Source organism: Coptis chinensis, chromosome 3, assembly GCF_015680905.1.
Source record: "Coptis chinensis isolate HL-2020 chromosome 3, ASM1568090v1, whole genome shotgun sequence".
In the NCBI taxonomy this organism is placed as follows: domain Eukaryota; kingdom Viridiplantae; phylum Streptophyta; class Magnoliopsida; order Ranunculales; family Ranunculaceae; genus Coptis; species Coptis chinensis.
In genome coordinates, this window is record NC_141458.1 from 115837481 (window position 1) to 115909569 (window position 72089).

General features: G+C 37.3%; 1 protein-coding gene, 2 long non-coding RNA genes and 3 pseudogenes across 3 annotated transcripts; 4 read left to right on the forward strand and 2 right to left on the reverse strand.

The window, feature by feature from the left end:
* Positions 1-11513: 11513 nt before the first annotated feature.
* On the reverse strand, positions 11514-16431 carry LOC147513331 (uncharacterized). Its single transcript, XR_015217371.1, has 3 exons — positions 16301-16431; positions 16157-16205; positions 11514-11615 (listed from the first exon to the last, which is right to left on the reverse strand). It is a non-coding gene; the product is annotated as an uncharacterized LOC147513331 (long non-coding RNA).
* A 24083-nt stretch (positions 16432-40514) lies between these two features.
* On the reverse strand, positions 40515-45444 carry LOC147513332 (fructose-bisphosphate aldolase 2, cytoplasmic pseudogene; annotated as a pseudogene).
* An 827-nt stretch (positions 45445-46271) lies between these two features.
* Positions 46272-47807, forward strand: LOC147513333 (uncharacterized). Its single transcript, XM_086598905.1, has 3 exons — positions 46272-46659; positions 46727-47522; positions 47609-47807. The coding sequence occupies exons 1-3, from the start codon at positions 46272-46274 to the stop codon at positions 47805-47807; spliced, it is 1383 nt and encodes a 460-aa protein (XP_086455031.1).
* Positions 47808-53845: 6038 nt separating this feature from the next.
* Positions 53846-54722, forward strand: LOC147513334 (pterocarpan synthase 1 pseudogene; annotated as a pseudogene).
* A 10203-nt stretch (positions 54723-64925) lies between these two features.
* Positions 64926-67491, forward strand: LOC147513335 (uncharacterized). The gene is made up of 3 exons (XR_015217372.1): positions 64926-65186; positions 65633-65763; positions 67322-67491. It is a non-coding gene; the product is annotated as an uncharacterized LOC147513335 (long non-coding RNA).
* Positions 67492-67820: 329 nt separating this feature from the next.
* Positions 67821-68790, forward strand: LOC147513336 (putative UDP-arabinopyranose mutase 5 pseudogene; annotated as a pseudogene).
* Positions 68791-72089: the final 3299 nt, after the last annotated feature.

Sequence of the window (72089 nt, forward strand, 5' to 3'; positions counted from 1 at the left end):
GGGCGCTATTCACTACTAGAATCCCAATTTCACTAGCCTTCACTTTTGTTTTTGTCAAAAGTTCATCTATTTACTTTTAAAAAAAAAGTAGTTTCAATGTCAATTCACTTCAACAATTTATTAACCAGAACACCAACAAAGTAAATCAACCACCAAGGAACACAAACAATAGGTTTGATTCCATTAACAAAGACAAATACTTGTGGTTCAATAAAACTATTCATTTCTCACGAACCATCCGCTTTAGTCAATTATTCTTCCATGCTAGGAGTTCTACTTACGTAAACACATGCATTTTGGTCCCATCCCCCTACCGACTTTGAAGTCTTAAATAAACATAATCTATCGCGGCTAGCTAGTAACACAAGTAACTACAAGAACTATTTTGTTGGATAAGGTTTCACTCAATATCCACCAATTCAGTGGACTCATATGCTACTACACTTCCGTGTCAATGCGATGACGTTTGTTTGTATTGTAATACATTACAATTACTCACATAGTATTGTCCAAAGATATAGTGCCAAAATAGTAAGCCTCTTATGAATGAATGCTTGAATACATTCATTACAATATTCCATCAAATAACCCATGCCATATAATGAGATAGCTAGTTAACTCTCCTTATTCCAATTTAACAACACAAAGAATTCTATAACAGAAAACAGGTTGAATTAAACCATAAACTAGTCCATTTTATACAATACACATTACAGTTGAACATTAATAAATCATCAAAAGTTCAAATCTTTTGCAGAATACACAAAAAAAAAAAAAAGTACTACATCACAATTATCAACTACAATCAGAAATGGTTTGGAACCGAAATTGGGGGAGAGAATTTACCTGAGATGTGTGTTTAAGGAGTTTTAGTGAAAAGTTTAGAGAGTGTGAAATGTTTGGTTGAAGATGGAAGAAACAAACCTGCGGAAAATAAAGGTTGCTCCGACTTAAGAAAACCAAGCGTGAAACGAAGATTGATTCGTCAATGATAGGTTCCTAAAGATTGGACGACCCGTAAATGATGGTTCTAAGTTTTATATGTTCACAAAAGGTTCCAATCCTTTAGGAACCACTAACCATCATTGGCATAACCTCGTTTCACATGATGTTGAACCTAAGTTTGATTGGCATAATAGGTTAGTGACTGGGACCTGGTAAATGATGGTGGTATATTGAAGCTAAAGTGCTCATGGAAAGTGAAGGGTTTTACTATACTAAAGGATTGGACTTCTTTCAGGTGATAGCAGAAGTTGCTGAAGCAGAAGGTACTTGCCACTTCTTTTCACTATTTAGTCTTTACTTCCTAGCTCCGTCGACCTCACTAGATCTAATATTGTTTAGGTAGATTTTTGTGGCATGCTAGTTGTTAAATTTATCTTTCGCAGCTGGGAGGTGCTAATTTATTGGATCAGCCCTCCTTTTTGCCTTCTAGTACAAGGCAAAAAGGGATTACTTAAAACCATATTAAATTCTAAATAGTCAAATAATTACCATTCTTCCAATAGCATAACTACCCATAACTGTAAACAAAGTAGATTAATAAGGTAATCAGAAACATACAATAAGGATAACAACAGTAAAGACACCATCTCGGGGGCTTGTTAAAATCATTTAGGGGGTTCTTTTGCACCAATCATAGTTGCCCAAGAAACCACAGTTTTTCTCAACCATTTTATCAAAAAAAGCATTACTAAGGAAAGCAACAAGTAGCTCAAAACATATAACAAAATGGGTGTCTAGTAACCGCTTTTCTATTATATAACAAACATAACATTATAAAATTGAAAAATGGGTGTCTATAAAATTGAAAAATGGGTGTCTTATAGTAACTGTTCTATTATATAACAAACATAACATTATATAACCCGCTCAAACATAACATTATTAAAAAAAAATAAATAAATAATAAAAAAATAAAAAAAAAAAAATTGAAAGATAGAAGCAGTTACCTTTAACAAAGTAGTATAGTTTCAAAGACACCAAACCGAAGTTTCTCGTGTAGTGATGAACAGAGTTACAAAGAGTGTTTGAAGAGAAGAGATAATTCCGTTACTTTGTTAATTGAATTGAGATCGAGTTTGTGTTTGTGGGTTTTAGTCGAGCCACCTAAATCGAGGGTTTTGAAATCATGAAATCAAAATCGAGGGTTTGAAGCGAAATCGCTTGAAATCAAAATCGAGGGTTTGAAGCGAAATCGCAAAATCAAAATCGAAAGTGTTTGTGTTTGTGGGTTTTGGTCGGTTGAAGGGTTTGAAGCGAGAAATTGCTAAATCGAAATGGAATGTTTGTGTTTGTGGGGTTGCCGGTTTTGCCGGTTTTGGGTATTTAGTTTGGGGGTGTATGATTTATGAGTTTAAGCGCTTCACCACAATGGGCAGACCCGCCCAACTCGCCCAACTCGGTCGAGTGCCTAACACAAATTGGGGTCCGCGATAATAGGACCCTTTGTTAATCGCCAAAGAAGTTGCCAAATTTATTTTCCCAAACGCAGCCCGTAGACCTTCGTAGTAGTAACCTGGTAATTTGAGTTTGTTCCACCTGTTAAAACTTAAAGGTGATTCCATTGGGCACTCATCAAATTGGATTGGGCAACCCCTCAAAAAAAAAGAAATTTTACAAATTTGCCATATTACAAGTTTGCCATCAAGCCCAAGCCCAAAGAACCAATTCAACCCGGTATCGCCAAAACGAACCCTCGGTCGTTTTACGTTTACACTCAAACGACACGACCATGTCGATGCGAGTGTACACTCAAACGACTTGGTCATGTCGTTTACGTTTACACTCAAACGACATGGTGGGTGTCGTTTGAGTGTAAACAGAAAAACGACATGACCATGTCGTTTGAGTGTAAACAAACGACTTGGCCAAGTCGTTTGAGTGTACACTCGGGCGACATGGTCGTGTTGTTTGAGTGTTACTTTGAGTTTGAGTACACTCAAACTACATGGCCAAGTCGTTTGAGTGTATACTCAAACGATATGGACAAGTCGTTTGAGTGTTACTCACACTAACACTGAAACTACGTGCCCATGTCGTTTGAGTTTACACTCAAACTACGCGTCCATGTCGTTTGAGTGTACACTGAAACTACGCGGCCATGTCGTCCTCAAACTATGCGGCCATGTCGTTTTGTACACTCAAACGACATGGCGGTTTAGTTTGAGTGTACACTCAAACAACATGGCGGCGTAGTTTGAGTGTTAGTGTGAAGTAACACTCAAGCGGCGGGTTCATGTAGTTTGAGTATACACTCAAACGACATGGCCGAAAGTAGTTTGAGTGTGCGGCTCAAACGACATGGTCTGCGTAGTTTGAGTGTACACTCAAACGACATGGCGCTAACGATATGGTCTGCATAGTTTGTGTGTTAGTGTGAGTAACACTCAAGCGACTTGTCCATGTAGTTTTGAGTATACACTCAAACGACTTGGACATGTAATTTGAGTATACACTCAAACGACTTGGTCGCGTGTTTGAGTGTACACTCAAACGACGATGGACACGCACTCAAAGCGATTCCAAATGCACTCAAGCGATTTCAATTGAATTAGAAAAATTGAAACCGATTTAAAAATTAGGTTAGAAACAACACAATTACATCAATAAAACTACATGCACTCTACTACTCTTTATCATTTATGACATAGTATCTTTATAACCAAGTTAAAACATGTAATCAAACATGCTATAAAATCTAAAATAATAATTTGTTTTATATCTAAACTTGTTATTATTATTATTTTTTCAATTGTGAATCATAAACTAGTTTAGGGTTTAGAGTTCAGAGTTCAAGGTTTAGAAATTTCGTACCAACATATTTCACTTAATTATTTGAAATAATAATTTGTTTTATATCTAAACTTGTTATTTTTTATTTTATTTTTAAAATTGTGAATCATAAACTAGGTTGAGATTTAGGGTTTAGGGTTTAGAGTTGTTTACAAATTTAATTGCTAACAAATTTTACTTAATTATTCAAAATAATAATTTGTTTTATTTATAAACTTATTATTTTTTATTTTCTTTTTCAAATTTTGAATCATAAACTAGTTTGGGGGTTTAGGTTTAGGGTTTAGGGTTTATAAATTTAAATAAAAAGACAAAAAAAAATTTAATTTCAAACATATTTCACTAAATTATCCAAATCTAAAATAATAATTTGTTTTATATCTAAACTTGTTATTTTCCATTTTTTTTTATTCAATTGTAAATAATAAACTAGTTTGGGGGGTTTACAAATATATTTCACTCAATTATTCGAAATATACCAAAATTTCAAATATATATAGAATACTCATTCACTCAGTTTAGAGTTTAGGGTTTACATAGAATACTCAAGTTTCTCTACATACTCAAGTTTCTCTACACACTCAAGTTTTTCTAAATGGAACATGAAGATGAAGAAGAAGTATTTGAGGTAATGTTTGAGGTACAACAACAAATTAGAGAAGAACAACAAATTAGAGAAGGAGAAAATAGAAGATATGTTGAAAGTGAAGAAGTGGAACAAAATGTTGAAGGTCAAGGTGAAGAATTTGAAGATGCGACAAGTCGAGCAAATGAAATTCCGAGAAATCGTCGACGACAAAATGCAAACCTAAATAATGAGGTAACACTTGATTAAAATGAATACAAAACACTTGATTGATTGAATGAATGAATGAATGGATGCAAAATGAATGAATGAAAAACCCGAGCCCAAACGACATGGCTGGGTCGTTTGGGAACACTATCAAACGACATGGGCTTGTAGTTTGAGAACACTACGGAACGACATGGCGGTGTAGTTTAAGAACACTACAGAATGACATGGCTGGGTCGTTTCATTACACTATAGCACTACATGTCCAGGTCGTTTCATTACACTATAGAACTACATGGCCGGGTCGTTTGGACTCTTGATGAAACTACATGGGTGGGTCGGTTTGAAACTAAATGCAAATTGTTTGAGACTCTTGTTTTATTCTTCTATATGTAGAATTCTTTTGCCGCTTATCAGGGAACCGATCTTACGCAAATTCGAATGATGTGGATTGTCAACCGATTTTAAGTGATACAAATGTAAATTTTACTACGAAGAAGGTATAATTGAGTAGGCATTGATTTCATTTTTTTTTTAATTTTCTAAATATAATTTTATTAGTGTACACTATACCAAAACAGGACATCCCTAATAATCGAAACCGTTACTAAAAATATTTGTAACGGTTTTTTATCCTGATTTAGGCGTTGCTAATTCGTTATTAATATTCGTAACGGTTTATAACCGTTACATAATTATTTATTGTAACGGTTTCTAACCGTTACTAAAATATTTACTAACGGTTTTCTTTGCTCAATTGTATTACTCTTTAGCAACGGTTTTATAAAATTAGTAACGCTTTTTGGTGTTACTCTTTTTTAACATCAGTAACGGTTTTATAACATTAGTAACGCTTTTTTGTGTTACTCTTTTTTAACATCAATAACGGTTTTATAAAAATAGTAACGCTTTTTTGTGTTACTCTTTTCTAACATTAGTAACGGTTTTATAAAGTTAGTAACGCTTTTTTATGTTACTCTTTTCTAACATTAGTAATGCTTTTATAAAGTTAGTAACGCTTTTTTGTGTTACTCTTTTCTAACATTAGTAACGCTTTTATAAAATTAGTAACGCTTTTTTGTGTTACTTATTGCAAAGCTTAGTAACGGTGAAGAACCGTTACAAAACTATTTCATATGTAAAAAAAAAAAAAAAAATCCCCCAAAACCACCCTTTTTGGGAGACTACTTAACCTGCATAAAGATGCCCCACTTATTGGGTATTTTACAATCGTCCATAATATAAACAAAAATCTTACAAGTACATCCAATCACATAATCTTTTATTAAAATAACATCACCAAAAGCGTCTTTCATAAATAGGACTTGCCACGAATGAAATATACATCTGTTTTCCAAATCAATGGGACTTGTCCTTAAACTTAAGCTCTCATATCATTTGTACAAAACTAGCACCTTCGGTAGTTATGCGCATCGAGGGGATGACTTTGGGATAGTATCATCGAAAAAGTCCTTTTCATCCTATACACCAATAGAAATAAATAAAAGGAGTCGAAAGCAAGAGAAAACAAATATGTATATATAGATATATACTTATATCCTATTCTTAAGTAGTAGCTCCTTATACTCAAACTACGGAATTCAGAAAAGCGAGTATGGTAGCATAATTCTTAAGTAGCGATTATGTTTTGTCCCTTCCAAGAGATCGGAAAGTTCATTATTTATTTTCACCGGTCTAACAACCAAACTCACAAAAATGTGGCAACAGGGTCTCATACTCCTAACAATATGAGCAATTCAAACTCCAATAAACCTGTTCCACTTGGCGGTCTTCAAAGATCCTACTTTTGACAATTTGTTTTGTGCCTTCCGGAAAAATATTTGGACTTAAAGGAGGTGTTCTCTCGTCTCATATACAACCCTACAAACTCTATTAAATCCATGGGAAGAGTAAGAGAAACAGTTCTATTGATTATTACTAAAGAAGCTCATGGAGTCCAAAAAAGCTATATCTTTGAAGATTACCGACCACTACTAGTGTGTATCTACGGGTATGATCATACTATTTGCAACAATTCTTTAAGGTTAAATAGCTAAACAAGCTGCTAAGATATCTTGACGGATAACAAACGCGTCGAGCAAAGATACTTTTGCAAACATACTACATGCATCCTTTTATGCACACGCAGATGCAATATGACAATTGAGATATTTATATTCAATCTAAAGGACATTAACCACTCAATGTGGGAAATCAAGACTCTTACATCCATCAAATAATAGCTCAAGCAATAAAAAGTACAAAAGATGAAGTGTAATACCCATGAAGCTAAAGCTTATGACTATTGACTAAAATAGTTGTTAAATTCACTAATTAAGATCGAAAATGTCGTCACATAAATGTAAAACCGAATATAAGAATTATCCCTCATAAAACAAATAGAGACTTAAACTTACCCGCATTGAAATGGCTAACTCTCAAGATTGGCATCAGTCTTTGGAATCGCCCCTAGATTCTCTAGGTCCTTTCCTTTTCGAATCAAACCTGCCCCTACGCCTCCTAGCGCCTTTTGCCTAGAAGTCAATGAAAGACAATTGTTGAAAGAGAGATCTTAATCGATAATTGTGACTCTTAGAAGAAATATAATCATAATTAATAACTAAATCATAAGCATCAATATCATTTTTCTAAAAGTAAAACTTCACAGGAACAAAAGACAGTGACGAAATCATAATAAAGTCCTGAGCCATAAAGGGTCGTTTCTTTTTTAGCATTTCTCACGTTTTATTGTTTCTAACTTCATTAAGCTGTACCAACCAACTTCCAAAGATATAAGTTGAGAGATAGTACCAGTAAACTATAAACTCCTCTTTATCTTAAATGTTCAATTGACATCTTCTTCACGGAAAGCCTTCCTTGCTCTATATTGATAGTCTGCTTAAACTTGGTGCTAGAGTTTGTTTAGTGTCCTCCTAGTAGCATTGGAAATTTGGAACATTCAAGAAACCATTAGAAGACTAGTAAGTGCCACCTCTCCAAATCACACAAGGCCATGTTCCCTTTTTCACCCTTTAACTTGGGGCCAACCCATCCTTGCCACATTCACTATGTCACCAAAGCCTCGGTGAAGAACTTAGGTGAGTAAGGCCGGTCAACTCAAATATCACACTTCAAGCAAAAACGGAAACAAGGATTCAACAATAGAAAAGCACATGTCTAAATTTTCAAAAACATCAAGAAGAATCGGCTATTCTAAACAATGGGAAAATCCAAGGACAACACCCGCATTAATGTTTACTCAAAATGTAAAAATCAAGATACAACCGAGGAGTTAAACCCAACAACATTCTTAGCTAACACGACTACATTCAATAAGACTCCAAAACCAAGAGCGGGGAGAAGTGTATGGGTTGTGGAACTATAATTTGCGATGAGATAAGACTACTAAAAGAAGAACAAAAAGGCACAAGAGCGATATTAGTAAGAAAATAAGATAGATAGTAGCAAAATACACCTCGATTCAAAACCTATTTGGACATTCTCCAATTTTCTTTTTACGTTCACTCCTACAAGAAAAAAAATTAAAATTAAAATAAAATAAACCCCAAAAACAAATCTCCAAATCAAATAGGACTAAACATCAACTTTCACGAATTCAAAGCGAGGGGGGCCTATTAATGGTAAACCGGTATTCAACAAATTTTAAAACTAAAAAAAATTGAAACTTATAGAAAATGGATAAAAAGGTCAAGAATATGATATAAAAAACATTGGAAGAAAATGCGAATACATGAAAACTAAGGATATAAAAAGATCCACAATATTAAGGAAGAAACTATTCAAGACAATTAGTCAAAGAGTGTTGGGAACATCTTATATAAAATAAGGACATATATATACATAACACACCTTTAATAACTAAAAGATAAAGCATCACAAAGAAGCGAGGAAATCATGTAGATATGAGAGCAATTAAAGAAGAAAAAAACTTAGGTGTCTAAGATGGGAGAATTTTCACTGATAGTCTTATAGTCTTACTTTGCAGAAGAGAATTCCCATGAAAGAGACAACTCCCTCTTTTTGTTTGTTCACTTGCCCCGTGAAACTTCTCCTTCTTGAGGGTTGAAAAGTATATGTTTTAAAGGCCTCCTATCTCATGAAAACCCATTCACTGCAAAGTGAGATTCCTCCTCAACATCAAACACACTCTATATACAAATAGAAAATCTAGCAAAACTCGTAGCTATAATATGTATTCACATGAACCACGAAACGGACATGGTTTTTTTCGGCTAGGATTATTGACTTACGCCCTAGACTACAAATCCGCCACTAACTTAGTTGCTTTTCTCGCTTCAATACTAACAACATACACATATACAAACGATGTTAACAAGTTAACATTTGACCATCCAAACGGACAAGCCACGGCAAGCTCGACAAATGCTTTATTAATGTCGACTGCAGAAACCATAATGTTAGTATGATAGGCAACTAATCAATACGGGATATGTATAGATAGATCAAACCTAGAATGAAAAGTAATTTACATATAAATATAAGGAGCAGCCCATTAGAAACCCGCTCTTCCATTGCGGATACCCTCGGTTGAAATTTCTTTAAGGTCTTCATCAGCGGTTCTTGGAACTTTGGAAGAGTTGTTTGTATCTATCATAAGTTCATAATTATTCACCGGTATGAGAGACGGTGGATTTGGTGGCAAAAAGAGTTAGTGGTCTTTGTAAGAGAGAATAGACAAGGAGGAATGATATTTATGTTAGATCAAGAGAACTCGATATTATTTTTATTTTATTTTTTATCTTTCCTTTTTCTCTTTACTTCTCGAGTCAAATATCCTAACCATGTTGGATGAATCATGGGCCAGCGTCCGATCGTGGACACAAAGACTACAACACTTGCGTCCGTGCTTCATAGGTTTTAGTGTTCTACCAAAGTCGGGTGATGAAGACTCCCTAGTCCCTAGCGAGAATAAGAGACAAACTTAAAAGGCGCTATCGTAAGAACATACAATTTCTAACAAAGTATCATAAAATTGATGTATTACAATAATTAAACAATGTCAAACAATAGTCTCACCAAGTGGTATATCACTTCTATGTCATCTCCGTTATCAAGTCTGGGGGTCCACAAACCGGATAGTACATCAATATCTAGAAGCCAAATAACAAAAACTGAAAATATATGCAAAGACTCAGATCGAAACTAATATTTATTATATAGAAGGAAGTGGATGTAACTAAATATGATTGCTCTTCAAGATGTTTGCCCTCCCAATTATCCTTGAATAAAGTTGTAACAACTTTATTATAAAATACTGACATATGACTCGTTAAGTTAAAAACGACCAATATAAAGTTTGATTCCCTACTTAGGTAATAATTAAGTAAAATGAAATGTTATGTTAAACCGAAGTCAAAAAATATATACACAAAGAACAAACAAAATAACAAGTGTGAAATTGAATAAACAGATGATTAGGTACAGAATATTAAAAACGATGCACAAACCCGCTAGCATTGATGCCTAGAGCTCTCAAACAATTAGTAAAACAATATGTATTAGGGAAAAATAGTAGGGGAACACAAACAAGATTTCCTCCCTGGATTTCAATTGCATAGTCATTCCTGATTACAGAATGTAACATTAAAAGCTTGACTGCTTGAGAGAAAAATACCTCTGCACGCACACAAATACACCACAACAACGTATCACACAACAAGCCAGGAACACCAAACAACATATGGTTCTCAAGTTAGTAATTTACATCACAGTGACTTGTGAGGCTAACATAACACGAAAAAACACAACTTAAGTCTATTACTTAACCAAATTAAGGCATTCTTTACAACACATGAAAATGCATATATAAACATAATATAATTCGATTTGTGACTAAGGGCGGGAAATGACAGTATCATGGGCTTGAGGTGATTTGTGAAAAATCAAAGAACCTACAACATATAGTTTATCAAGGACAAACAAAGATTTCAGAGCTGATTTACCCACTAGATAAGAAAATAATAGATACTTTGACAAGTATAACAACCAACAACTGAACCTCTACAATACCCATATCACAGACAAGCTATGGCTATCCATATTGATAGTCAATATTCAACATTGTCAGGTATGATATACCTCACAAGTAAATAGTTGTGAGTTCACATGAATGTCCAAGTCCCAATCCAGTTTTTTAGTCTATCAAGGCTCAGGTATTAAATTCAATGTAAAGTACTAATTAATCTTCAAAAACAAACAAATATACTTTATAATCACCAAAATCCACTGTCCATTAATCCCCAAGCGTAAATACTCCTCCAGTCCTCCACAAAAGAATAATGCAAAGACTAAACATTAAGTTGTATAAAAGCGAAGCACAAATACAAACTAAGTGACAATTCCCAAAGCATAAAAATAAGGCCGTATCCTCTTTCTCTCCAAACTTCTTCTCCATTAACATAGATACAATTTCACTAAAGACAACAGAAAAAGGAATGCACAAACCTTTAACACCAAATTCTCAAAAAGAAGATAAAATCATACAGATGCATTGAATTCATATATCATATAACTGCGCAAGCATACCCTAACAGTGCATTTCTGCGTAAGTATTGCAAATTGTCGAAGTTATATCTGAGATAAAATACTCTTCAAAACTGAAGATGTAATGCAAACGGACGACCAAAAATAAATAAAAATCACTAACAATTGCAGTTCTAAGAAGGCATCTGAGACTCAAGCTTTAAACACAACTATGAGCATTCTACACGAGAACATAGATTTAAACAATACATACATATATGATAAATAAAGGTACCTAATATATTAGAGAAAAACAAAAGTAGGTAAGCCTACTTTAATTTTATTCTGAGTTTAGGGTATATAACATGTTAATCAAATAGTTTCAAAAATAAAATAAATTCATAACGGAAAATTAGGTATACCTTCTAGCTTCTTCATCTCTTACTTTAGCGTCAAATTCCTTGCTTGGAGGATATCTTGGAAGGCTTGAAGGATCACATGCAAGTGGTTTTGTCCTAAAGAACTGGAAGCATGAAAATCAAGGGAGAAAAATAATCAAAACAACAAAGTAAAACATCTCCTTGAACCCAAAGGTGATAATATTATTAACGAAAGAGTAAATATTTCTTTAACACACAAGTAATCTGATACGCAAAAAAGTTAATAATGTTTAGAGAAAATCATATAGAACTCTGACCACTCAACCGCATCGCATCAATAACAGATATGCAGTAACTAGTACAAGGCAATAACTCCACCAACTAACTCAAATCTCCTTTTTCCTTACAAACATATTGATTGCTGCCTTACTAGATATGTGACTCGGACAAAAGTAGTCCTCAAAGGATTTGAGAGTGCAGTTCCAGCGTCAAGGTTTTCAAAGATTCATAACCATTCATTAGCCTTTGTTTTTCTCTCTTTTTCGGCCTTAGGTTAACATCTAAGCGCCGTTCTTCAAGCAAGTCAAGCGTAGAAGAAAAGCAGTAGCGTCTCACTCAACGATAGCTGGATTTCATCTAGGCACGCACCCGCTTAGTTGAAACCTGCGGGGCACTCGATTGCGGGCGAGAGGGAGAGCTGAAACCACTCTCGTAAGGCGGCTTATTCATTTCTTGGGAAGAAGCCCTAACGGATAAGAGGGAATTCACCTGTAGAGGAATCTTTTTTGCGAGGGAGCATTCTTCCTTAGCACAAGCGCTTAAGCGATAATAATTCCTTCATTTTTCTATTTCTTATTTCAGATTTCAGCCTATCTATCGATAGAGGATAAAACACTTTTAAAACAAAAATGCGGGGACTAATACCCGCCTTCTTGCGTGAACAAGAATTTTGGTATTAGTCCCGCAACTTCAACGACTCATATACACTAAAATCGGCGCATACACTAAGACCTAAGTCTTAGCCATTTGTGGATGGAACTTCAACAGCAGCTAGGTCTAGAGGAAGTTGTGAGCATTACGTTCATGCATAACTTCCATACCAAGGTTAGCGGTTGATGATATCTGCCCAAGTGTTAATTACACGACCTTGACTATCAACTACTGATTGGTTGAAATTAAAACCATTTAGGTTGAAAGCCATGGTCTTGATACCTAAAGCATAAACCAAATACCTACTACAGGCCAAGCGGCTAAGAAGAAGTGTAAAGAACGAGAATTGTTGAAACTAGCATATTGGAAGATAAATCGGCCAAAATAACCATGAGCAGCTCACGATATTAAAAGTTTATTCCTCTTGACCGAATCTGAAACCTTCATTAGCAGATTCATTTTTACGTGGTTTCCGATCAAACTAGAGGTTACCAAGGAACCATGCATAGCATTGAATAGGGAGCCGCCGAATACACCGCCCTCGCCCTAACATGTGAAATGGGTGCATAAGGATGTTGTGCTCAGCCGGAATACAATCATGAAATTGAAAGTACCGAGAGATTCCTAGAGGCATACCATCAGAGAAGCTTCCTTGACCAATTGGGTAGATCAAGAAAACAGCGGTAGCAGCTGCCACAGGAGCTGAATATGCAACAACAATCCAAGGGAGCATACCTAAACGGAAACTAAGTTCCCACTCACGACCCATGTAACAAGCTACACCAAGTAAGAAGTGTAGAACAATTAGTTCATAAGGACCGCCATTGTATAACCATTCATCAACGGACGCTGCCTCCCGTATTGGGTAAAAGTGCAACCCTATAGCTGCAGAAGTAGGAATAATAGCACCAGAAATTCTATTGTTTCCATAAAGTAGAGACCCAGAAACGGGTTCACGAATACCATCAATATCTACTGGAGGAGCAGCAATGAAGGCAATAATAAATACAGAAGTTGCGGTCAATAAAGTAGGGATCATCAAAACACCGAACCATCCAATATAAAGACGGTTTTCAGTGTCTTTGGTTACCCGCCATTCTGAAGCGACCCCATAGGCTTTGGCTTTCGCGTCTCTCTAAAATTGCAGTCATGGTAAAATCTTGGTTTATTCAATCATCCGTGAATTAAATGCCCTAGTGAGATCATCCTATGCTCCCCCTTCACCAGAACTAGAAGGAACCTCAGAAATAGCTGCAATACGAGGTTTGCCACATCCATTCTTTGGCCTTAGCTCTGGATGGAGCTTAAAGCATGTAGAACGGAAGTGACCTTCATCCTCTATATAATCACAATATGGTCGTTTACTTCCCTGCTTGCTGCCAGATGGAGCAGTAGAACGAGTGCCTCCGGACTGAGCTTGAGGACGGGATTTGGCAACAAATGCCATATGATCAGCCGACTGTGGTAAATCAGAACCCTTTGTGACATTGGAGGGCAATTTCATACGACGCTCATGCTTTTCAATCAGTGCATAAGTTTCACCAATAGTCGGAAGAGGTGAAGTGTTAAGAATCTGAGTACGAATTGCCTCATACTCAGATTGTAGGCCAATAATAAACAGATGAACTTTCTGCTCTCCTTCCCTCTTCTGAATAGCAGAAGCAATATCAGAAGTCATCCCTGGAATGTCTGCCAGAGAGGTATAGATGGAGAGCTCTTCCCATCTCTTCTTCAAGTACCCATAATAAGCAGTAACAGACAAGGATCCCTGAGAAGCATGACCTAATTCCCTGTATAACTCATAGACTCGGACCACATTATGAGAGGTAGCATACATCTCTGACAAAGCCGCCCACAAACCTTCAACAGTCTCATGAAAAGTGAATGATCTAGCTGACCTTCTTCGATTTAGAGATCCCTTCTAGCTGTCCTATTTAGCCAAGTAGCTGCTAAGAAAGCGTTCACTTTTCGGCTGGAATCGAAGTTGCGGATAGATCAGCAGATAAGATAGGTTGCAGCGGAGAAATTGCTGTTGATCTAAACCCCCTCTTAGTTATCATCTCATATCTCGTCTGATCGTCTTCAAGATCGTCTGAACTGTATATGAGACCTCTTCCCTGGTCGAATTCAAGGATTCCAATCAGCTCAAGGATTAGAATCAGTTCAACAGTCCATGCGAGGCCAGATCTTCAAAGAGGTTCATCTCTGGCTAGCGCCTCTCAAGATCGATTAAATGGGCAGTTTCCTATAAGAAAAAAGAATCAATCTTGAGTTTTGAGCAGATCATGTAAACCCCCCTTATAATCAGAAGCACATGCCTGAAAAGGGCCTAGAACACTTAAGCAACTTTTGCCTGAGACAGCCAAACCTGGATTGGGCTCTTTTAACCTCTCTTCTTCAAAGGAAGACTCTCCTTCCAGCTTCCCGTCAAGGTTGGATTAGCTGAACTGAGTAACCACAGCCTAGCGTTTAATTGGAATCGTTAACCTGATCCTCATTGTTGCTTTTCGACCAAGGGATAGTTTTGCAATTCTCAATAAGGGTTAAAAAGCCAAACATTGATTCGATCCCTCAAGTAAAAAATCATCCACGGGCAGCTAAGAACGTTTATTTCGAAGCTTAAACCTTAATTGTAGCAAGCACCCGATCATCATTCCAAGGAACCAAACCCAAGTCTCGAATTGAGGCGAATCCTGGCTTTCACCCAGCGATTGGCTTTGCTGGCTAACCATGAGGTTTGATCTGCTTTTCATCGTCAACTTTCAACCGCTCCGTGGACTACTTTCTTAAGATGAAAATCTAACTAAAGGTTCCTAAAGACAAACCCTCATTGGTGGTGGTGTTTACCCTAAAAGTAGCTCCAAGTCCCGGTAAATGCATCTCAAATCCCTGTTAGACAGGTTTTCCCAGGCCCGGCTAGTTATTCTATTCCGAGGACCGGCATCCCTCATTTTCATATAGGTCTGTTTGTTTTGAAAAACCACGCATCTGCACCAGAATCAACTAAAGCAGGTTTTACCTTTGCTGTTGTGAAGTTCAGATTCATTAGCCTTTGGCTACAGCTAGCGAGTTAGGTAAATACAGGATTCTATCCGAAAAGAATTTCTATGTGCAGAATAGCATGTTTAACCTAGCCTGCGGGAACTTCAAAACCAACCATCTTTTCCCAGTCAAAAGATCTTCATCGACACCTATTAACCAATCAGCTTATCTAATATAAGAGGGTGATGAATTAAATTGCTTGTGGGATTCTGACTAGGTCTATGACCAAACTCAAAGCCCTCCCACACAATTCCTAACTAAGATATCCACTGTTACTTCATCATTTTTTTAGATACATTGCTGAAGACTAGACCAATATCTGCAATTCTCTATTTACAAGGAGACAGACATTAAAGGTAGTCTACTCGTACCTTAACTGAATCTTGTTATGTAAAGACTAAGTTCTATACATCACTTGATTTTTGTCCAACTAATAGAAAGGTTTTCGGACCAAGTGTAAAACCAAACCATCTTGTCTATAGTACTCAGCTACCTTAAACACACAAAGGAAAACTAAAGGTCTCGTACACTAGGCTTCAGTATATTTTAGCATAACAAGTTCAGTAATGCCTAAGGTGCTTGTTTGGCATGCTTCAACAGCACATACTTCTCAGTAGTGTGTGTCAGGTGTACATGGATGGATAACCAAGAAAACACAAGATATCAAATAAAAATCGAAATTTTTTGTTGTATTTCAAAATAAATATCATACCTTTGAAGCAAACTAGCACCGAAATTACTTGCAGTTGTGGATTAAACACCTAGAGCAGTGTGAAAAAAAAGCATAAAAGTGGAAATTAGTTAATGAAAATTAACAAACCGGTATAAGAAGAAGGAAAAGGAAGAGAAAACTTACTGGATGTCGGTGGCGGCAGAAGTGTTTGTTTGGTTGAGAGAGAGAGAGGGGATGTCGGTGGCGGCAGAAGTGTTTGTTTGTTTGGGGATGAAAAATATAAGAGAGAAGAGAGAAGAGAGAAGAGAGAAGAGCGCGATTTTTTTCTCGCCCAAAATTCTAATTTTCGATTTTATTTAGTTTCTATTATCTTTTTTTTTTTTTTTTTTTTCTAATCTAGTTTCTATTATCTTAATAACCTTTACGGTTTCCTGTCAAAACAAAACTTTATAAATACGTTACAAATTAATTCTAAAATCTGGGAAAATTAACTAACACATTATTTGCAATTTTAACGCTAAATAAACGTTAGGAACTTAGTTACGCCTAAAAAGCGTTAGTAAACAAAAAAAGTGTGCGTTACTGATTTTCTGTTTTGGTGTAGTGGTATTAATAATAGTTGTTGTTTTTTATGTGTTTAGGTCTTTCATACACGTAGCGAGGCAATTGATTGGGCAACCGCTAGAGGAAGACAAGTTAATGTTGTTGTGGTCATTGAAAAGTCGGAGTGTGCCAAAGGAAACCGAGTAGCAAGATTGAATTTGGCTTGCGAGTGCTTTCGGTGTGTATATCGGCCACACAAGAAGGAAGGTAAGAGAAGGCTAATAAGAGAAGGTCGGGAACCAAGAAATCGGGATGTCCATTTAAGTTAAAAGGTGTTTTCCAATAGCAAGATCTTGTCGATAGTTGGAAAATTGTCGCTCTTAATGGTGTTCACAACCATCCATCATTGGCGAAGACCCTGAAGGACATGCATTTGCTACTTTCGACTAACCGTTCCAGAAGTTCGAAAGTATTTGTCGGAGATGAGTAAGTGTGGAATAAAACCTAAACAAATATTGGATTCCATCAAGAATAAATATCATGATAACATCTCTAGTATATCCCAAGTCTACATCGCAGCGCGTAAGGTGAGGAAATGGATATGAGCGGTCTCACACAATTCTGAGATTTGCGTGAGTTGTTAGCAAAAAAGAACATTATTTTGAGGAGTTGAGACGGGATGAGAATACCGGGGAGATAACGGGATTGTTATGGGCCCATCGAGGAAGGTGTTAAGTTGGTTCCGGACTTTTCCAACGGTTTTTCATGTTAGGCCGCTACCTACAAAACTAACGGTATCGGTGGCCTTTCGCATGCGGTTTGTTGGGGTGACTTCAAAGCGTGGAAATCTTTCACCGTGTGTCGTGTCGCCTGATCACGAAACAACGGTCGACTATGAGTGGCCCCCGTGATCATTTTAGTAGCTTGCTTGGTGACATAAGCCCATCCGCGGATCGCGGTTCCGACGGGGACTTAGCGATGAGTGCGCCATTGGAGTTTTTCCTAACGCACACAAGCATCTATGTAGATGGCATATCGCTACGTCGTCCTTTCAAAATGTTACGATATTTTTCCAACTACGTAACTTGTAGAAGGCCCAGTTCGTGGAACACCGTGAGTCAAATCGAAGGCCGAGAGGTTATTTTCCGGTAGATGGGATGATTTGGAAAAATATTACGTGGTTGAGTACTCCAATTTTGTTTGTTATTTGCGAGAGACTTGGTTTCTTCACTGGGGATCGATTCGTATGTTGTTGACCCGACCAACACATTCACTTTGGGAGTACAACAACCAATAGAGTTGAAGGGTCTCATGCTTTCGGGTGAAGCGTGTACTAGGAAATGCAAACCGCCATGATTTTTGAGTATGTTTAGCTTAATCCACCGATTCTAGAGATCCGGATGTCCAAGATTAGAGCTACCTTCGAGAGAAGTATGATTGTAACTTCAAAGACCACCACGGATTCCTTTGTTTTCGTGAACTCGGAGGCCTTGTCTCACGCAAGTGTTTAGACTTGTTATTTGAAGAAATAGATACCCGCGTAAAAGCGTGTTAAAGATGGAGAGATAAGGTGTTGGTGTTATTTTACGAGCCATGGACTACCATGTGCTCATGAATTAATTGAGTTTGAAGAGCAAGAGCGGTCCATCCCTTTGATCGCTATCGACCCCTTTTGGAAAACATTGTCCGCTTCTCCCAATGTGTCGGTGGGTGTTGGTCCCGATGTTGCACCGCCGATGGACTTGTTCATGAATAGGTTTGCAATGGTTTCCGAAGAAGAAAGCGTAGGTTATGATTAGGAAGCCTATGGAGATTGCCGCATCGAGAAAGTACATGGCTAGTACCGCCTTGTGAGGAAGCTAAAACCAAAGGTCGGCGAAAGAAAGGTAGCTGCAGCAGAAAAGCTTCAACTGGAGATGATAACTCTTCAAAAGCGAGATCCATCTCATTTAAAACATTCTCAATGTGACCATGAAGAGTGGGTCTCGTCACAACCAAACATTACGCCCACCCAAAACACCCACACTACACCAAGAAAGAAATCTTCTCCAAAACTACCAACCCAAAACATCCACACCACACCAACAAATAAGCATTCTCCAAAAACACCAAAAACAACCACACCAAGAAATAAACCTTCTCCCAAAATACCAAAAACAACCACACCACGAAATAAGCCTTCTCCAAAAACAGTCACACCACGAAATGTGAGAGATGGCTTAGACTTTGGAAAGACGAGGGGTCCTAAGGATTACGGGTTGGATATTCCTGAAGAAATGCATAAATACATTGTTAGAGTCCATGACCCATTGGCGATGGCAACTGCGGTTATAGAGCTTTCTGCATTGCATTAGGAAGAAGTCAAGAAGAATGGCCACAGATGAGAAGGGAGTTGTACGAAGAGCTTACTGACAACCTCCCCCTTTATTGTACTTTGTACAATCAAAGTGAGGTTTTTATTCGATGAAGGAAATCCTACATGAAGAAGGTTACGCACCCTTAAATAAGTGGATGAGCATGCCTTTTCTTTGGATACTTATTTGCTTCAAGATTTAATGTTGTCCTTATGCATTTAGAGCTCGTCGAGTGCTTCCTTCTCATCATGCGAGAACCCAAGCAAATCCCGAGAGTGACCCAAGTGTTGGGTAGCGCACATGTTAGTGGAAATCATTTTGTCAATGTTGAACTTGTTGAAGATTGTCCGGTTCCTCCAAAGAATGCCAATGGCTTAGAGCTTCGATATGATATTGCTGAAAGTTAGAATTTGGCATTGACAAGAAGACAATTGCAATTTATGGCATTGAACATTCCCAATTTAATATGGGAAAATGAGCTCGTTGAAGACCCAATGTACATATGTTATCGACTAAGTTGTTTGTATGTTGTCGATATGATATTTTGATGTAATTTGTATTTTGATGTAATTTGGAACAAGTGTAATTTGATTCGATTTTTATGTTATCAATGTTAGGGCTTTTATTTGATTTGATTTGGAAATCGAGTAATCGACTAAGTTGATTCGGATGCAATCGAAGTGATTTTGAAATCGGCGATCGACTAAGTGATATATTGATGTAATTTGATATTTTGATGTAATTTGGAACAAATGTAATTTTATTTTATTTTTTTGTTATTTGGAAATAACGTTAGGGCTTTGATTTGATTTGATTTGGAAATCGAGTGATCGATTAAGTTGATTCGGACGGCAATCGAGTGATTTGGAAATAGAGCGATCGACTAAGTTGATTCGGACGTCAATCGAGTGATTTTGAAATCGAATGATCGACTAAGTTGATTCGGATGGCAATCGAGTGATCGACTAGTTGATTCGGACCGCAATCGAGTGATTTGAAATAACGTTCGTATGTTGTCAATAATGACCGAAACTACACGGTGAAGTCGTTTGGCTTTAATACAAAACGACCCAGCCAGAACGTTTGGTCTAAAGGGCAAACGATGTGGTCATGTCGTTTGGACTTTAGACCAATCGATGTGACCATGTCGTTTGGCCTTTAGACCAAACGATCTGGCCATGTCGTTTGGCCTTTAGACCAAACGATCTGGCTGGGTCGTTTGAGATTAAAAGCGAATGATCTGCCGTGGTCGTTTGGTATAAAGGAAAAACGATCTGCTGAGGTCGTTTGGCCTTTATGCCAAACGATGCGGCTGGGTCGTTTGGAAGAAAAAATTTTCAAAATTCGTTTTGTTTTTACAACACTTTCATATTCATCAAATTCCACTTTTCCATTTAAACATCAAATATCAAACACTCTCATTCATCAAATTCCACTTTTCCATTCAAACATCAGATATCAAACACTCTCATTCATCAAATTCATCCATACATAAAATTCCATTCAAACATTAAACCCTAAACTCAAACAAATTACATTCAAACATTAAACCCTAAACCCTAAACATTAAATTCCATTCAAACATTCATGCAAACATCATATCCATCAATTCATTCGAAGTTAACAAAATTACAAACCCTAAACTGAAACAAATTACATCCATCAAACTAAATTACAAAGTTACAAACCCTAAACTGAAACAAACAAATCAACTATAAGCCCACCAATGTACTTTTTGCACCTAGTCAAGTTGTGCCTTTGTTCGAAGAGGACCTTGCTTCCTCTGGCAGATCATTCCCAGCCAATTGCATACCTCTCTAGCAAACGATCGGTTTCATCGATGACGTCGCTTACGTGAAAAAAGAAAAATCAAGATAAGTTACCAATCGAATGCAAAAATCACGGTTAGAGAAAACTCAATTAAAAATCACAATACTTACAATCGGTGAACGGTTAGGGCGTTGTCTCCGGGAGGGGATGAATAGGAAGAAGCTCGGGGTTCACCAAAACTACATGAGAATTCCTCGATACCAAGTCATGTAGTTTTGATGACACTCCCCATGGATAAGATTTAAATAGGTCCTCGGTTGCAGAGTTGAATCAATGTGATTCCGCCACGACTCGATAAAAAGTGGCCTAATATTGGTCCAACTCACCTCATACCGTGTCCCGCCACAGTTCTTGTTCTCCAATTTGGCATTGGAGGATCTCTAGGTACAAGTTGCACGCGGACCTAACCGACGCACCACCGCTGCGGCGATTGTAAAGCTCGACAATGTTGAAAAAACATAGCAATCCCTCAAAAATGCAATGTCATCGATCGGGTTTGTATCTCGATATTTTTGTAGGGATGCCAAACAACTGAAAACAAAATCAAATGTGTCATTAACAACTCTAATGATCAATTACTAAAAATAAATATAAAGAAACTTAAATACCAAATTGTCATTGAATTTAATACTTACATTGAACTCATTCAAATCATCAATTATCGCCGATAAAACTGCAATGCATACGTTGTGTCGTAATAGTGTGGAGCGATGGGATGTGTATGTGAGCACGCGGGGAGACGACGAGATATAGTTGAAGTTTGGACTGTCATGAATACCGAAAAATACTCATAGATCCATGCCTAGATATACACAAATAGTTAACATATTGATAGAGTAATAAAATTAACATTAAAAAAATAAACTCTAAAATACTCAAGTTTTACGTAGAAGAGTCATATATACCGTAACCCCTTTCACCTTCGCACATGTGGCGGCCCGAGACCTCTATATAAAAACGCCAAAATTGCTACACCCCATGCATACTCTTCTATCTCATCAATTTCAACAACGGCCTCGGATAACATATAGGCACTCCGGTCGGACTTGTCGATTAAAAGCGGCACATCCAAAAGAAAAACATAATAAAAGCTCTAATAAATCCGTTGAACATCCCGAAACTCGAGGCCTTCTCTACCACATTCAAGCGTCACATATAGGGCTATCATGAATCTTGTTCTTAAAATGCTTCGGATGAATTCTAGCCTTACTTTTGAAGTGAACTTGCTAGCTTCCATCTCCGCCCTAATCAAATCAATAGGGAGCCCTGCACCAAGATGTAAAGAGATTTATCGATTGTTGTAAGTTGACTCATTGTCCCTTTGCACGCTCTTCCTCTAATCTGTGACTCCGGATTTGGACAACATCGCCCAAAGTCACGGATCATCTCCTAACTGGCATATGGAAGGTGTTGGTCTCCGGGATGCCATCTCTCCACAAACGCAGAGATCAATGGTGGATCCATATGCTCGTGATAACCTTCCACGAGATCAAACAACCAGATCCTTCTCAACGCCGCAAAAATCTAGGGAGACCTTTCACATTCATTTTTGAAATTCCATTGGGATAACTTCGCTAAGTGTGAAAACACTTCCAACGCTCAAGCGATCCTCCCAGAAAACAACCGAGCACGCATTAGATATATATGAATGTAGAAACAAAAGATTTTGTAAAAGAAAATCAAAGTACACAAGAAAAACAAAATATTACCCTTCTCTCCCAAACATCGCGGACATGACATGCACCGCGATAGTCATACAACAACTCGACTTATAACGGGCCTCCCCATACACACCTCTTTGAAACTCCAAATCATCATTGGATTTTCTTTCACGAAATCCAATACCGGAGGTGCTTCTTCCACTGGTGGTACGTCTTCTACCACATATTCTTCAACATCATCATCCTGCTCATCCTCCTCCTCACTCTCCTCCTCACTCTCACTCTCCTCTTCTACTATACTCTTCCCTTTGTCTAAACCTACATCTAAACCTACATTAGTATCACTATCTACACTATCTACACTATCTTCACTAAACGAATCAACCTCAGGAACCTCAGGAACCTCTTTTTCCAAATGGTCCCCTCTACGTCTGATGATCTTGGATTAAGCCGTCTGCCCTATGTCTTTTTCTTCCAACTGCATCACCGCTAGAGGAACCGCCACCAAACAATTTCTTAACACCCTTGAATGTAGTTTTTGCTACATTCTTCACATTCTTTGATCGAGGACCCATCGCTACAAAAAAAAAATAAAATAAGTATTAGTAAACCATATTTAAATAAACAATGTACAAAGAAAACCACTAGAAAAAAGAGATCATCCCAGTCGTAAAACAAATGTACTTATAAGCTTGCTATGATAACTCCAAGTATATATGAAGAAATAGAATGAGGCGTTACACTATCCAAATTCTATCGAATTTTGGGCGTGAGTTTCCTTTGTTTAGTCAACATTTCAGATACTTAAACTGTCATAACACGGAAATCAATAATGACATCCTTCCAACAACCATATGTACATAACACCCTATAAAATATTCAACCCACAATACAATTTCTATCCCTCGTCAAGCATAGGGAAACCACCCAAAAACCACCTTGATTGTACATTCAAGAATTTGATAACCAAAGAAAAAGCTTCTCACCTATAATGCTTTACCGGTCAGGTTTTGTTCCCTCAGATCCGGACCTTAAGCAAGTACTGTAAAAGCTTGCATGTAATCAAGGTCATTACTCATTAGTCAAGACTCAAGAACATAAGCAATATAAAGGTGAGTAAATGGAATGTACGAGACACTAATCATAAAATGGTAAAAGTATCTTCTCTTATAACATCAAGCCCTAAAGGAAAATACTAGGTATGAAAGATGAGCACTATGAAAGTTTAGCAACAAGATGTAAAGCAACTCATTTTTAATTTTCAAGCGGGCTCTAAATCACATGTTTGGGGGTATCACCATGCTACCCCTAAGGGTAGCATCGCTAGTATTTCTCTAAAAGCGTATTATTACTAAAATGGAGACAATGTTGCACTAGTTCCATTCAAAATTTAGGAATCTAACATAAGGTTACACTTTAAAACAAATCCAATCTTCATACATTAGAGGAGGAATGAACAACCGCATTCCCATTACAATGAGAAACAAGATTCTACCAACAACCGTACCCATTACAAATTCCAAACCATCAAATATTACCCATTTCCTAAAACAAGTAGTTAAACCAAGCCAACAAGAAATAGAACCAAGCCAATATGATTCTTACCTTCAAATTGGATATGAAACTTGATTCAAATTGGATATGAAACTTGATTCAGAAAGAAAAACTCGATGGCTCAATTTGATTAATGCGATTCTCAATTACAATTGTACCGATTCTAATTGGATTGGGAAGAGAATTGGAATGGTTTTTGATCAGCGATTCTAATTGGATTGGGTGATTCTAATTAGATTTTTTGGTTAGGGTTGAAGGTTTTTTGGCCGAGTCTTGTGAGAGATGACCGACTAGAGAAGGTTTTTCGGTTTAGCATGGAAGTGGGGGTGTCTTGGGCTTTTTGTTGGGCTTGCATAATTTGGGCTTGGGTTTGGAGGTCGCCTAATCCAATTTTGGTGGCTTCCAATACAGGACCCATTCTTTATGTGACAAGTTAATATTTCAAGACTAGCTAAACACATTCTAGTACTCTGTCGACGGCACATATAAATCAAACACAAGAAAGATGTCCTACCACTTTGACAAGAAGACGGAGTGTAAGAATCAAATATTCACAACTTACAACACTAAAAGTAGAAAGAGAGCAATGGCGTCCTAAACATAATACCCAACTAACCCCTCATTAACAAAACACGAGATAACTTCAAGAATCAATATCTCTAGCTCTCCACCATTAATCATCAAGTAATCAATATAACAAGGTTTTATTCCAAGGTAAACAATAATGAAACAACAATGACTCAAGCCATTAATCCACATTCGAGAATGCAGATGGAACTAGCATGACATGCACCTACACCAATGGCCAAATGCGTTCAACTAAAAAGAACGTAACTTGTTCAGTCCATATTGTTGCCGACTTGTCGTTGTCAAACAATATTTGGAAATTCGAGGAAACCCAAATACATATCAACAAAGATGGAAGCCTAGAATACACACAATCAAGTAAAAGACACAACAGATCCTATAAGTGAACATGTCATGCTATAATTCTACCATTTCGTTAACTTTTATCATCTAGAACTTTTAATATTTCAATTAAGCACGCACTCAAATGTTATAGATTCATGATTATTAAATAAGGAGTGTCAAGGGAAATCATGGATGTGTTATGCATAATCGTTTCAGCCATTGACATTGTTATTGCTAGCTAGGTAAAGTTCAACTGTCCATTCCCTATTTTCAATCATCTACTATAATTCTACCATATTGACTTGAGTAGCACTGATATATGGAAACTCAACTTACCCACACTGTTGCCTCTTCTTGGACAGAGTCATAGAGTCATATTAATAATCCATATAGGGAAATGGACTCTTCCAAACTCAAAAGAAACTAAACAGGTACTCCCAAACACCAGCTTTACATCCAAATTCAGGTTTTCCAGTTGAAAAGTATCAATATTTAAAAAGGGTACAAGAAAAGCGCGATCTTCCGATAGTGAATGTTGTGAGCATGTCAAACACGCTAAAGGATGACTTACTTGGAATCTTCCTATATTGTACACTTTATGTTCTAGATTAAAAACAAGATAATCTCCTTATATCATGCTCCCAAACACGAGCATCATATCCAAATTCAGATTTTCTTTTCCAAAGGAAGAAAAGAAACCAATAATTAAAAAGGGGTACACGGAACCTCAAGACATTAGCAACCAAAAACAAAATCGCGTCTTTGTGAGTGTAATGCATTTACTAATATGAGTATGTCAACATAATCACGCTAAAAGCGACTTACCCGAAATCTTCCTATATGATAATGTTCTAGAAGAGAAACAAAAATCATATTCACAGTCTAGTTATCTTCGACCGAAGACATCTCCTAGGTGGGACGATTGATGGCGGTCCCCCCGACCATTGTATGTCACATCGACCATTACTTGACCATCTTAAGTGAGGAACACTAAAGAAGAAAATGGCATTCTAGGACTAAATGGGTATGGAAGAAATTTTGGATTGAGAAAAATAACTAAGACATGCTTGGAGTAGGTCCTTGGTTTCTTATTGTGAGCCTTCCGATTGTAAAGGGATGCATCGGGGGGAGGAGCTCACTAAATAATTAGATCTGTAACAAACTTCTTGGCTAGGATACCAAAACTTATGGGATTCATATTCGTAGCGTACAATGTCTAAGAACCACCTTACTTATTGGCATGGACAACTAATAATGAGAGTCTAACTGCAAAAAGTATTATTTAGTCAACGCTAATATTCAAGGAACAAAAGGATGTACACTAGTCTAAGAAACAATGTAGGCTAAGAAACTCAACTTTTACAATAATAGATGATGGATAGGAAGCTTAAAAATTACTTTCGGGACTATAAAGCAATAGCGAGGAGGCTTTTTGGTAGCATCACCGACTATAGAATGCATCTAGGCCCCGTTTGGCAAAAGCACGTGTAAGGACTCCTTATACTAGTTAGTTGATGTGGCATGGCAATATAAGCAAATGATGTTTGGTTTGGTAATTACCATAAATGGTAAGTACATTACTGGGTTGTTGAAGGTCGATTATGTGTTCATGAAAACATGTATAGCGGTATCTCCTTGATACCCTTTGACTCTCGACAAACTTGGTGATAATTGGAAAAAGCATCACACTATTAAAATCAATGCTGCTAATAGCAGAAACATAACCAAAGGCAATGTGACATATGAAATACATGAAACCCTAGGATCTTAGGTGAACATGAAAAAGAATGACAAGTCCAAAGCAAGATCACTATCATTTCATATTTCAACAATGTGAAATACATTGTCTGAATTACATTGTCCAATTATCAAACATAAAGCTATACATTGCCATGTGAAATACATTGTCCAATATCGAACATAAAGCTAAGTTGCTACATATCAACAACTTGCACTTACAAAAGAGTCCTAACATAACATTTTTTTTACTACAAAAGAGATTTCCAATCTAACTTTTCTCGAATTTATCTCCTTCACGAAAACAAAAAAAAATTGAATAAACAGATCAGTCAAGCAAAGTTAAATCAAACTGCTTTATTAAGGTATGACAGAAAAACTAACCTCTCCACTTGCTTCCTCATGTTCACCATCTTCCGCCACCACCATTTGCCTAATTACCCCCCAATAAAAACACATGAATCAGTATAAATAGTACTACATATGTCAAATCCAACACCAAATCTAGAAACCTCATTGACTGGAAAACTCTTGAACTTAAGTCATGATCAACTCTCAAAAGAACAAAGAAAGACAAATGCCAATAAACACTCCCCGCATCATCTCAACTAACACAAACTGAAAAGTAAAAGCAAAACCATAATCTCAAATGCCAATAAACACTCCCGCATCATCTCAACTAACTAACCTAAAAGTAAAGCAAAACCAAAGATCATCTCAAATGCCAAGAAACACTCCCGTCATCTCAACTAACACAAACAAACCATTTCCATTTCCAACACTTTCGTCCCAACAAAAGATAAAAAGGAGGTAAACTAACCAAACTAACCACTAAACCCTAAACCCTAAACTAACCAAACTCAACATACCTAAATCCTATGCTCCTTCACGATATCGTCCGCCAATGAACTTGCACGGGTCAAATTGTATGCCTCCATGAACTCGTTCTATGCATCCTCCGGAATCGCTTGATCCACCCAATTGCGTGCCTTGATTGAGCAAGCGAAAATTTCATGACGGCGGGATCTTTGTCAAAATTAAAACACAAAACTACATTAGTATATACATTTACATTTATAAAATACAAAACAAAACAAAACAAAAATTAACGTTGTAAGATATTAACTCACCGGATTATGATATGGAAGACTCTTTAGGGAGTAGTGACTAAGATGATCGGGGTTTATCATTGAATATGACTATTGTTTTCGCATCAACTCATGTATCTACTAACACACTCCCATGGATAAGGCGGAATGGGTCCAGCGTTGTTCAAGTTGAATCAAGTGATTACGCCAATTACTCGATGAGGAAAACGCAATATTAAATTTCACATCATACCCGTCCTAAGTAGTTCGCGTCGAGGTCTTTGGTTTTGGGGGATCCGAGGGTACAAACTGCATATGACCCAATGGCCTTGACCTCGCAACATTGTCTTGCTCGACATTATCAAGAAAGCATATAAATCCTCCGAAAAATGCTATTTCATCCACCGCGTGTAGCTCGGACTTCAACATAGGGATACCATTCAACCTGTCAAATAGCATATGATCGAGGGAAATTAATCATTAATCACATACTAATAATATTAATTAATAAATAAAACTATTTACATACAAAAATGCTTACATCGGTACAAGTCATATTATCAATGGTGGCTCGGGTATACTTCAATCTTGTTTGTTGTGCTAGCATAAAAAGGCCATAACTGAGTACCTATTAGCGCGGGACATGCTCAAATGATAGTCCTCATTTGGGTATGGCCCTAACATTAGGAAGTTCTCATAAATCCATGCCTACATTAATATAGACACCGAAGTTAATATTGTAATAGATAGATAAAATTGACATTGAAAAGAAAAAACAAAAACTAATACCAGTAGGAGAGTGAAATAGCCCTGAAACACCCTTCACCTTGGCACTTGTGGCAGTCCTAAGACCCGACAAGTAAGCCCGGTAAAAATTTTGCCCACGCGTAGTCTCTCGATCTCAAACAAATTTGGCGGTCTCGGATAACAAACGGAACCTGCAGGTTTGGTGGCGGTCGGTGAAGGCGGTACATCCAAAGAAAAATAATAGATAAGCTCTCATAGCAAACTGCACCTCTTTTTGGGTTGGACGCCTTCTTCACAACAACCCCATTTTCATCACGTAAATCTTCATCTCTTTACCTTCCCAAAGAAAAACCGCTTCATCAAGAAATCCATCCTAACTTTGGAAGTGAACTTATTGGATTTCATCTCCGTGATCTATCTTATCCGTGGGTATGCCAAGATTTTTGTGGAGAAGTCTTTTTAATGTTCAAAGGTCAAATCGGTGTCCCCGATCATTTGCTTTGCCTCGATCGAACTCCTAAGAGTTGGGAAACATCGTCCAACGTGATTGTCATCTCGCCCACGGCATATGAAACGTGTTGGTCTCTGGATGCCACCTCTCCACAAACGCGAGACCAACACGGGATCCCCGATGCTGTATACACCTAAGACCAGAGCACATAAGCCGGGTCCTTTGAAGCTCCACGTGAAAAGTAGAAATACCAACACTCTCTCCTCGATATCCCATTGTACCAACTTGTTAAGGTGCCCATGGCACTTCAACACCCTCGCTCCGCCTAAAACAACAAAAACTTAGTATTAATGTATGCACAAGTTTTAGAATACAAAATTTAAATACTAATAGACACTATATGATAATATTACCTGCCCTCCCAAACATCGCGAAGCGTGCACCGTGCATAGTCATACAACAGATGTGACACACAAGGGGCCACCTCCATAAACACCTCTCTTGAACTCCAAGTCATTGTTAGACTTTCTCACAATATTCACTGAGGTACAGGTACATGGACTTCCCTCGTCATCCTCGTCATCCTCCTCCTCCTCCCCCGTCCTCTTCCTCCCTCGTCGGTCTCCTCTTGATCATCAACACACCCTCTTCTTCACTATCGGCATGACTTAGAACTACACTCTTCCCACGATCCATATTTACGTCATGGTCATCTACATCTACATCTACATCTACATCTACATCTACATCTAAATCTAAATCTACATCTACATCTACATCTACATCACTCATCTCTCCCCCTTTCTTCTCTTTTTGATTTCCTAACTCTACACCACTTACAACATTACTTGATCATCCGCTTTCCGATCCCTCTACTTAACCGATGCGAAGTGGTTGTTCTCCTTCCTCTTTTTTCTCGGGCTCCTCATCGCGACCCGAACTACTACTCCCCTACCTAACAACTTCTTAGCACCCGTGAAAACACTTTTCTGCATTCTTTACATTCCAGATTCTTTGTTCGAGGCATTGCTACAAAATAAATAGGAGTTAAAAATAAGACATTCAACTAATTCAAATTGTTGCAATACCAACGTGAAAAACAAAGAACTAAAATAAAGGCGGTGTGCATGCTAATCTATATCTAAGGTGTGCATGTATCTAGGCAAACTATACTCCTCTATTAAATCCCCCTCCACACACTAACAAAAAAAACCCAATCTAATTCAAGCATGCGAAATCGACTAGGAAAACTTTGCGAGAACGACTCATGTAAAACTTTAAAGCCGCCATGGAGATAATGAACATCGAAAAAAGAAGCACATTTGTAAAACGAAAATAGTCGACGCGGCATAAGAGAAAGACAATATAAGACATGCGTGATTCGGAAAACTAGCAAGTCAGGTAACCTCTTTTAGTTTGTACGCGTGTGAGTTGAAATTTTACAACATCTAAACTTAAAAGAATTTCTTAGGCCATAAGCTTTTATTAAGGGGTGGGACTTTTTCAAAGCCTTTAAAGCTTTGTGGAATATCTTCGCTAGCAATCAAGGTATGTCATCAAGCATCAATAAACCAACTTTGAAAGCCCGGCGAAGTTCGCTTATTTCTTTGAAAGCCTGCCTAATTACTTGAGATCTTTGGGGTGCCCTTAGAATAGAATTCTAAACCAGCGTGGCTTTTGATCAATAGGAAGAGGATCACTCCGCCATGGTGAACGTAACTCTTGGCAACTTCCATCCGCCAGTAGCAAAATGACCTTCCAAGACAAGATAAGAAATAGGTCCGCCAACATCGCCATTCCTCTTAATTCGAATGGGACTATACTTGGTCATTGCCGTATAAAATCCAGGATGGATGGAACATTTGTCTACCCCGACTCATGCGAAAGTGATAAATGTTAAAGCGGAATCTCGATTCCTAGATAACATAAAGACATTAAATAGGCACGTTGACTCGGTCTAAGAAGCATGGCGGCGGTCAAGCTCTCTCCAACACGAACAACCGGCCTCGCCACCTTAACGAAACTTCGCTTTAAGATACTCTCTTGAATGAGAAACCGGGGCTATTTGAATCTGAAAGCACTTCGCGCTTAGCTACTTGCCCTCGGTTTCACTATCGAGCTATCAAAAGAAAAAGTAGATCATACTCTTAGACGTTACGCTCCTCCCTCTAGATAGAGGAGGGACCTCGCTTCACTCCCCTTAGAGAACTGCAAGCTAGTTACGGAAGTGAGGCTACATCCTACTTCCCAAAAGGGAAAGCCCAATCTAATACATTCTTGTCTTTCCTTATCTGTTATAAACTTAAAAAGAGAAACTACAGCAAACTCAAGGAAGTTAATCTAAGTACTACAACTCACTAGGAACATCCATTTAAGAAGGAATAACCACCTTAGAGAGCTTACAGGCAATAACTAACAGAGGAAAGAAGAAGTGAAAATCCATAGGAAGATAGCTTGCATCTCCTTCTAGAATAGATGCAATAAGGAAATGAAGCTCTGACTACCACGCACTATAGGGAAGATAGAGATTCTCCTTGCTTGCATACCCTTTCTTACTTCTTTTCCTTTCTTACGCTCTTCGATAGCTTTGCATCTTGGATTACAGAAGAACCAGATGGCTACATCTAATAGGTTAGAATCTATCCTAGCTTCCTATAAACCTACCCGTAGAGGGAAGATCTTGCTCTCTCCTAGGGAGGAGGCAGGGAAGAAGTCCGTCAACAAGAAGAGATTCGATCCTTCATGGGCCTAGCTACGAGGACTGCGCCCAACCAATTCTACAAGGACCTGCGCCCTATCTCAATCAAGACTTTATCTCTCTCCAAGGAGGAGCCTACTAGGCCCTTCACTCCTGAATGGGTATAGAGATGTCTTCAACAAAGCATGTCCCCGAAAAGATGACTTTCTGCACCTACCCGCCCCCTGCCTAAATTAGATATAAGTTTGGTACGGGTTGGGGTAAAGCTAAAACTACCACCACCTACCCTGCGAGGGATGTTGTGAGAGGTAGTACCCCTTCTTGGCCGAGAGCCGCATATAAATGATGTGGTCCCCGGATTACGAATATTAGTAACAAGAGATTGGTCTTTTGTAGTGTGATGAGTAACTATAGAGATCGAGGTTGAGATCAAATCACATACCGTTTTACTAAGGCTTGGCGCTCGACGAGTAAGACACTCTTTCCCTCTTTTGTTTTCATCCCCGCATCTTTGGTATGTCTGCAAGACCCAAAATAAAAGCGAATATAATCCTCATCAAGTTCCCTCGGGACTCTCTTTACTTGTAGTTCGTAACTTTAAGGCAACGACAACTGCTTCGGTGTAAGCACCAGTTCTAACTGTGACTTAGAATCAGACCTTGGTTACGTTTTTTGGAATTTTTGTACTTAAATCATACAAAAATGGGGTTTATTCAACAATTTTGAGTATATATGCCACTGTTTCCAGATGCAAGCTCATGACCTACGAGTCTCGAGCTCGAGCAGTCGAGCTTCACTCGAGCTCGTTTTGTAAAATGAGTCGAGTCGAGTCGAGCTCGAGCTAATTATAATTCAAATCGAGTCGAGTTTGAGCACAAAGTGGAGCTCGACATTGAGTTTGACCTCGGCTCGAAAACTCACGAAAAATCTGAAAGCATGCCAATACTGCTCGCCGGCCGACTCGATGACCACCCCTAATCAAAGGGGAACAACTGTCAATACTCGATCTTAAGTCTCTAACTCAAAAAAACTAAATTGAATCAAACATAACATTATATATATTAAAAAAAAAAGATAGAAAGATAGAAACAGTTACGAAAAACAGAGCTATATATTTATTTTGAATCAAGCAAGCAAAGATCTCCGGTCGATATGGCCTCAAATAAAAATCTAGTGATACACATACACACACAAAAAGAGAAAAAGGAAACTGAATAACTCTTCTATTAATTAGTGTATTTAGCTACAGCTTTGGAAAACTCAATTTTCTGCACTTTGTTGCTAAATAGTGGGATATTATGTATCAAGATTGTATTGTGTGGATAAGATTTTTTTGGGTGTTTGCTTAGTTGGATCTGCTATTGATTTCTCTTGTTCTCTATGTGTGAGTTACCTAAATCTACTTTGCTTAACAAACGTTTTCTTTACTAATAATAACATAAAAGAATGAGTGTTTACATTTGGTGTGTGAAAAGGATGTCTGTTCTATGATATCCTTCCTTCGCCATGAATGCCACCTATAATCTCGCGGCTTTGCTAGAATGCTACCCTACATTACTGAAAAATATCCCAAATAAATAATATATGTGATGTCGAATTAGTGCTCAAGTGGTGTCTTGTCATCTTTTCACCTTTGATCGATCAGATGAACTCTATGTTGAATTTGGTATCGTTTCTACATTTCTCTTGATCACATCTTTGTTGGAAGATTTAGACTTTGGATTCGGTTAGCTTTTGAGAAATATTTCGAATAAGGTTTGTGACTTTGTACAACTTAAAGATTTAATTTAGTTGGACCGAGATCGGTACCATAAACTAGTAATCGATGAGAATTTGAAGAGTAGTAACTTCGATTAGTTACCTTTGAGAGTTTATCCGACGTTGAAGTGTTCGATTTACTATGTATTGGTGCCGATCGGTTAACTGAAACACAATAAACATCTAAGTATATTGGTTGTATATAAAGCCACCACGCTTTTGGCTTGATTCGGACAATGAATTGGTCATTAGTTCACATAAGGGTTTGTTGTACTCGTAGTACCTAGCTTTATTCACCGTTCTCGAAAGGAAGTACGCCCAAGTAGCAGGATTGACTCCTCGCGATAAGCCAAAGTGATGATGAAACATTCAATCGAAAGTCCAAGATATAGCCCAAATAAGTCTAATTTGGATTGGCAGTCAGGTTTGACAACATACGACAAAATGATCATAACTTTCTCTAGAAACCTTTGTTTTTGGCTGAACCGTAAATTTGGTTGGAAACTAGACTTCATGAGCTTTCTAGTGGTGTGTGTTATGTATGGAGAAACGTCCTGTTCAGATTCAAGTTTGACTTTGAACTTAGAAGAAAATCAGGAATAGTTTTAATGCTTGTCTCTTAGCATCCTAAGTTTGTATTTAGCTATAAATTCTCTAAGACTTGTAATGGAAGTAGAGTAGTATTTGAATGAAGATATAGGACTTTTATTGAGAAGAAGTGGTTCTTCTTGGTGAAACAACTCTTATCTCTTTGGTGGATTCCATAGAGTGGTGAGTTCTAGTAACACAACTCTTATCCCTTTGGTGGATTTCCATAGGGCAGCCAGTTCTTTGTTTTCTCTTAGTTTGTGCTTGTATTTACTTCCTATTACACCATTCTAAATGGTGTCACAAAGAGCTTGTCTAACTTCACTTCTCCTCGATTATCAACTGATTTATCCTTCCGAGTTTGGTGAATGCAAAACTTCGATATCATTTGATGTGGATCTTACGAACGATATATATATATATCTTCTATACTTGCGAAAAATATAAATTTTGTTATACTTTCGAAATCTAGTGAAACTTGTGTTAGATGGATGACCACTAGCTAGGTCACCATTCTAAATGGTGTCACAAAGAGCTTGTCTAACTTCACTTCCTCGATTATCAACCGATTTATCCTTCCCGAGTTTGGTGAATGCAAAACTTGATATCATTTGATGTGGATCTTACGGAACGATCTATATATATCCGCTATATACTTGCGAAAATATAAATTTTGTTATACTTTCGAAATCTAGTGAAACTTGTGTTAGATGGATGACCACTAGCTAGGTTCACTTTATTTTGGTTTCATGCATTCTTAACTTCATTTTAAGAATGGGTGATATCAACAGAATGGGTGATATCAATAGGAAAGTACAAAATGGGTGTCTAGAATTCAAAAGAATTGAATCAAACATAACATTATATATATAAAAAAAAGATAGAAAGATAGAACAGTTACTCAAAAACAGAGCTATATATTTATTTTGAATCAAAAAGCAAGATCTCGGTCGATATGGCCTCAAATAAAAATTTAGTGATATCAACAGGAGACACAATAAGTTCATAAGTTCATTGTTTGATTTAATGATTTATTTATTTTGAACTTGGATAAACATAACATTGATGTCTCTGTCTCCATTTCTATAAATCAAAAAAATTAAAAATATAAATAACTTAAACAATCAAAAATCCCAATGTACATAAACAGTGTAAATAACTTAAACATCAAAACTCTGACAGAGTTCACTGAATATGCTACTTCACCAAAAACTCTGACAGAGTTCACCGAATATGCTACTTCACCGAACTCTGAGAGAGTTCACCGAACTCTAACAGAGCTCACCGAATATGTGTTTGTCACCGAACTCTGACAGAGTTCAAAACTCTGAAAGAGTTCAAAACTCTGATAGAGTTCGGTGAACTCTGACAGAGTTCAAAACTCTGATAGAATTCAAAACTCGATAGAGTTCACCGAATATGCTAGTTCACGAACTCCGCAGAAGTTCAAAACTTTGATAGAGTTCATCAACTCCTCGACAGAGTTCAAAACTCGGCGAATACGAAGAAGAAGAATACAGCCGAGTTCACCTAACTCGGCGAATCATCACGACGAGTTCAAAACTCTGACAGAGTTCACCGAATATGCTACTTCAACGAACTCTGACAGAGTTCACCGAACTCTGAAAGAGTTCAAAACTCTGACAAAATACGACAGAGTTCAAAACTCGGCAGAATCACGACGAGTTCAAAACTCGACGAGAGTTCACCGAATATGCTACTTCAACTTAACTCCTCGATGTATCACGGCATGAAGAATACGACAGAGAGTTCACCGAACTCTAAAAGAGTTCAAAACTCGGCAGAGTTCAAAACTCGACCAGAATCACGACGAGTTCACCAACTCGAAAGAGTTCAAAACTCGACAGAATCACGACGAGTTCAAAACTCGGCGAGTTCACCGAATATATGCTACTTCAACGAACTCGACAGAGTTCAAAACTCGATAGAGTTCATCGAACTCCGGCAGAGTTCAAAACTCGACGTAATCACGCATGAAGAATACGACGAGTTCACCGAACTCTAAAAGAGTTCAAAACTCACCGAATAATGCATGAAGATTACGACAGAGTTCACCAACTCGAAAGAGTTCACCGAACTCCTCTGAAAGAGTTCAAAACTCCGACGAATCATCACATTTTCACTATTGCAGCTTTGATGGACAAATAGTCGCCAAAATCATCTATCCGCTTAGTATACCTCATACGTAAAAAAAATGGTTACTCCAAATTTTCAAAATAGACAAGTCCGAGTCGTACTTATAAGTTTACAAGGACTAAAATACTACAAGATACAATGCACTTTTTTCTGAACCAATTGATACAATGTACATCAAGTAACTAACCAATTTATACAAATACGATTTCAGGCCAAAGTAGAGAATAAAATGTGTTAATGGAAGCATACCTTAATTGGAACTCGAGAGAGAGTGAAGTTTAGAGAGCTCAGGTGGTCGTTAATGGCGATGGAAATATGTAATTACTATAGTCGATCTGTTTTTTTTTTTTGCTGGATCTATTTTTTTAGGTGGTTGTTAATGGTGATGGAATAGATCGGTTGGTTTTTTTTGTTAGATCGGTTTTTTTTTTCTTTTTTTGAGAAGTGGTTGTTAATGGCGATGGAATTGGGCACTGATAAAGTAGATCGGTTGGTTTTTTTTGTTAGATCGGTTTTTTTTTTGGTTTTTTGAGAAGATGATGAGAAAAATACATTTTTACCCTTATTGAGATCTTCAGATCTTGAGGTCGGATCCGACGGCTCAAGAGAAGAGTGAGATAAGGGTGGCACTCTAAGAGTGGCACCCTAGACAAACCGTATATATATATATATATATCAGTTTGTCTAGAGTGCCACTCTAATCTTGCCACTCTAATCTCACACTTCTCCTCAACCGTCCGATCCACCTCAAGATCTGATGATTTAACACTCCAAATTTCACCAAAAATTTCTGATATTTCAAAATTTCGTGTTATTTCAAAATCCAAAATACACGAAAATTTTCAAAATCGCGAAATTGGAGAACTGTCTCTCTCTCTCTCGGCTTCTTCTTCTCCAAACCGTATTTGGCTTCTGGATTAAGGTATTTTTCCACTTTTTATTCATTTGATTTGTTGTTTAATTAGCTTGGATTCGTTTGAAATGGGGATAGAGATGTTTGAAACCGTATTTGGCTTTTGATTGTTTAAGAAGATGATTAAGAATGTTGATAGAGATGGGGATGGGTGTGTTAATTTTGACGAGTTTAAGACCATGATGGGCAGTGGGAAGTTCTAATAAGCTCTACATATTGATTTTTAGTTTAGGTTATGGTACCACTGATTCCTAATTGTAGTTTCAATGGGTTTACCTAAAGAAAGTAATAAAATTTAGTTACTTTCAAAGTACTACTTGTTTTTTGTTAGTTATCTATGTTGTTGTTTTTTTTTTTTTTTCTTTATGGATTCCAATGAAGATGCCGCTACAAACAAGGTTTCACTGGCGGGGAAGTTCGGTGAACTCGTCGAAGTTCGTGAAGTAGCATATTCGTGAACTCGTCGAGTTTTGAATTCTGTCGAGTTCGTGAACTCACAAAGTTCGTGAATTAGCATATTCGTGAACTCGGCCATAGTTCGATGAATTAGCATATTCGTGAACTTCCAAAGTTCGTGAATTAGCATATTCGGTGAACTCACCGAGTTCGTGAATTAGCATATTAGGTGAACTCACAAAGTTCGGTGAATTAGCATATTCGGTGAACTCGGTCAGAGTTCGGTGAACTCTGTCATAGTTTTGAACTCTATCAGAGTTTTGAACTCTGTCAGAGTTCGGTGAATTAGCATATTCAGTGAACTCTGTCAGAGTTCGGTGAACTCTATCAGAGTTCGGTGAATTAGCATATTCGGTGAACTCTGTCAAAGTTCGGTGAATTAGCATATTCGGTGAACTCTGTCAAAGTTCGGTGAATTAGCATATTCGGTGAACTCTGTCAGAGTTTTGAACTAGCATATTCGGTGAACTCTGTCAGAGTTCGTTGAACTAGCATATTCGGTGAACTCTGTTAAAGTTTTGAACTAGCATATTCTATTTAACTTTTGTTTGTTCATTTGTTTTTTAATGTTATTGTTTTAGGGTTCCATAGTTATTACATATTCATGTGATTTTACATTTGCATATTTTGATATTTTTTAATTTTTTCCTTCTACAGTGAAATTCGATCTATAAATGAGGTGCCCTTATTGTGGAAACTCAGTTCTTAATAGAGTCTCCCAATACCCAAATGAATCCTGACGATCTTTACGTGTTTATAAAAAAAATGACAAACGCTTGCCTAAGGATAAAAATGTAGGTATTTTAAGTGGGATGATGAAGAAAATAATTGTGGAAGCTCGTCGTCATTGAATATAAATGAGAGTCGAGCTCCCACATTTTCCCCAACTGAGAGTCGAGCTTCTATTTGCACAAGGAGGATAACGACTGATTCGGAAATTCACTCAATCGGAATGTTAATATTTAAGTTGTTGTTGGTCTGTCTTCTCTTAGCAGTTTTGTGTATTATCAAGTGGCTGGTTAAGGTGTTATTGGCTTAAGTTGCTTTGGGTGTCGTGTGGCGTTGTCGATGATGAGTTATCCTAAGTTGCTTTGGATGTAGCTTCTGCTTTGAATGATGTTGCTATGGAGGTAACCATCGCTTAGACTCGGGTTTTGAACTGTATCTTCGGAAATTCAGTGTATTTGGTTAGTAGTTTGAATTTAGTATGTATAAATCTTGGAAGGATTTTGTATGTGTATTTGAACTCTATCAGAGAATTTGGCATGTGTATGTGAATTTAGTATGTGTCAGAGAATTTGGCATGTGTATGTGAATTTATTGTGGAAGTTCAATCTTGGAAGGACTTGCGCTCAAAGTACAATTCTTTCGAAACTTGGCGTCCAAAATTTGTTTGATTTTTTTTTAAAAAAATATGCACTTTGTATTCTAGTTCTTTTGTCTATTGCTTTGCTGAATCTCAATTCGTTTTGCTGAAGTTGGTCTGTTGGGATACCACTGCAGAGTGGTGTTTATACTTGGATGGAAAAAATGGCATCAGTCAAGAAGATTCGCCACAAGTTTACTCCAATTCTTTATGCTTCATTTTCCTTTCTTGGTGGCAGCCACTTGAATGTCAAGAAAATTTGAACTAATAATTGAGAATTTATCATTGCACAAGCACTTGACCATTGCAATACTGAAAATCGAAGAATTTATCATGATTTGAATGCTTACAGGATCCTCTTTGACGAAGTATGTCCGTATGGTATTTGGCAATCGCTTTTTGTGAGAGATATTGACACTATCTAAATCACTTCAGATCAAACTCTTTAAAGTTCAAGCCACGACTTTGTAACCTTCGTAATCTTATTATTTTTCTTCACTCTATCCACGCGATTTCTTGTGCCTCTCGACAAAATTAGTCCCCAAATGGCATGGTTACACCGTTTGGACTTAGTCCCAAACGACATGGCCACACCGCTTGGGACCTAATCAAACGGTGTGGCCATGTCGTTTGGGACTAAGTCCAAACGGTGTGGCCACACCGGTCAAGGGGCAAAAAAATAGCCAAGTCATTTTTTATCCAAGTTCAAATCCAAACGATATGGCCACACCGTTTATAGTGTATGTCATGGCATACACTCCATCTCCACCGTTTATAGGTGGGCGTAGATACCATCCATCTCCAATCACTCCATTTGGTAGCAATGATGATATGTCATGGCAAGGTGAAATTTCATGGACCTTTGAACCGATGGGGTGGCAAGAAGGTCGTAATGATTTGGGTGCAGCGCTTAGTCCATGGGCGGCTTCTTCGACTCCATTGGGTAGTCGGTGTCTTTCGGCTCGGCTAATGATTACTCTCTCTCACAATCCCAATGGTTACAACCGTTGGCTAATCCTTCTTATGAAACTTCTTTTTTTGGTGGTGTGACTTCTGGTGGAAGAATTGAGCTTCAAAGCTTTGTCGCTAGTCATAAGAAGTCTCCAAGAGTTGTAACAATGGGAGCTATAAAGGAGAGTGACGGTGATGGTCGTAGAGTTTCTTTAGTCAAGAATGAGATCCTCTATTAGAGTCCAAATTCAATCGTTATGTCAACAAGAATAGAATCAAAGATGAATCCAGGGAAAAATATAGGAGTTGTATACACCACCTAAACTCTCATTGACATTAGCATGAAGCCTAATCCAAATGAAAATGGCTAAAAATACAACAAATCAACACATACACTATAAAGAGGTTTAAAAAAGAGCAAAACATAAAATTCATCGAGAAAGCATTAAAACAAGACAAATCACTTGAGAGAAACATTCAACTCAACAAACATGCCCCCAAAATTATTAAATCAGTCACTCTACTACGTGGGGAAAAAAGATCTAAACACTAAGCCTTAAAGACGGACTTTATCTCCAAATTTTTCCCTCAGATCTACTCATAAAATCGCAAATACTAAAACACAAAACTTTATCAAGACTTGTAATCCTTGACATGAAGGCCTTCTCAAGCACCATCTCCAATCAAACCGTGATCACCCTTTGTATGTACCAAGGGTGGCCTCTCGAAGTTTGCCTTTACACCTTTATGAGGAAGGCAGTACTGCGCCTTCTCCACATTTTCCACTTTCCAAGACCATGCCTTGAGAGTACTCTGAGAGCACGCCCAAAGGAGAATGAGAGTGACCATGGCTTCTTTCCTTTGAGCCGGTTCATTACATTAAGGTTAATTGTGGCTCGCTTCTTCATTCTCCACACCGACAAGAACACCACCGCAGAACAATTTGGGGGCATTGTTTGTCGCAAGGCACACACTGCGTATTCAAAGAATGACCTCTCGGGCTACCTTCTTGGCATCGAAACCGAGTCACCATGTTGGGCTTCAATAGAGTTCCCTTGAGCAGAACCTTGTGGTCATTCAATGCCTTGTAACAGGAAAGCAGCAAGTACTTCGCCACCACATCGGCTGACAACGGTCAATGTCATGAGATCCATCAACCAAGATCTCTCGCTCAATGGAACCAAACCATTTTCTTGACAGATGATGGCATACCTGCCAAACCATTAGCATTCTCATTAATTGATCTTTGGATAGACGCTTCCCAATTGTTCCAATGGACTCATCAAGAAGAAGGATACCCTTCCAGGGTGTACATTGGCAATGAGTTCATCTACAAGGTTAGAAAAAGGAGGATTATTAAAAATTCAGAAAGACACAAATTAATGGATATATAATCATAGCCTAAAACCTTAAAAAGTAAATAAATATTTACAACCGATTGATTAGAAACAAACAGAAATCACCTGATTAGCAAACAAAATAAACACTGCATCATTTCTTCTATGGATAAATTGGCGAAAAAATAAAAACAAATCAAGCCAAACAAGAACTTGCGTAAACAAAAAAAAGACATTCAACCTACACCCTGAAGCCACTAATAACAACTTTAAAACAGGCTATCTGAAATTTGCACATATTCAAGTTTGCAAATTTCCATTTTATCCGTGAGCGTGGCGAACTCTTGAGGTCGCTTTTCTAAAGTCTCCCAAAAAACCACTTGCTACGTGTCACCCTCTCCTTTGTCTGGACCGTAACCCCCAAATCACTTATGTGGTTTTTTCCCTCTCTTCGCCTCCAATCTCTCCTACGGTTCTCTCCCAACTTCTCCCAATCTCTCAACTTCTCCCTCAACTCTTCTCTCTCATTCTCATCACAGACTAATCTCTTACTCGTCGTGAGTGGAACAACCTTTGCTTAACTCTCGTCAAGTAGTGGAACAACACCTTCTTAAAAATAACTTGAAAGAAATTGAACACCTTGCTTGAAAATAACTTGAAAGAAATTGAAGGTGAAATTGTGTTAGAAAGCCGTAGACTTTATTTCTAATTTTTGTATGCAACCGCTTTCCTAATTTCACTTTCTTCCTCGCCTTGTTAATAGCAAAAATAAAAATTGGGTTTTCTCTCACATTTATTGTTCTCTAGGCTGTTGTTGTCGCAAGGAAGAAATCTCTTATCCAAATGAAAAGGTGTTTTGGACACTACTCATTAAATTCTTGAAAAACTGGAAGCTTATTTGAGGGCAGTCGGTCATTTTCGAAAAACAGCTTTTCTTAAAATTTATGTTTGTTTTTTTACGTGATTTTGTGTGTCACTGTTTTTTCTGAAATCAATTGAGTTTTTACACTGAGTTTGTCTCCTTTAGCATGTTTTCTTGCACATCTACTGGGATGAAACAGTCAATACTATTCAGTATGAAGAACCATCTTGAATCGGGCAGCCTGGGGGGGTTCATCTCATGCCTTTGTAGTATGTGTTTAGAAGCATGTTAGGGAAAAAAATATCGATTTATGAATTCTTTTTTATTACTTTTTAACTTGTTTAAACTTTTCAAAAAAATTAATGGAGTTTATTTTGTTGCATACATAGCCGACAATGAAAATTCATCTACAAATGTGCTGCCATAGGGGACCGTATGATGTCTTTGTTGGTTGTTCTTGAAAGCATGCTCAAGAGATGGTCCTTCTTTAGGTAGTCTGTTTTCCTTTTATCTTGTTTTTCTTATTTTTGCAGCTCAGTTTTTAGCATGTTTTAAAATCACATCATACTTGGACGATGAGAGTCATTGTGCCGGGCCGTCGCATGACTTCTTTGCCTGAAGGTTCATTTCATTTCGAGGTGGTTCTTTTTGTAGAGGAGAAACCGTAATGATCGATTTGCCATTGCTTATTAGATTTGACTTCCTAGCTTGGACGTGTCCCAACCTGTACCAAAACATTTCTGTTTTCAAAATGGTATTAATATCTTGAATTAAGTAGCAAAGAAGCTACTCATTGCTTTCTCATCCCAACCGCCCTTAAACTTTTCAAAACAATCCGGGATTTGTCAAGATTGTATCATGTTGAATCCTTAATGCAACATTTCTTGAATATGCTTATAAATCTCATATATGAAACCATGGTTTTTCATGTAGTAATCAAAATATCAAACTTTCTATGTAGGTCAAAAAGGGCTTAGAAGAAAGCGACAAGTTGAGTCAACAAGAGCGTGAAAAAATTTCAGAAAATCGGTGGAGGGATTTGGTGTGTACTTCCTTCTTTACTTATTTATGAAACTTGATTGGGGACTTTTTACCAAGATATACCTCTTGACTTCTTTACTTTTGCACTATGGCTGAAATAAAGGAAACAGACCTTCCAAATAATTTACCTAGCAGTTGATCTCCAAAGATAGCCTAATTCCTCTTATGTTTATCTTGGACTCTCCGACCTCGGGGGTAGCTGCCAAGGTAGAAGAAAAAAAAATGGAGTTGCTCTTTCTCAAGTGGAGTGAGCACCATAAAATACTTGGCAATTATTTAAGGTAAATTTTCATATGATTAGATGTGCTATTTCATAAGGTGATTTTGCTGCTGGGAGGTTGTATTCATGACAACAATTGAGTCACGGTCCCGAGTATAATCTCCTTGTGTATAGCTATGGATGGTGCTGATGTCCAGTGTAATTTTGTTATTTTCACATTGTTTTGGGAAAAGACATTAGTTTGCCTTAGTTCCTTCAGTCAACTTTTTAGGCATGTTATACTTTGAAAATTTCTTAACGTATAATGTAGTTTTCTTAGATGAGATGTTCTTAGAATTATTTTTAAAATGTATTATTTTTTTTTTTTATTCTCTTTTGCGTTTCTTAGTTTTGAATAATTTTCCTATGCAACATTACCTCTCCATGTTTTATATTCATGCCTACAATGTCTTCAAGCGTGAGAGCTAACTCCCCCTTCCCCAGATATGGCTTCCATTCAGATTATCATCCCTGTGCAATATTTGGCGTATTTGGTGTTACCCTTTACTCTTGCCAAATATGAATAGTTGTATGCTTCTGTCCTATAACGACACATTTATTATGTGTACTTCCTTTGCGCTATTTTCCCTGTATATTTCTTTATGTATATCATTCATGCATGTTCTACCATGTCATGTCCCAATAACCCAATAGAAGGGATGCAAGTAGGCTTACGGCTAGTGGGTTACACCACTGGTGTCGGTGTTGAAAGCCCCAACCACATCACTAACTAAAGATCCATTAGCGTTTACACTTCTGGGGAGGTTTGAAGATGTGGAACCAAGCCTTATTAGATGCATAAACCAAATCTCTATATGTTTTAGGGGTAAGGGACCTCTCAAAAACCCTGCTTTCCAAACAAAAAAAAAAAAATCTCTATATGTTTAAATCATGATTCAGAATTTTTGTTTGTTTATGTCAACTGCATGTAAGTCCAATTTTAAATTTGGAAATGTATTTTTACTTTAAATTTGTTAGAAATATTATCCAAAATGAATAACAAGAATTAAGATACAACTTTACTCTATCATTTTCAAACAATTCAACAAATAAAAGCAACCTAATCGTTATATAGATTTACTTGATTAAATATCTATATTCATGGAGCTAACCATTTTCTTCTGTCTTTACAGCTGCAGTTTTTTGGCTCTAGGTCTTTTTGTTATTGTGGATTTATTTTTAAAAGGAAGCGGTATGTTTTCATTCAGATTTGTGGTATTCCTATTCCTGCAACAAATATTTTTTTGGCCTCTAACTACCCGTTTTCATTACAATATATTTCCAAAGCTAACCACTATTTGTTTTGTCCTTGCAGGCTCAATTCTTTTGGGTTTTTTTTTGTTCTAAGTCTTTCTGTTTCTTGGAGATATTTTTGTCAAAGAAATTGGTATGCATTCATTCGCATTTGCTTTACTCTTGTTTTAATTTGTTTTCAGTTTGAAACTACTATTTACATGGTAATGCAATTGGTGGAGACGGTCTTATATAAGTCGTGCATTCCTCATGAATATTCATGCATTTCTCTTGCACTTAATATTCTAAATATATCCTAATACATTAGTTACTTTGGGTGCATTTAATAGGTGGGTAATAATGGTCCAAATTTCATTATTTCATTTAGATATAACAAAGTAAGTGGTCATATTTATGTTTCATATATATTGCAAGTTTTTCACATTTATGACAACCACGGTTGAAATAATAAGTTTGAAGTCGTTCGACTTTATAGTTTTTATCCGTTTACTCAACTTTTCCTGCCTTAACTTCTCGTTAGAGAAAAGAAACATAATTCCTAAGCAAAACTTTCAACTATTTAATGCCCATGTAGGGATTTCAATTGACACGACATAAGAAGGCTTCCCTCTCGTCCCTCCTTTTCCACTCTCAGTGTTTTAATGCACAATGGATGCAGCTGATGAAGGTTTTCCAAAGAACAATCGCACCAAATTGATAGGTTCTTTGGTAGATTTTATAGTCGTTTAATCGACATACTCCCCTACCAACTACTACTGCCGCATCTTCATAATCGTCGGCCCCGTAACTCTTTCGCCCAACTTTCAACATGCATCGGGAGATTAGACTGCCTACCAGAAATTGCATATCCAACTACTCGAAAACGTACAATTCGTTCTAGACGTACTTCTTCTCGGATTATGACGGCAGTGGCATCTCAACCTGAGAGTTCAATGCATATTCATAGGATACCTGATCAGCCAGAATCCTCTATAAGTAATCACATGGTTAGAAATTATGCAGAAATCTCTTCAGCAAGGGAGAGGGTCGATGATCTAGATGAAAATTGCCCGCTCATGGAATGGGTTCGTATGGTTGGAAATCCTGCACAAAATTCTTTGCCAAAGGAGACTATATCTGATTTACCAGAAAATCTACCCCATATGCAAAGGGTTGACAATCTACCAGATCCAACAGAGACTTCAAGAGGTTATGACAGTGTTGGAAGTCAAGCAGATAAATCTTTGCAACTAGATAGTGTATCTGATTTTGATTTAGCAGACAATTGTCCCCTCATTCAGTGGCTCCGTAATCCAAGGGTTGCAGGCCCAGTTGATAATATTTGCCTAACACCGTTTCATGCTGAACCTTCTAGACATAATTCTTTGCAAAGAAGTTAGGGTTCTAATCATAACAGCATTTCCCACACAAGGCAACGGGTGGAGCAACACACAAGGCAACGGGTGGAGCAAAAAAGGGCTAAAAATACTGCAAAAAAGAAAAGAGCCCGTGCAAAACAGACAAGTGAGCAGCATGCATCGACCCAGTCAATTAATAGTGCTAGAAGAAAAGTTGCACGCATTGGCGAAACCTCCAATCACCGAGATGCTCATCGTCGCCTAGACACTGCTCGTAAAGCTTTCGCTCGTGCATTGCACATGGACGGAGTACGAAATTCCAGACAAACTCGAAGAAGATCAGCATTTGTAAGGCAAAACCCTATTGAAAGGGTTGTTCAAAACGCCCTTAATGCGTTTCGTAGCAGAGTTGTTGGGCGAAGAGTTGCACGTCAAACAATTGCCCGTCAAAGAGTTGTTATTGCTCGTCAAAGAGTTATTTCACAAAACGTTGTTCATCAAAGACTTCCTGGTGTTCAACTGATGGTGTGTGAAGACAATATTCGTGAAAACCCTGATCTGCCACCTACTATAGACGACTACATACCACTCTCCAACGCACAAGTATTTAGAAAATCATGCAATGATATTTCATGGGTCAGTTGTACTCTATGCAAAAGAAAATTTCCCGATCTAAAGATTTCTGCAGGTATTTGCTTTTCTTTGTATATTTTCTAGGAATATGTTAACCTCGCTTATAACAATAATTGATGCAGGTATTTGTACCTCTTACAAGTTGGATAACTGGGCCAACACTGACGCTGGCATGTTCAGTGTTAACAATTCAATGGATCCGGGCATTGTACCTCTGGAACTATCTCGTTTGTCCGATTTAGAAAGAATTCTCATTGCCAGGGTGCACCCCATGATGTCTGTGTATCGTGTTAGGGGTCAACAATACAAGTACAGTGGTAATGTGATCAATTTTTCCCAAGATGTCAATCTGATTGCCACTGTTCTTCCATTCAAGCCCGCTGATTTGTCTGCAATTCTTGTCGTTAATAGAGGGGGGCCACATGCAAGCAAGGAATTCCGTGTTCGGCGAGAATTTGTACGCACAACCTTGGTTTGGTTGAAAACTTATCATCGGTACTATAATGATATAATTATTGACGATAGAACTATCGAAGGACTACCTGTTGATGGACAACCTGATGACCTACCACATATGTCCCGACCTGTGGAAGATATCGATGACGATGTTTCTTCCATACCTAGGGAAGCCGATGACGATGACGGGCCACCTCACTTGCATAACCAGGATTTGCACATTGATGAGTTTCATGCTGTTGGAACTATTTCTATTGCGGCAGAACCCAATCAACAAGCACGTCTCCAGAGGGCATTTATGGTACCAAGTGTAGATCAAACTAATGTTCATATGCCTTTAACAACTCACATCATTGATGAGTTTTCAACCCCAAGGTATATTGCTATGGCATTTCCAACTTTGTTTCCTTACGGTGATGCTGATCTACGTCAAGCTCGCCAGCGGAAAGTCAATCCATTGCCGTACTTCCAGTTTTGATGAAATATCATGATGGGCGTTTTGCTAGAGATACGAGGTTCCGCTACTTTGCTTGGAACTCTCTTTCAAGGTGGCAGGCACTTTCTTTAGGCGATGTTTTTGTGAGGAAGAATCCAGGGGATGCTGAGTTGTCAATTGAGGAAATTCGAAATATGGTTTCGTCCGGGGACAAGCAATTAGCTAATCGTGTCTCTTACTTTGCTAACAACATTCGTGGTACCCGGTCTTATTGGTATACAAGATTGAAAGAGTTGACTCGCCATGGTTAAACAAGGTTAGGTGCACCAACCATTTTCTTCACACTTTCAGTACCTATGCAATGGCCGAATCTGTTTGTATTTTAGATCCTTCTAATGATCTTGAAAGGATGTCTCCTTTAGATAAAAGAAGGGGACGCGCAAAATTAATTAATGATAACCCAAATGTTGTCGCTTGGTTTTTTCAAGCAAGAGTGGAATTCTTCTTTCGGGATTACTTACGAGCTAAGTTCTCTGTGGTTGATCATTGGTACCGGTTTGAGTGGCAAAATCGTGGTAGTGGTCATGTTCATGGATTTCTTTGGCTAGCAGATGCTCCAGATGTTACTAAGATTGCTACAAGTGCTATCGATAGATCTAATGTCATTGAATATTTTGATAGACTTGTTTGCACTTTGTGGAACCCGCACCCCAAAGATGTCTAGAAATCTGCAAGACCATCCTTGTGCACGACTTTGCCACTTTCGATTTACAACTTGATACTGATCGAAGATGACTATGTTTCGTTGGTCAATTGGGTCATCGCGACACTCTATATGTGGGAGTCATTGTTTGCGCTTTACAAAAACAACCAAACAAATGGTATGTCGCTTTAGATACCCATTTGATGTAATTGGTCGATCGAAGATTGTAGAAGAGCCTCCCAACAGTAACATGTATCGTTTCCTCGGCTGCCGGAATGATGAACTAGTGTGTTCCCACAATTGAAAGATTTTGCAGACCTGGCGTGCAAACATTGATTGGTCTCCCCGTCCTTTCAAAGGTAATCTGTTGTCAATTACATTGCTAAATCGCTAAATCTGAACCCGAATTCAAAAAGTTTTAGAGATACTTTTCAAGATATTGTTGAAGATTTTCATCGACCCTGTCAAAATGCAAGATCTGCTTTCAAGCGGCTACTTATGAAAAGTGTCTCTGAAAGAGATATTTCTGCCCAGGAAGTATCTCACTTGCTAATGGGGTACCCATTAACCCGATCATCCAGAAAGTTTGTACTCTTAAATGTTAGTGAAAAGAGCATGGTAGCATCAATTGTACGCTGTCGAAGAGTGGCCGATGATGATGAAGTTGTTGGAACAGATCCAACCTTTGTAAGAAGATATCTGCAACGACCTTCTTGCTATGAAAATACTTCCCTCCTGAATATGGCAAAGAGACATTACTTCAAGCAGCAGGTTTGGCACACTTCTAGAGTGGACGCAGTCGTGCGTTTGGTTCTTGAGCTAGACGGTGACATCCTACCAAACACTAAAAAATGGGAATCATTTTGTCGTCAACAAGTCTTAATTCATCACCATTATCGAACTCTCGCAGAAGCTCAGGGAGAATTTACCTTGTGGTCTGAAAGATACTATGACTTGGGTTTGAAATCACTCATAGGATTATTCTTCCGAAACCGATAGATGAAGAGCTTGAAGATGGTATTGAGGTAGAGCTTGGTATCAAGACTTACTTAGGGATGAGTGGATGATGGCAGCAGCAATGGGGCCCATGTTTGTCCTTGGGGAAACGTGGAATTAGGAAGGAGAGACTTGACATTTCACAATGATTAAATTTGAAGGTTTACATCGATATCCAAATATAGAAATTGATAGAAAATTTGTTCATGCTCTGCGTGGTGGCAATGAACTAAATCATGAACCTCAAACCGTTGTACGGATCATGATTTATCTAATGAACAAAGATCGGCTCATGATATGGTTGTTAGAGCACTACAAAGGCTGGAGCATGTATTCATTCATTGTTTGTGGGGAGCAGGCACGGCAAGTCCACACTCATAAATGCAATTGTGTATTCAGTTACGCAATTTTTCGAACAAACAAAGCAGTACGTGTCATGGCTCCTACTGGAGTTGCCGCTTTTAATATTGGAGGTGCAACCATCCATCATGAACTCTCTTTCACTGTGGAGCAGAAAGGTGTGAAAGAAACTTCCAAAAAGATTGAAGGTGATCAATGTCGACGTATGCAAGAAGACTTTAAAGACACCAAACTTATCATTATCGATGAGTACAGCATGGTCGGAAGAAGTATGCTTGCAAATATTGACCGGCGTTGTCGAGATATTTTCTCAAAGAACGAGCCATTTGGTGATGTATCTATTATTCTCGTTGGTGATATGCGTCAATTACCTCCTGTATGTGACAGTGCATTATATGTCCAAGGTGGGTCTATTCAAAAACAACATGGCGGAATTGTATATTATAGTTTCGATAAATGTGTTCGGTTATCACATATATTTCGACAAGCAGGGGATGATCAAGCATCATTCCGAGAAACACTGTTCAGACTCAGTAATGGAACTTCAACCGTCAGTGATTGGCAATTATTTCTAACTCGGGATATTTCCTCGCTCAATATGGATGAGGTTAACACCTTCAAAGATGCTTCGCGTCTTTTTCCTACCAAACAGCTTGCACATGATTACAATCTCACCCGACTGCTTGAGCTTGGTAAACTAGTTGCTCGAATTGTATCACTAAATAATTGTGAGACCGCTACCAAGGCTTCGTCAGATGATGCAAAAGGCTTGGAGAAAGTTCTGTGTCTATCACTTGGTGCACGTGTTATGCTTCGTTCAAACATTGCCACCACAAATGGACTGGTTAATGGTGCAATGGGCACTATTGTAGATATTGTTTACGAAAATGGCTGCAAATCACCAGAAGATATACCTCTTGCTGTTATGGTTGACTTCGACCACTATCGTGGTGCTAGGTTCGATCAGTTCTATTCTAATACAATACCTATTACTCCACAGACATCAAATTGGAAGTCAGGTAATGCTTCATGTCAGCGCATTCAGGTTCCCCTTGTACTATGTTGGGTGATAACAATTCACAAGAGTCAAGGCCTCACTCTTGATCGGGCTGTGGTAGATATTGGAGAAAGGGAAAGCCTCGGTTTGACTTTTGTTGCTTTGTCTCGCACAAGAAAGTTGTGTGATCTAGCATTTAGCCCTATGTTCTCTTTGGAGAGACTTCAAAAGATTGGAAAATGTGTTGGCCTTAGAGGCCGATTACAAGAGGAGAATCGTTTGTTGCACTTGTCTGCTTCAACCATTTGATGTTATCGGAAAATCTGACCTTTGAAATGTTAATTTATTATTTTTATCTCGGTATGTAGTATTCATCTTTCTATCTTTATTTATATTTATATTGTTTGCAAATTCACTTCATCAAGATGTTTTATATTTCTCATAAATGAATATCTAATGTCGTTATCATGCTTAATTTTGTTGTTTGGATTTATGTAGGTTCTTCCACAAGTAATATATAGGAGGACATTTTTTGATGGTTGCTGCAGAAGGATTTTGTCACTTCAGCTACTACCTTTTATATTATAGTTGTTTGGACTTTTGCTAACCCTCCTTTCTGTGTCTTTTGAGTTGAGTTGAGCAGTTTGTAAAGTAAATAACTGTGCAACTTGTTATATGTATAGTATTTTAGAACCTTTGGGATGTTGTTATTTTGGTTCGATGTTGTTATTTCTGTTCTTCTGGTCATATGACAGGTTTAATGATTTCTAGATATGACAGGTTTTTTATGATTTAATATTGAAAATACAAAGGAGATTCTGTCGAAATTTTCATTCGTAAAATATGTGTTGTGATTTTTCTACGTTGAGAATGTAATATTTGCTTCTAAAGTAAATAACTGTGTAACTTCTTATATGTATAGTGTTTTAAAACCTTCAAAATGTTACTTTAGTTTTCTGATGGTGTTGTATATATATATTTTTGGTTCTTCAAATAACGAAAGACAAAAACATGTTTATTTGGAATGATAGGTTCTGTGATTTAATGTTGAAAATATAGAGAAGATTTTGCCTAAAATTTTATTCTTATCCATTTGGAGAATGTAATATTGTTTTAAAATTAAATGCATGTTGATAGGATATTATGTGACTTAGCTCCAAACATAAAAGGGCTCTATAGGGGTGCCCATTGTAAGGCAGGACTACTTAGCAGGGGAAATTTCCGCAAATACTAGCTTCTTTCATTGTTGGGATAATGGTCTACTTCTTCACATTTATCGCACACGTAATTATTGATAGATAATTCTGTGTACGTGCTAAAGCGTTACACATGTTAATACATGACTGTCGGTTTCAAGTATGCAATAAAATTACCGTAGCAAAAATATTCAATCAATATTGTTACACTTGAATAAACTAGACAATGATATAATTTATTTTTCTTAATTTATCATAAATTTAATCAAGTCGTGGAAATAAATAAATAAATAAAATATATATAGAAAATCAGAGCCAAATTAATGATATACTACGCTCACGCCCCATTGCAATGCAATATACTAGTATTAGTAACAATAAATAAAATGTGGACAGCTATGGAAATAACAATAGATAAAGATGGTCAAATCAACCGCTGCAAATGAACTCTCACAATAATCACTTAGAATTTCACATTCTTCCAACTACTACTCACATATTAAACAGTTTACAAAAGATCTAAATCAATATAAATTTAATATCTTGAACATTTTACAACAGATCTAAATAAAAAATAAAATAAAAAACATTAGATCTTACCATAGACAGTATTGATTTCAATTTCGGTTTCTCCATTTTCCATTTTCGGTTTCGATTTTCAATTTTCTATGGGTTTGGATTTGGAGATTGTTTTTAGCTTTTTAGATCCAAATTTTTGCTTTAGGGAGTGAGCGAGTGAGTGAGGAGAAGAAGATGGGGGAGAGAGAGATCCAAATTCTGTTGGAGAAGAAGGGTTGGGCTGGAGAAGAAGTCGACCAAAATTTTGGATTTGAGATTTTTGTACGAAATGACGGATATACCCCCATTTGTTTTTGTATTGGGCCAAAGATTTTTAGCTTTTAGATCCTTTGAGATCAGGATGTAATCCGACGGTTCAAGAAGAGTGTGAGATAAGAGTGTCACTATAAGAGTGGCACTCTAGACAAACCATATATATATATATATATATATATATATATATATATATATATATATATATATATATATATATATATATATATATATATATATTACAATAAAAAATAAATAAATAAATTATATATAATAACTATTAAAATTTTAAATTTGATTGGATATTATTAGATGTGGATATTGGCAATATCCGAAACCAGTTTTAATATAAAAAAAATTATCTGAATCGGAAATTTTCAGATAACATCCAATTTTTCTCTAATTTTTCGAATCGGATTCAAATATGTGATATCCACTTGCACCCTACATAGAGAGGGGAGGATGGTAATAAATAGAGGTCAACTTTTTATTTATGTCTTTACTCTTTCCCATTTTTCCTTAAATTCTTACCGTTGAATTAGAGGTCAACCTTCCCTTACTCCACTTCGGCGGCACTACCAAGTTCCACCGGCACGTCTATCCCCTGGTACAAGGCTAGAAATAGGATGGAGTAATAAACAGAATCAGAAATTATATATAGATTATAGACAATACTTCTATGCATTATAGCTTCACTTTTTACTCTTTGTCTACCAAAATTCTTTCATAAAGTTCAGAAATAACAACTTTCGTGTTTTTTTTCTTATTGGTTTTGAATCTTCCTTTGAAGAGTTGTCATACCCCTTTTTATGTTTGAGTCCTGATGAGGAGATCCTCCAAATAGATGGCACTTTGGTAATAACCGTCCAAAAAAGATTGCTCTTATCTCGAGCTTTCAACTTGGCTTTTACAATTAAAAGTTCTGGTTCTCTTCCTGTTCTGTAACTCCTTTCTCTATTTCCTCTTCTACTTTTTGCGATTTTATCATGGCCAATTGTAAACTGTTGTCGTCGGATGGACAAATCTCAGTTTCGTATCATGGCAAGGTTCTTATGAAAATGTTTAATCTTGTCATCGATTTGGCGAATTGAATGTATAATACTCTGGTTAGGTTGGCCACGTCAGTTTTGCCTTTTCTTGTACAACCCACCCAATGGCGCTCTAAATCAGGAGAGAACGACTTGGTAGCAGCATTCTTTCTATATTTTCTATAATAATTTCTTTCTTTGATACTCTACGACTATAAGTACCTATCTAACCTCTTCTTTCTTGTAAACTCGTCTAAGAGAGAGAGAGAGTAAAAAACATGATGAAGGTAATAATATTGGTTCTGTTAGTGTCTTTGTTGATTGAAGCTGCGATTTGTGTTGAAGGCGATGATCAGAACTGGTCCACGACCCAACATGAGGAAGACTTGGATGTGAATCTGGGTCTTGGGAAGGAGAAAGTGACCCGACTCCACTTCTACTTCCATGACATAGAAAGAGGAAACAAGCCAAGTGCAGTGACAATAGCTGAAGCAAATAGCACAAAGAACTCCCCATACGCGTTTGGTGAACTGTTTATGGCCGATGATGCGTTAACCGTTGGGCCTGAATTGACATCAAAGATAGTGGGCCGAGCGCAGGGGCTTTATGGTTCAGCGGACCAACAAGATATTGGTCTCGTCATGGCATTGACCCTTCACTTCACGGAGGGGAAATACAATGGGAGCGATCTTAGCATTCTAGGCCGGAATGGATCATTACACTCGCCCCGTGAATTTCCGATTGTAGGTGGAACTGGTCTCTTCAGGTATGCTCGTGGTGTAGCGGTTGCGAATACCTATAGTCTCAATACAACAACACGTGTCGCTGTAATTGAGTATAGTGTCACAGCTATCCACTACTACTAGTTGATTATTATTGCGTTTGGTAATAAAATGTATGGTATCACATAATTGTATCACATAATTTATATAGATATATGGATCACATAATTGGTAATAAAATCATTGCGATTTGAACACAAGTCACTTTTATATTTCTTTGAAAGGGACTACACCACTATTTTATGAGTTGATTGTTGGTAACATGAATCATAATATCTTGTTCTAATTGCTTTGACATCAAATAATGCACTATTTTAAAGTGTGTTCTCAGAAGGTTTCCAATGGCGCTTCCGCTGATTTATGAACCAATTGTTTATCTGTTTCTTGGTCTAGACCCGTGGATTCAGCCAATGCAATCTTATCAGCTCCCTGCAGGGAATAGGATAAGCAGCATATAAGACCCTAAAGGTTGTTAAAAGTTGACACATGTTAGGAATATAAACACAAACTTATGGCATTAGAGATTCATCAACAGTGATGGATATGTATTAATGTATACAGATTTAATTTTCAGAGATCCTTCAAGGGATACTTTGCTTTTGCTTATTCTAAACAGTGGTATAAAAGCACAGGAGCGCGTTGAGATGCAACTACCCTAGCTACCTCGTTCATTTTCTCACATAGATGCTTGTGGATGCACACGGAACTGAATAACTTAAAAGAGCACGACATGGAGTGAGACTACCCAAAACTGTTGTCAATTCAAGATATTAATTCACAAGGTTACCACATTGAAATAACCTGCACGCAGCTTTACTCATTCGACCTTTCATCTAAAAATCCTAACTAAAGTTGTTACATTGCAAAACTACGTTGGATGTTGGAGCAATCATAAAGTTTAAAACGAAAAAACAGTAGATTTATATTGGAACTATCATCCAGCAATGTGCTCTCTTGCATATATAAAATCTAAGAAGTGCATGTCTTAGCCTCTTAGGGGTATAGATGATTATGTACAACTCAACTCTTATTAGGGGCCATGGAAGTCCACTGAGCCCACTTTCAACATACCCAACATGGCTTCATTCACTAGCCCTGGCTCCCAACTCGGAGTTCTTTCAAGCAGGGCTATTTGCACCTCTTGAATTAACCCGACCCACTGCAAACTCATTTTGCTTGTAATTACCGAATATGGTTTTGTGGGTTACTCCACTTCTACTTCCCTGACATACTAAGTGGAAAGAAGCCAATTGCAATCAAAATAGCTGAACCAAATAACACAAACAACTCCCCATACTTGTTCGGTGTACTGTTTATGGCCGACGATGCGTTAACCGTTGGGCCTGAATCGACATCAAAGATAGTGTGCCGAACGCAGGAGCTTTGTAAGGAACATCCCACCAGTCACGTGATATACACAAGACTCACATACAACGAGTATAATGCGACCCCAGACATAAGAGTACCCCTCACACTCACAAACGACTCCAAACACTCGCTATATCAGAGGACTCACATACTCAGCAACCCCAGCGACTCGTCACTCGACCCCACTTCGTGACATCATTGTTAGGAATATACAACTTAATTGTACTTACTCTTTACCAATTACCAAACTATACAAACCTTTTGTCTTGTAAGTGTCTTGTACTTCTTAATTAAATCCGAGCCTAGTGTAGATACACTATGTCCTTAAGACAGATTTTCCCCCTCACGGTGCTTGAAGGTTGATGGGAAACTATCTCCCAAGATAGAACGGATTTCCTTTTATAGAAAGCTAGCACTTCAATTCTATAGACTTCAAATAACACAACATAGTATTTGACTAAGAGCGAGAGAGAAGAGAAAGATCGAACTCGTGTGATCCGGTGTATCTTTCTCTCCAAATTCATCCACTATTTATAGGTGAGTGGTGCCTTTTTGAAACAACACGGTGACTCTTGGGAAAAAGTAAGCAACTCTTTTTGAAAAGTCACATGTTTGAAAGGACACACCATTTCGAGATATAAGATCAAAGCAACCGGTGCCTATTTGAAAGGTTGCACCTTTTCGGCATGATACACTGTTTTCAAACCGGTGCACATTTGAAAGGTCGCACATTTTCGGCATAATGCAATCGTTTCAAACAAATGCATCATTTTGAAAAGGTTTTTCTCACATTACGTACTGTTTCAAGAAAAAACCCATTTCATCTTAAGTGGGGTAACTTGGGAGACAAACTACTCATTCATATTTAAATGGATTTGAGCAAATCATTTTTCTAACAATCATCACCTGCTACTGTCATTATTACTAACTTTATCTTTCGGCCCCTTTTCCACCATAATACATGCACCATTACAACCATCCATCATCATTATGGAAGACACCCTCACTACACCCTATGCCAACTCAGATAAACCTAAACGCCTACAGCTACTACCCACGTGCCTCTTATAGACACATGTCATTCATCTCGACCGCACATCTGTACTCATCAGTACATGTGTCGCATCCGATGCACACGCCTAATGCCTATAAAAGTCACCCTCAAGAACTATGTATGGCTTGATTCCAGTCTGGTCAATGAATCCTAACCTGAGTTACTAACTTTCATCTCACTACTATTTCTCAATATACAAACTGGATACGTAGGCATCTTCATCCACATGAAGAGCAGCCATTAACAACAAACAAAATCATCCCCTTCTCATTATCCTAACTTAAGAGCTAAGTCTTAACTTTGGTGTAAATGTAGACATTTATAGGCTTTATGGTTCACCGGACCAACAAGAGCTTGGTCTCGTCATGGCGTTGAACCTTCACTTCACGGGGGGGAAATACAATGGGAACAATCTTAGCATTCTAGGCCAGAATAATGGTGCATTACACTCACCCCGTGAATTGCAATGGGAACAATCTTAGCATTCTAGGCCAGAATAATGGTGCATTACACTCACCCCGTGAATTGCTCGTGGTGTAGCGGTTCGCGATCGATTAAATGGAGCCGAAATTTATTCGGGGGTGAGCCGATTAGCACTACAAATTTTTCAAATATAAATTCAATTAAAACGTATCTGGCGTTTTTTTGTTTTTCTCTTAAGTTTAATATTTGTGAGTCTATCGTTTTATTTTATTTTTTTATTTGTTTTTAATACTTGTTATACAAACAACAATTTTTTTGTAGTGTATGTTATCAATTACAAAATCATATTATAGCTTAGGTAACAAAATTTTAAATTTGGAAGTATTAGATCAAAATTAAGATCTTGTACTTCCTAGGAGTAATCATCACGCTCGATTTTTTTTTTTTTTATAGAATCCAAATCGACAACAAATAGATTTTACTTTATTTCTCGTCATTCCTACAAATCTTAAAGCGTGAAATTTGAACTTAGCGTACAATTTCTGGTCTAGCAATATCTCAATACAATACGTATACGCTCTTCATGCTCCTCCATAGTAAAATGAGTCCACGAGATATCTTTAAGTAGAGTAATTAATAATTGTAAAGAAGATCTTTTACTTTTATTTTTTTTCCTTGTTGGCTTTTATTTTTATTTTTATTATTACTCTAGTAAATGGGTTGGATAGTTAGTATGCTTGAGTGTGATCGGCCAAAATGAAATAAGGCCCGAATATGATTTAATGCTATGTGGGCCAGAAGGAATTACATTCTAGTAGGGTCTATGAACTTTTTTAACAGTTGTATGGGCTTAAGACTTGATATATATGGGCGTAAGACATGGGCTGCCCAACTTAAGACTTGATTTAAAAAGAAAGATGACGTCATCATCTTCCTCACTGGGAAAATGAGGCACGATTAGGTTCAGGTCTGCCAACTCAATTCTCCCTCATTCACTAGCTCTTGTTTTTTCTTGTTTTAAACATGTTTTCTTACATCACTAAAAGAGATGTTGGTATTTCTTTTTTGTCACTGACCAAGCAAAGGTTTGTAATGAAGTATATATATTTTGTTAAGGAAATTTGAGGGTGCGCCAGGGTGTACCCTGGGACCCCCTTGGCTCCGCCACTGGTTGCGATTGTATGTAGGTGGAACCGGTCTCTTCAGGTTTGCTCGTGGTGTAACGGTTGTGAATACCTATAGCTTCAATTCAACGACAGGTGACGCTGTAGTTGAGTATAATGTCACAGCTATCCACTATTATTAGTTGATTATTATTGCGTTTGGTGAAGATCGAAAGTTATTGTGATTTTATTTTGTCAAAAGAATTTAATAGTTGAGTCGTTGTCATTGCGATTTTAGCACATGAAAGTCACTTTAATATTTCTTTGAAAGGGACTACAATACTATTTTATGAGTTGATTGTTTTTTTTTGGTGTTTTACCACGACTGATCCCATGACCAAACTAGCTAATAGTCAACCACACTACCAACCGATCAATCTATATAATAAAGCAGCTTGGTCTTTTTTATGTTGGTATATCAAGCGGCTGTGGAGAAAACAGTTTTGGAAGATCCTACGGTAGACAATTCTTTTTCTTCTAAGACTCCGAAAAAAAAAGCCTACTTTACAATAAAAACACTAAACAGCCGAAATTCATACCAATATGGGTTTTGTTTTCTTTATTGCAGTCTTTGGGCACCAGACATGCAATATGTCGTCTTACATGCTACGATCGATAGTTCATACAATCAGGCTTACATGGTAATTTTTTGAGCCATCAATATTTAGTGTCCAAATTTCCCTCCAAATTTATGTACATTATGGTTTTCTAAAATTTTGTTGATATTTGTTGCAGAAATTTTACATAAGGCATTCAGATGGTTCTCCAATTAGTTCAAAAGTTGAGAGGCAAAGAGTGATTCAATGCGTTCAAGCTTCTATCGAAAGAAGAGTAACCGACGTATGTTATCATTACTTCTTCTGTATTTTTAAAGCATTAAGTGTGCGTTGTTGTTATTCTTATACGATTTATTTTGTCATCACAGGGATCAATCGACAAGGATTGTTAGCAGATGTAACTCGAACATTTCATGAGAATGGATTGTATGTTACAAGAGCATAAATATCAACGACAAGCAGCGATATGGCTCTAAATGTGTTTTATGTAACAGATGCAGCTGGTAATGCTTTGGATGCCAAGACAATTGAGGGAGTGAGACAGAATCGGACTAAACAATCTAATTGTCAAGGAGCCATTGACAGTTTGTAGTAAAGAGGATGATACACATTCAGCAGGGGTTGGTGGAGCCATGTTGTTATCTTTGGGAAGTTTAGTGAGAAGGAATCTATACAATTTGGGATTGATTAGATCCTATTCTTAAATGAGAACGCCCTTGTAGAAAAAGTGGAAAAGACATAGTACATACATGGGAGGTGGTCTTTGGGTTGAGGAAGGTAGGACGCTGGAGTAGGCAGTTGAGTTCTCAAGGGAAGGAAAAGATAGATAAAAAATTAAAAAAGGACAGGTTCCGTATCTTTATTTATCAATAGTGCCTGGTAACAAGTTCTTATATTAAGATTTTGATACAACCAAAAGGACTATGAAAAAGGACATATAAAAGGGTACTTAACCTCGGTAAAGTATAGTTATCCCACATTTGGATTGATCTCTCAGGATGGATCCAAGAGTAGTGCTCTAACCATACCGGAGGAGGAAAAAGATGGCTCCATCTAATTCATTCCTATCTGTCTTGATCTACCCCTAAGCTTGAGAGATAGAATCTATTCTAATATATCCTAGCTGTCTATAACACTACAGGAGAAAGAGAGACCTAGAATAGAGGATAGAATGAGTTAACGCTCGGGATACCCTCCAATGGTGAGGCAGGGGGAGCCCTTCCGCGATTTTATTTTGCTACAATTGTAACTCAAGTAACTCAATTACAAACTACGACTGGCGACAAATTACGAACTATCTTCAATATTCCTAATCCATCAAAAGAGCAAATGACATATATTATATTAATGCCTCCTTTATATAGCCTATATTATATTATTAATACACAATTGTCCTGCGGTGACAGATTACGGGTTGCATCTATTAGAGCAGTTCCTCATGGAATCTAAAAACAAAACTCTAAAAGACTTTCCCCGATGCCTCGACCACTCAAAAAAATGGAACAAAGGGATTGGAAATAGACTAATTTGGGAACAACGCCAACTCGGTTTGATTTACAAGATAGACAAATCAACCGTAACATTGATCGTCTTAACAATGAGCAACATCATGCGTTTGATACCGTGGTTGATTCAGTCATGCAAAATGCAGGGGGAATTTTCTTCTTAAATGGAGCTGCAGGTATAGGAAAGACATTTGTGTATAATATGATTGCAGCTAAATGTCGTCATCTAGGACATATTGTGATTGCGGTTGCCTCATCCGTATTAAATCGCTTTTTATTAGATAGTGGTAGAACAGCTCATTCAACTTTTTCTATTACTTTTGATGTGTTGGAGAACTCTATGTGCGGCTTCAAAAGAATTTGCTCCAAGCGGCCCTGTTTAAAGAAACAAAACCGATAATTTGGGATGAAGTCTCGATGCAAAGATAGGTTTTGTATTGAAGCGATCGACCGTTCACTCGAGATGTTTTGTAACAATGAAAGACCATTTGGTGGAATCACTGTTGTTCTAGGCGGTGACTTCCGACAAATTCTGCCAGTTGTACCACAAGGTGAATGTGAGGATATTGTAGGTGCATCACTGAGAAGGTCTTTTCTCTGGAAACACGTCAATGTTTTATCTTTTGTGCAAAATATGAGATTAGACAATGACTTGCCAAAGAACGTGTTGTTCTCCAAATTCTTGATGTACTTAATTTCTTGAAAAGAATATGCTTTTTGCTGACCATTTTAAATTATACACAATCACTCATCTCATATGCTCTCATTTGAAATTTTCAGGTTGGAATGAAACCAAAAGAAAGTGTTCAATTGCCGCCAGAGATTCAAAATTGTAGCAATCTTCATGACTTGCTAAATAATGTATATCCCGATTAGGGCAGGGATCGAGTCGGGTTTGGATATTAAATTTCAGATATAATCGGATCCGAATCCGAACCCGAACACGACATACCCGAATCCGAATCCGACCCGAATATATAAACGGATATGAAAATCGACCCGAACCCGATGTATTCGGTAATCAGGTCGGGTCGGATTCGGGTCTATCCGACCCAATTCCCTACCCTAATCTCGATCTAAGTGAGCAGTATGAAGCTAACCCAAATTATTTGACCGAGCGGACTATCCTTTCAGCACGCAATGATGACGTTAGCACTATAAATGCTACGGCACTAGATATGTTTCCTGGGGAAGAAATTGTTTGCTTAGGTGCTGACAAGTTAGGTGCTGCCAGTATTGTTGACAGTGGTAACGCAAATAGCTATCCGACAGAGTACTTGAACTCACTCGATCCTTCTGGGTTGCCTCTATTCAAGCTTACTCTCAAGAAGGGATGCCCAGTAATGTTGCTGAGAAATATAGCGCCAACAGATGGACTTTGTAACAGCACGCGCCTGATGATTGTGTGTACAAAGCCACACGTGGTGCAAGTTCTAATCTTAACGGAGAAAAAAGTAGGGAATGTATCGTCAGATCCCGAGAATATCATTAACGCCTTCGACCAATGAAATACCATTTCAAATGACCAGACGACAGTTTCCAATTCGATTGCCATTTGCAATGACGATAAAGGCCAGTCTGTTAAGTACGTTGGTATTGATTTGTGAAACTAGGTGTTTAGCCATGGTCAATTATATGTGGCGTTATCAAGATGCACTTCTTCAAAACGAATCAGTGTCATCCTCCTTCCTGATTCTTCAAACCACACAACTAATATCGTGTATCCTGAAGTCCTGCTTTAGTTTGAGAGAAGGTGTATTTCATAACTTTTGAGCTTTGATGTTTATTTCTCAATTTCTTTTTATACATATGGTTAGGAAATAAGGAACCCTTCATTGTATGTGAGGATTTGAATCTAGATCAGCTAACTGGTTGTTATGTTGTAGCATTTTGCTAGATAGAGGAATTTGTTTTTTGGTTTCTAGACAACAATATTTTTAGATAAAAAAAATACAATATTTGATAGGATAATGACTTCTTAAATTTTCTGATAAATGAATGAATTTGATGCATATGTTTATATAACAAAGGTCATCATAATCCAAAACAATCTAAGTAGCATACACCCTCCATAACCACTCAATATTAATTTTGTAAATAATAGTTATTAGATTTTTGTGTTTCTTTTGCAGCTTTTAATTTAATTAATAAATAAATGAATAACGTTATGACTCGAGTGGCGTAGCCACGGGTTAATTTCTAGTCATAATATATGTGTTCTAATTGCTGATAATGCACTATTTTAAAGTGCGTCATTGTAACTTGTAAGCATGTATTTATTTTGTCCATGTCAATCAAATCATTAAAATTTGGACTCACCAATTAGCTTAATATATTTTGCTAGCTCTAAGATCAGGTTGGCCATATTCTCTGTTTGTCTAATATATTTTTACTGGCTTCTAAGCACAAGAAGATGCGCAGTCAAAACTAAACTATAAGACAAGGAACGAATCTCATAAGGCAAAACAAATTCATCCGTTCAAGCTTTCTTTTGACACATTGATTCTTTGTATCTTCTACAATTGGAGAAAAGAAGAGAAAGTAACCGATTCATCGGAAAAAATATAAGGGAATGAGCCCAAAATGTTAAGTTGGCTTGCATGTTTGTCTTAGTGATCCTTTGCAGTTTTTCATTTTAATGAAGAAGCTAAGAGTGCTATAGATTGGAAGTTTGGTTACAAGTTCTAAGCTCGTTCATGAGTAAATCCATTTGTTACAAATTCCAAGATGGTGAGGCAAATGTGGTATTATCGCAATTGTATTGTATTATCACCGTTGGAGATGCTCTAAGGGGATCATGGATCATGAGGTCGTCCAAATATCCGTTCCTACAAGGGATACAACAATTAATTTTTTTTTTTTTTTACAACAATTTAATTGTGATAGCCACAAAGAAATTCGAATATTGCCTACTGCGGTCTTGCCAGTGAATATACATTGAGCAGTCGTGCATGATACTTTGTCACATATTGTAGATGCAGGAGAACAATTTAAGTCAAAAAAAATACCAGGATATACAATGTACTTTTCGAAATAATAAGATTACTACATTGCACTTTTTTTATGATAAAGAAATTGTAATAACTCGGAATTTCACTGAAGGGTATTATACTCATTTTACATGCTATTTCAAAGCCACGATAGAAAAATTATGTGTAGACTGATTTTGACATGAGCTTGTGTAGTTATATGTGACATGAATAAATCCGTTAAAAGTTTGCACACAATTGGTGGGTAGTTACTACTAATGTGGGTTTGTCATTTAGTTTGTTGAATTGTTACCACGTTAGTTAAAACAATAATTCTATTAGTAGGCTCGTAATTAATTTGGTTAGTGAAACAAATACCTTAGTATATATGAGTACTTGATTTGTGGGATTTATTAGAAAATTTATTTGGGCCTGTATTAATATATATTAGTTCAGCCTATTTTCATAGTTGGGCATGTTATATTCCATTAATTGGGCTTATTTTTCATCTAAAGAAACCCTATAACTTACATAACCCCTTCGCTCGGTCCGCTCCAGTTCTCAATTAAATAAAATAAGCATGATTAATTAGGCATTAAAAATTCTCCGTTACCCACTCTATCTCCATCTCTTTTTCATCTTCCCTATCGATCTTTCAAACTCCAATGAACCGTTTCGTGACAATTGATTTAGAAAAATTTATTAGAAAATAAATAAACCAACGACCCGAAGATAAAACACTTCGTCAACTCCTCATCTTCGCTCTATTAAGTTTCTCATTTTTACTTCCTCTCTAAGCTCTCAACGGAAGGGGTTTCTTCTCCTCCTCTCTCAATGGGAAGAACAGTTCATTGTAGAAAATTCTAACATAGGGGTTCGCGCACTCACTCTAAATCAGATTTAGTATTTTTCATCTTCTCTCAATTTTTCAACGTGCTTTCTCCCTCTTTCGCTGTTTCTATTTTCACAATTTCTTTGTCTGTGTAGGAACTTATCAAATGGATGATTTATGATGTGTAAGAATATTGTTCTCATATTTTTCTCGACTTTATCAGATTCAATTTTTTAATGGCCAGGTAAACCAACTTAACCAATTTGGGTTTTCTTCTTTTCAACATGACTTCTTATTGCTTAATCAATTTAAAGATTTCGTTTATGCATTTTAAATTGATCCTTGAGAGGGAGAATCAAGATTTTGAATTAGTAAACATTTAGCTACACCTGTCAGGTCATTCACGTATGGTCTGTATTTCCATCATTTTGTTCAAGTTGCACTCTTACACCATCTATATATCAAAGACCATTAATACTGAGTAGTTGAGAATGCTCCCAGTGACCCACGTCAGCCTCCCTTTTTTCTCTGAGACTGACACATCAGATTTTTCATAAAAAAAGTAATTCTACGCCCTTTTTTGGCGATTTCAATTGTTCGTAACCCAAAATAGATAAAAACCTCTTTCCATATTTTTTTTTCAATTTTACAAAACACTTCAACTCTCCAAAAAAAAAATTCATCTCTTCAAACCCTCTTTTTTATTTTTCTCTTCTTCCAAAATTAAACTAAGAATGATAGAGTGATGTTAGATTGGTTTTGGGGAGAACATTATCAGTTGAAATGCGGAAAAAAACGTAGTACGATGTTGGTTAATAATTATGCTCTTTGTCTTCTGGAGGGCGAGACATTCAACATATTTTTTTATTGACTAGCCAGTTTCGTGGGGTGTTTGGAGATTGTTCCTTGAAAACTTTCCTTCACAGGTAGGAAATCCTTTTAATAATATAATTCTCTCTTGCTCTCACTTCTTCTCTCGCCTCATTTTGACACAACAAAAAAAGAAAAACCAAACCCAAGCTCCAACTGGATGATTGAGTACCATTAGATGAAATTTATTCAATCAATTTTGGCGTCTCAACCCTCAAGCACCCGTAAAATTGTATAGACTACGATTTATACAAAATTTAACAACCCCACCATTCTGCTCTCTTAAACATCCATGATATTGTTGATTTTGGTTTTGAGGAAATTTGCATTTATAAAGGAGAGACCCGTTCACAGATTATCCCAAAAAAAATTAGAACAAATACTACTACTGACCATTTGGAATTGATTTTGGACCCTATACCTATTGAACATATTGAATTGATTTTGTCATGGTATAGACATTTTCCCTTGAAACTGAGTACCAAGTTATTATGCGTTGCAGACTTTAGATGTGGCCATATCTCTAGCCAAAGTAGCTGATGTGGACAGGGTCTTGGCAATGAAGGTTTGGCTGTTGAGGGTTTTCAGCAAGAACGAAAGTGCGAGCAATTTTTGAGTTTTTTCCAAGATGAGGTTAGTATTTAGCTGTAGATCTAAATAGTGTGTTTTTGTGGAGAAAGTATAGATCGATGAATGTTAGCATTATGACAATCTTTAAGTAAAGTTATTTATCTTAACCTTTTTACGGGAATCATCTAGATATATGAGTTGTAAATGCTTTGAACGAGGTTGATAAATTAAAGAGTTGAGTTTTGTTACTATTTGTCTCCATGTGAAAATAGGTGCACTGTTTTTTCTAAAGTGGTGGTTTTCGGTATGCCTTAATTTGTAGGTTTTAAACGTATGTAACTGGTGATTTCGAAAAGTGATTAGAAGTGATTCCTAAGATCTTCTGATCTGAAATTCTAAACATGTTTTTGATCTTCAAGTAAGCTATTCAACGACAAAAAACAAATTGAAGGCAAGTGTTCCCTCACGTTAGTAACCCATTACCTTTTTAAGCACTAAATTGATGGTTGAATGTGGTCCACCCATCTCTTGCAATCTTTGGAAAATAAGTATGTCTAACTTATTTACTAACAAGCAACAGAGTGCAACCAAGTTAGTAATCCAACTTACACGTTTATATAAGGGACCTTTATATATATAATAGTAAGGTCTATTTTAGAATCAATTTATTTTCTCAGTAGATTAGACTATCAGAGTTTAGAGTATAACACAAACCAAAGAGAGTGTGCCATGTGGAATACAACCTAAGAAACTGGAACTATTGGTAAACTACTCCGAAAACCCATCCTCCCCCTTAGCAACTGCCATCACCGTGTATCACAGGCGACTCCGTCATTGTCGTTATCTCTCTACTCCTAAAAACACTAATTATTGGTGTAAAACGAATGCTCATGAAGCTTGGGATCACTATTGGTGTTTCACTTAGTGTTGTCTTCTCATATTGGCTAATTAACATTCCTATGTTAAATCTTTTATTAGATTAGCATATTTATCTAATTAATTTATCCCCACATGACTAATGATAATCATATGTGAATATTATGAGCTATTCAATTAATGTGGGGACTTATACTGTAATTGAAATTTTTATTTTCTCTTGAGACTACTCTCAGTGGACGTGAGACCATTACTAGAATGGTATACATGTAGATGCACTAGGAATCCCAATGAGTAGATTTAGAAGACCTTTTGTTCACATTATGAATACGTGTTAGCAATTCACCCTGATTTTATTTATTTATTTATTATTATTATTATTTTGCAATTTGGTGGTAGTTCTCCGATCTCAGTTACAATCACTATATACCTACCACCAAGCAAGTGTCACCATTCTAAACTGTAAGGTTATATAATTGCAATGCATACACCATTTAGAAACACCATGTTTAGACTACAAGTTACCTAATAACATATGTCCCATGTTAGCCCATGCACAAATAACCGGTGAACTTTGAAGGTTTGGCTAAACTTTCTACATAACAGATCAAGTAGTGGCAACATAATTGGAACCATCTTAAAAATGTTGGTATTTTTCTTTTCAATTAGTATTTGCTTTCATGTAGATTTCATATCTCATAATTGAATGAGTTTTAATATTGTTTTATCGTTTCTCATGTAGCAGGGATCGGAGGTGTTGAGGTTTCTTTGCAATTCATCATATTGTTCCATGTCTCCTGCAACAATGTGAAAAATGTTGACGTACTGTAACCTTTCTTTGTCATCGGCCATCAAACTTGATGGACAAACAATCTATGAACAACTCCACGTTTTCCCAAACACCGATTGTTTCTCAGGTAAGGTTCCTTCTTCTGTTTTTTGCTGCACATCTCAAAAAAAAAATTGTAAGCATGCTCCAAGGTGTCACTTTGCATTTTAATTTGATGTATGTGTATTAAGATTCATAAGCTCGGATGATATGACTCTGTTAAGAAGGTACATGTGATTGTTTGTTCAATTCACTATATAGTTGGGACCAATCATTTGAGATCGTGATTTATGGAAACTAACCTAGATTCAATTCCTAAGTAGGTGACGTTACACAAGAAAGAACCATAGGTGTCAGGTACACTTGAGTTTTTTTATTTGTCGTGTGGTTATAGTCTTATTGACATTGCTTAGGAATGGATTTATGTAGTCATGTTATTGCAATTTTGTAGTTGGCCAGTTTCTGAGTTGCTTAATCTTTGTACATTGTTTGTTAAATATGTTGGTTTAGGTTTGGAAAGAATTCATCCTGAAAACTATAAAGGCAACAAACATACCCTTAAGCAAAAGCTATTTGTGTCGGTATTTCGGTTATTTGGTATCCTTCAAAAAGTATATTGTATCAGTTGATGATGATTGTGTTCCCGCAAGAGATGATAAGGGCCAAATAGTGGATGTAGTGGCCCAGCACATCTGGAACCTAAGGACTCCTGCCACGTCATTCTTCTTCAATACACTCTATGACCCTTACTGCGCAGGTGCAGACTTTGTTCGGGGATACCCATTCAGCCTCCGCAGTGGGGTGACATGTACTTTATCTTGTGGTTGTGCCTCAATTTGGCTGACTTAGATGCACCCACTCAAGCACTGAAGCCAGAAATGAGGAATTCCCAAGATGTGGATCACGATCCCTAACGGTGCTGTAAGGGACAATGATGTCGTTAAGTGGAACTAATGTGGCATTCAATTGAGAGATAATAGGACCTGCACTATTCCCTGGACTGCGGTTAGTTGGGGAGGGAAAGCTGAGGTGGGAGACTGTTGAAGACGTCTTCTCGGAATGTGTGCTAAGGTTGTGTCGACCATCTAGGGCTGGGGGTAAAGAGTGGATTGCCATACGTGTGGAGAGGAGGAGAATGGTAACGCAATGATAGACGGTTTGAAAAAGGAATGGGAAGGGGTGAAACTAATGGAGGTGGTCCCCTTTTTCCAGACAGCTAGGTTATCAAGGTCTGCAGTCACCGCAGAGGACTGTGTCATTGAGATTGCGAAGATGGTAAAGGAACAACTTGGGCCATCAGATGGTGTGTTTGCACGCACTGCAGATGCCATGTAGGAGTGGATCAAGCTTTGGAAGGCTGTTGCATCTGAGCCAACAGCATAAAGGGAAAATAGATTTTATTGCAAAATTTTGAGTAGCCAACTCAAAATCAAATGGCAATGGATGGGTGCCCACTATGAACTTATAGATTAGTTAGCTAGGCTTTAAATTACTGATATAGGACTATCAATCTCATCATGAAAGGCCTGCATTGTCGTCACAGTTTTTTGGTTGTCATTGTTTGAGGTGGTGTTTTTTAGCCATGGAGAATGCTGAAGCTGTACGTAGTGCAGAGTTTCTCGCATTCTTTATCGTTTGCTAAAATTGGTGTTGATAGATTAGGGTCTTAATGTGAGTAAAACTGGGACTACGTTAAAACTGTCCTACCAGGTCAATAACTCCATTCTTAATCGAACTTTTTTACTGTTAATTTTATATTCTCACCCGTTCCATCTATCTTATATCTACTCCATTTTTGTTCTTATGGGAAAACATTTTCATATTAATATATTTTGTTTTGTTTTTCAGAAAAGCAATGCTCATTAGGAGAGGCACAATAGAAACCAAGCCTCACCCAAACACCAAGAACATATTTGATAAAGAGTAATCTACTTTCCATAAAATCTACTTACTAATATGATGAACGTTTTTTGTCAACAGGTATGCGTACTCTTTGAGAGGCACAAAAGAAGCCAACCCTCACCGGAACACGAAGTAGAGATTTGATTAAACATAGTAATCTACTTTCCATAAAACCTGTTTAGTAAGATGATGGATGTCCTTTGTCAATAGGTATGCATACTCCTTACCAATATATGATTGTGTTCTGTTTCTCAACAAAAAAAGTAACCACAAAACTTGGAAAACCGATATACACAATGGAGATAAAATTAATCATTTAGCCCACCTAATTGGCTACTCAAGACACATTAATGTTTTACGTTTTACGTAGGCGTACCGTTTTGGGGGAAATCGAACATTTATGTTTATAAGCTTATCATACTTATTAATGGCTGCATGATTCTCTAAGTTCATGGATTTCTTAACCTCATTTTTCTTCTGTATTGACTGCTTCTATAAAACTAAATTTATATACTTTTTGTTTAGAATTTTTTTTTTGGCACTTTTTAGAATATAGCGCTTATGTGCCCTTATCCTCTCTCACTTTCTGAGATTCGGATCTACTTTTCTACATGAATACAAAGAGGATATTACATGAAGAGAAGTGGTTACTCGGTGGAGTGTAGAAGCTACTCTGATTAGCACCAATGGTTTTGGTGATATTCTCATTTACAGCAAAACTACAACAAGATTTTAATAACATTTGTTAATCTTGACCCAAATGAACTATGCCATATACCATGTGGTTCTGTTGCTCAAGTTTTAATTTGACTTTGTTGTTAAATTTTTATGTTTTGTATAGTTCAAACTTCAAACTCTAATTGAGGGGAGGAATGAAGCAAATATATTCATCTGTGTACAGGAGAGAGAGCTTGGCTAAATGATTAGCAGCTCTATTTACCTCTACGTACACATGAGGGAATGGTGGCATATCTTTTGATGGCAGCAACAATATCTCTAATTGGTGTATTTATCTTTGTCGTATGTCGCTAATATCTGACATCTGTCTGAAAACTATGTAGTTGTAAGCTGAAAAGCACAACTCTATAGTATGGTGAAGGTGATAGAGAGCGTTAAAGTCCAAGTGACTCATGGTACAATGACTGACAGTGAGCCTTTTGCCGAAGACCAGATAATGAGAAGCAGTGATCGTGGATTTTATAGTGAATATTTTGACAATGTATTCAGAGCTGAGTTGGGGATGCAAGTGCATTCTGCTTTGTATGTTATTGCTGCTGTAATTTAGAATTTCACATCTTATGATCATTTTACAATACGACATGCCTTCCATTTTGGAACAACAACTTGGATTTTTTTCACGTTTTAATAGTTGGTTAAGTTAAGATGACAAATGCACTAAATGGTATATTTGTTTTTCAGCCTTGGTTTTCTGTTCACGTGTTCATTTTGTCAACCCACACGATGATCGTATACAGGTATACGAGTCACTCGATCTGTACATGCAGGCATCTCAAAGAGTATGACGATGATTGCTTCAGAAAATGTGTTAGGCCATATGTCATATGAAGCCTTTTTTTTTCACTCGGTCACTCCTACATGCTATTCCACTGGAAGGCTAATTGCAGGACTAGTCAACAGAAGAAGAAAAATAAGTTTAAACGGAACATGGATGCCAAATTTACTCCTCCTTCTATTTTCCATTTACAACACAGAAAAACAAAGATATATTCTGAGATCCAAATGATGTATATTTATCCGCATATTCTTCTGTGACGGGTGTAAAAGGTTTTTGCAAAAATGCAGAAGTGAAGTTAGGACAGTTTATATGAAATACTTTGTTGAATATGTAATTCTGATGGTTCTGCCCTTTCTCACCAATCAAGAATTCCAAGCAAGAGTTCACAATAGCCCCACTACTGCATCAAGCAAAAAAAAAAAGGATATCGAGCTCCTTCTATCTCGAAGCAATCATGGGATCCCCCCCCCCCCCCCTAAAATAAGCCCAGTCAATAAGGAATGAAGTCCTCAAAGTAAAATTCCCACAAAAGCATTCAAGGAATACCAAAATCACAACTGAAGTTGGGAATAGAGACTAGAGTTCATGTTCGTTTTATTACTATGCCTTAGAAATATAATATTTATTGAGTTTTATTATTATATATTGTTTGTTGATAGGGAGTTCATGGTGTTCCTGAGGACTTTGTTTACGAGCAATTGAAGTCGGTGTCTTTGTCGATATGCATGTTGATGTGGTAAGTTTAGATATGCAGTAGTACACATTATACTTTCTAGAAATGGTAATCCATACTTCTGCATTTTGCGTAATGTGTTAGGTAAAAACAAACATGCTTCCTTCTATTTGTGTGGTGAAGTTGTTATGTCACTGGAGTTCTCGGTTCAAGGTTTGTGCTGTTAACAAGTTGGTTGGTTGTATTGGTTCTTATATGTTCTGATATGGTCGTGATTTGAAGGCAGCTTTGGTGGTTGATCCTGTAATGGTATCTACAAGTGGATATATAGGCTCATACCTCTTAGCCCACTATGTGTCATGTTCCTTAGCAAGGCAGTAAGGTAAACAATAAAGTCCCAGTTATGATTGTTTCAACATATTGGAGCTCCACTTAAAGACACTGCCTTGGGATTTCAATCCTCGAAACAGAGCACTTGCAGAAGCCTAATCAAGGAGAAATGTCTTGACATCTTGGCTGCTATTTCTGAGCATGCACTGTTTCTTTGAACTTTCTTTTCTTTCAGAATTTATTTTATATTTTTTGCCTTTTGT

What these genes read in the sequence shown, in the direction of transcription:
- LOC147513333 (XM_086598905.1), top strand. Translation starts at nt 46,272, where the DNA reads ATGGACGGAGTACGAAATTCCAGACAAACTCGAAGAAGATCAGCATTT. An exon ending in CGATCTAAAGATTTCTGCAG is followed by an intron (nt 46,660 to 46,726) that starts GTATTTGCTTTT and finishes TAATTGATGCAG; the next exon opens with GTATTTGTACCTCTTACAAG. An exon ending in CGGAAAGTCAATCCATTGCC is followed by an intron (nt 47,523 to 47,608) that starts GTACTTCCAGTT and finishes CTCTCTTTCAAG; the next exon opens with GTGGCAGGCACTTTCTTTAG.